The 72,089-nt window shown below is 41.0% G+C and overlaps 1 protein-coding gene and 2 long non-coding RNA genes across 33 annotated transcripts; all 3 read right to left on the bottom strand.

Moving 5' to 3' along the window:
* Positions 1-16,246: 16,246 nt before the first annotated feature.
* LOC126995057 (leucine-rich repeat flightless-interacting protein 2-like) lies at positions 16,247-47,701 on the bottom strand. The gene is made up of 8 exons (XM_050854349.1): positions 47,688-47,701; positions 30,928-30,997; positions 29,760-29,906; positions 28,293-28,409; positions 26,819-26,993; positions 23,736-23,867; positions 17,520-17,624; positions 16,247-17,182 (listed from the first exon to the last, which is right to left on the bottom strand). The coding sequence occupies exons 1-7, from the start codon at positions 47,699-47,701 to the stop codon at positions 17,590-17,592; spliced, it is 690 nt and encodes a 229-aa protein (XP_050710306.1). The 3' UTR covers positions 16,247-17,182; positions 17,520-17,589.
* A 2,130-nt stretch (positions 47,702-49,831) lies between these two features.
* Positions 49,832-53,693, bottom strand: LOC126995053 (uncharacterized). 28 transcript variants are annotated; one of them, XR_007749862.1, is made up of 7 exons: positions 52,595-53,693; positions 52,501-52,547; positions 52,407-52,453; positions 52,315-52,359; positions 52,221-52,267; positions 51,986-52,173; positions 49,832-51,891 (listed from the first exon to the last, which is right to left on the bottom strand). It is a non-coding gene; the product is annotated as an uncharacterized LOC126995053 (long non-coding RNA). The 28 variants fall into 28 exon arrangements; XR_007749877.1 differs by lacking the exon at positions 52,501-52,547 and having other exon boundaries at positions 52,548-53,693; XR_007749859.1 differs by having other exon boundaries at positions 52,315-52,453.
* A 6,516-nt stretch (positions 53,694-60,209) lies between these two features.
* Positions 60,210-62,218, bottom strand: LOC126995055 (uncharacterized). 4 transcript variants are annotated; one of them, XR_007749882.1, is made up of 2 exons: positions 60,943-62,218; positions 60,210-60,856 (listed from the first exon to the last, which is right to left on the bottom strand). It is a non-coding gene; the product is annotated as an uncharacterized LOC126995055 (long non-coding RNA). The 4 variants fall into 4 exon arrangements; XR_007749883.1 differs by having other exon boundaries at positions 60,210-60,812; XR_007749884.1 differs by having other exon boundaries at positions 60,210-60,768.
* Between the last annotated feature and the right edge of the window lie 9,871 nt (positions 62,219-72,089).

The following is a 72,089-nucleotide window of genomic DNA, read 5'->3' as shown; positions in this document are numbered from 1 at the left end:
AAATATGATATATATATATATATATATATATATATATACCGTACAACGGGGTAATTTGGGACATTCGGGGTAATTTGGGACAAATTATGTAATTTAATTACCGAGTTAATATGATTTTCTAAACTCCTTAAAACCTTTACTTTAGGACCTGTAGAGGTAGGATACAAAATTCCCAAAATTTTTTCTTTAATAAAAATTTTGACAAAATTTAAATGTCCTTCCACAGGCTGCCCTTTAAATCATGACCTTTAATCCCACCCTCTGCATGAAGGAAACACTTCAGTTCTTTTACACTACTTCTAATATAGCTGCACACCTGAAACTTTGAGGCCAGAATCCTTGTCCTATGAGGTAAGTTTGCAGATAATGTTTTATGGATCTGAGCCAATAATTTTTGCTAGAAATACCGCACATTAGACACGGGGTAATTTGGGACGGGATTACGTAAAAGCGTTTTTCTTAGATTTTTAGTATATTTTGAATGTGAACTCTACAGTAACACAACTTTTATGCTTAATCCAATGTTATATGATTCCTACAGCCATAGAACTTTCATTCCAGGCCAAGATGCCTAGGCATTACACACCAGTACTCTGACAACACTGCCGGTACCAGTATTCCTGAAGCTTCAATAGTGCCAGTGACACCAGAGATTGAGCTAAAAACACTAGAAGAGACTGAAATACCAGTAGAAGATGCATTGTCATTTAGTGAGGGAGACTTTGTTGTAGTTCGCTTTGGTAGTCTGAGCTAAAAAAATCCACCCTATTTTGTTTGTAAAATTATCCAGTTTGATGAAGAAAAGAAACAGTTCACAGGTGATTACTTGAGAAAAACTCAGCAACACAAGGTAGTTCAAGGCTTTGTAGCCTTCAAGTATCCAGAAAACAAAGATATATATGAAGCCCATTCTGATGACATTGTGCTTAAATTAGAGAAACCAGTGATTAACAAAGGCATTCATTCATTTAAAAACTGCTTTGGCAAACTGCTGATGCGTTAATTTGTGTTTGGTGTGTGTGTGTGTGTGTGTGGTATGTATTTTTCTCTAAACATGTGATATATATTAATTTGGTCTGTGAAAAGATGATTTGTATTATGTTTTTTCCGTTATACAGGTACCCGTCCAGAATTACCCCAAAGTAAGGGGTAATTCGGGACAGGCATTAAAAAATTGAAAAAAAATATAGAAAATATTCCTTTCATTTTGAAAAGTTTTGCCAGGTTAGCTAGCCCTATAATCTGTAATCCAAAGGAATAAAATGTTTATTTTCACATAATTTGTTCATTCATTTTCTCAAAATTACCAAAAAAATGTCCCAAATAACCCCGTTGTACGGTATATATATATATATATATATATATATATATATATATATATATATATATATATATATATATATATATATATATATATATATATATATATAAATATATATATATATATATATATATATATATATATATATATATATATATATATATATATATATATATATATATATATATATATATATATATATATATATATATATATATATATCAGACATATGATTATGTTATGTAATCTATTACGATTACGATTACTTTATATTTTCACGATTACGATTACGATTACAATAAAATTCGGTGTAATGGATTACGATTACGATTACATGATGTATTAATCGTGATTACAATCGTGATTACAGGAAGGACTAAAAGGTGAACTTGTAAATTTTATACACATGTACCATACTAAATATTTAATTGGTTGAATTACTACAGATATTTAAAGTAAATACGTATTTGCTGTACGAGAAACTATTGATAATTAAAACTTTGCTAATGTGATCGCAAAAGTAATAACGATTACGATTACATTTTAATGTACTCGATTACGATTACGATTACTTTAAAAAATAAGAGAGTAATCGATTATGATTACGATTACTTGAAAAACTGTAATCGATTGTAGTCGATTACGATTACAAATTACGATTACCCCATGTCTGATATATATATATATATATATATATATATATATATATATATATATATATATATATATATATATATATATATTGAAACTCGCGTGAGGATGGTTCAAACAGTGCTACTCCTTCATGTGTGTGTGTGTGTGTGCGTGTGTGTGTTTATTTCTTGCAACACTGCACTTTTTGGCAGACGGAATCACGCCCCCCTTGTTTCCAGCTTACGCCCCCCTAGGGTGGCGTGTCCCCAGTTTGGGAACCACTGGATTAGAAGAGAGTTATGGTGCAACATTGGCAACTGGCTGGCTGGCTGCACCATGGTCAGCCCAATGGGACAGGTACCGTACGAACATATTGTAACCAAGATTAATAAGATGTAATAGGATGAAAGAATATTCCAACATGTATTTCAAACTAATGTCTCGAGGACATATTGGAGTACATTTATATTTTTTTTATATGCATGAACAAAATACATACTGTGTGTGTGTGTGTGTGTGTGTGTGTGTGTGTGTGTGTGTGTGTGTGTGTCACGGTTGGTTTGATTTAAATAAAATAATTTAAATCAGAGTAAAAAAATGATTTAAATCAAAATGTGTAAAGAAGAAGGAAGAACATGTGAACCAGTTGTACAAGAAAAGTATCAAGTCTACTTGTCCTGTACTGCTCCTGTAGCAAGTCAGGCACCAGTGAATCATTGCCATCCCTCACAAGAAAAATATTCAAAAGCATAAAAAGAAATTAAAACTATTAGTCCTACTAATGATTTTAATGTGAAAAACTCATCTTGGGTAAATGTATATTAAACTATGGTTTCGTTTAACATTGGCCAAGTTTAATACAAAAAAATGGTCTCATAAGGCTGAAACAAATAATCAGTAGACACAAACAAGGATTAATTCAAAAAAATAATTTACATAAAAAAAAAACGATTTGAATAAAAACACTCCAATTTAAATCAGATACAGGTACCGGTAAATCGATTTTTTTTTAAATCATGATTTTTCCAACCCTGATATATATATATATATATATATATATATATATATATATATATATATATATATATATATATATATATATATATATATATATATATATATATATATATATATATATATATATATATATATATATATATATATATATATATATATATATATATATATATATATATATATATATATATATATATATATATATATATATATATATATATATATATAATTACCGCATCTGATTTATTTTTTAAATCAATAAACATAGTTTAAAGATGAAGCTTTAAAGATGATGTTAGCAGAGAGAGAGAGAGAGAGAGAGAGAGAGAGAGAGAGAGAGAGAGAGAGAGACGGGTGGGGCTAAATGAGGAGTGACAAGAGTAGTTTTATTACTAATTATATGAAATAAACAGGGACGGAAAAGAATAATGAAAAGATCAAATCGGCAGCAAACTTTCCTATCCACTCCTGCGCTGATGACTACATTATCTATTCAACCTCTTTCAACAGCAGAAGACCCTCCTAACAGGAATTAAAAGACTCCAGACTGGACGCTGCAAAACGCTTAACCTCTGACCTTGCTATCATTTCTGATTGGGGTAGGAGGAACCTGGTGTCCTTCAGCTCATTAAAAACTCAATTTCTCCACCTATCAACTCAACACAATCTCCCAAACACCTATCCCCTATTCTTCGACAACACTCAGCTGTCACCTTCCTCAACACTAAACATCCTCGGGCTATCCTTAACTCAATATCTTTACTTGAAACTTCACTTCTCCTCTCTTACTAAATCAGTTTCCTTCTGTATCGTGTCCGCCAGTTTTCCCCCGCACAGATGCTGTCCGCCCTCGTATGGAGTATGCATCTCATGTGTGGGGAGGCTCCACACACACAGCTCACCTGGACAGCCAACACAGTGGCTTTGCAATCGCCCAAACCAAACTATTTAATCTCCTATACTCCATAATGGTTAGGTTTTCGATGCAAGACCAGAGATCCACGAGAGACTTCCCGTATGATTTTCTCAAATTAAATATGAATGCAGAACACTACAAAGGGAGTTTTAGAATTTTTTTGTATTGGTTTGAAGGCTTACTAACACATCTTGGCGAACTGTGAAAGTGGGGTGGCCCTACAGGCTCTTCGTCTCATCAACTCCCCTCCTCTTACAGACAGTCTACTACCTCTTAAATCGCGCCTCAATGTTGCATCTCTTTCTATCTTCTACCGATATTTTCATGCTGACTGCTCTTCTGAACTTGCTAACTGTATGCCCTCCCACCTCCCGCGGCCCCGCTGCACTCGACTTTCTACTCTTGCTCACCCTAAACTGTCCAAATCCTTTATGCAAGAGTTAACCAGCATCTTTATTCTTTTATCCTTGCTGCTGGTAAACTCTAGAACAGCCTTCTTTTGTCTGTATTTCCTCCTGTCTATTGGGCCGCTTTCACAGTCACTGTTTGTTTTGATCGTTACCAATGGCGGCGATCGCCGCTATAGTAATTCCACGTAAAACTGGCCGATGGGGTAGTGGCGGCTGCGGGGTTAGCCTAGCCCCCCACATTGGCACACACTCTCAACACCTCTCGCTTCCTCTGCAGCCACCACAACCCCATAGGCCAGTTTCACGTGGAAAACTATAGCGTCGACCGCCGCCATTGGTAACGATCAAAACAAACAAAACGACTGTGAAAGCGGTCCTATGACTTGACCTCTTTCTAGAGAAGTCCTAAGCTCTCTTTTGACCTTTAGTTCTGTTTATTTTTATTGGAGCAGCGCCTAGCGGGGTTTTTTTTTGCATTTTTGGGGGGCCCTTGAGCTGTCTCCCTTGCCGTAAAAAATATAAAAAATAAAAAAAAACAATGGCCATAATATACACACATTAAAAAATTACATTTGAGAGCACGCACACACCCATACGTACGCGACAGGTACGCAGTCTAATTGTAATGAGGAAAGAGGATAGTACAGAAAATACAGATCGATTCCAATCCTCGTAACACGTAGAGAGAGAGAGAGAGAGAGAGAGAGAGAGAGAGAGAGAGAGAGAGAGAGACTAAGTGGAGCCGTGCGTGATGAGGTAAGAAGGAGCGGAGGGGGATATGGGAATACCTGCTAATGGACTAGTGGTGTCGGTATCCACAGGTAAACAATACAGGGTGGAAAATTCTGGTTACGTTTAGACACCCACTCAGGCCGGCACGACCTTAATGAAGTGTGTGTGTGTGTGTGTGTGTGTGTGTGTGTGTGTGTGTTTAATGATTATGTATTAGCTGTGTGTGTTATCAGAAGTTTATCAACCAGTCATGTGTCTAAAGTTAAACTAAACGTGGATATACTTGATTCGTGATTCGTTCAGTAGCCTATACTAAACACGATAAGAATCTGTGCTAACAAGGTATATGATGACTAAATTCCCACCTCTCCTATTCCTTATTTACGCAAGGAACCACAGCTCAACGAATTAATATTATGAATACACAAATACAATCAACACACACACACACACACACACACACACACACACACACACACACACACACACCAAATCTCACCTTTTTCTACCCCGTGGCATGTCCTGTGGGTCACATCATTATCTTGATCTCTTTCCTTTTATCTGTTTCACTTGGAGGCAAGAAGCACTGGAAAGGCAGCTCACTCACTCACTCCCCACCGCCACCACCACGAGACATCCAGCCGAGTGATGACAGCTCTCTAGCAATTATTATCTACGCATCTCAAAACGGTGAAAGTTACTAATCTCAAGCACTGATGTCTTTACGAGGAAATGCTTTCATGTATTCTGATTGTACGTTTCCCAGGCCGGTCACGCGTCCCCACCCCTTCACGGACAGGCGTCAACTGAGTGAACCGTTTGACTGCGAGCGGCACTGCCTGCTGCTGCACACGCCGCACGCTCGCACAGGCTGTGGCTCCCGTGGCTCTACTCGCGTCTGACTCACTGCTACGCTCACCTCTGGCTCCGTTTTCTGTTTTTATTATTTTATGACGAGGTGCATTGCAGTAGTTCAGGGAAGTTAACCCCCAATACCAGATACTAATAAAGAGATTGCCTGTGTAGTTTCCTAAAATTCCCCCCTCCTTTTTATATCAACGCCATACACCAGCTACATTTAAGGAATTCCGTCGTATTTTGTGTTTGGTTGGGGAGCTTACAAACTTGCTGTATTGTTTATGTGCTGCGCCCTTCTTTGACATTCCTTCCTAGACTAACTACGGAAATTTATTGATTTTGTTCTCAATTTGCTGGGGCTGTCTCTCCCCTCGTTCTTACCTCCTCCCCTTCCTTTCCCTTCGCTCACCTCTTTTTTTTTTTTTCTCATTCACATTTCCCTGGTCGCATATTTCTCCTTTCATTCTCATCACCCCTAATTTTCTTTCTTTTCCTTTGTAAATCCGCGTAGGACATAATTCCCTCTCTTTTCCGGTTCCCTCTCCCCCTCTCTCTCTCTCTCTCTCTCTCTCTCTCTCTCTCTCTCTCTCTCTCTCTCTCTCTCTCTCTCTCTCTCTTCATTAATAGCCCACTCTATTGATTCATTTCACTGGCAGTCTCCCCCTCACACCCACTCCCTCCATTCCTTCCGTCATACATTTACCTCACGAAGCCATCTTCATTCATTCTTATCAAGAGTGTAGTTGCGTTTTCAAGAGTTTTAATTCCCGTTCATGGTACAGAAGTAGCTAAACAATCACTAGGCTCAAGAAACTACCCATGGAAATACTTATACACAACCTCTTTGAAAGCCTTGTCAAATGAGGGTGTGTAAGGTCCGAAATTCGCTGTTACACACACACAACGATCTTCTCAGCCATACTTTCAATACTTTTTCCCATCCCACCCATCCTGTCACACCAAATGCTCCTCTTATATGGCTCATTTCCACTGGGCGTATTCGTGATTGCAGGCAGCACCACAACCTACGTCCACGTTATCTGATGCATTTGATAAGAGTCGGGAGGGTCATATTTATTCTTATTCCTAACTTCCTTTAATGACTCTCCAAAGCACCTTTTACCTGTCTGTCTTTTACTGCTCTTTCCCTCAGTGCATATATAATTAACTGTCCACCTACCCATCTCAATTACTTCCTTCATCCTCTCTTCTCCCAACAAAACTTTACATTCTTGCGCTAACTCTGTATGGCTTTGCAAACTTGACAATCTGAGCTCGATAACCTTATTCAGAGAGCAGGGGTGTACCAAGCGTGTATTAGATCAGTGATGTTGTATGGAGCAGGAACATGGGCTCTAACTAGAAAATTGATGGAGGTATTGAGACCAAGTGATCGCAGAATGCTGAAGTATATGGAGGGGATCAGGTGGCAAGACAGGGTGTCCAGTGCAGATGTAGCTAACAGATATGGATAGAGGAGCTGGAAACAATGCTCAGAAGGGAAAGACTCCGATGGTTTGGACATGTAAAGAGAGCAGTGCTGGGAGCTGTGGAGAGATTTAGAGGTAGAAGGAAGGAGACCAGTTGGTAGACCTAGGAAAACGTGGAGAAGGTGTATACAGGAAGACTTGGCATTGATGGGATTGGATGAACATCAGGCAGAAGACAGAGTAGAATGGAGTAGAGCCAGACAGCGTCCAACCGCTCAGGAAGAGTGGGATTCCACAGTTTACTTTCCCCCATGAGGACCTCATACCCCTGATCACCGTCCTCATTTCCTTTTCCAAAAAATCCTTCATCCACCTCAAAAGTCCTCCTCCCAGTCCTCCAGTCGATAAGGTGCACTCTATGTGGCACCTTATCGAATGTTTTCTGTAGGTCTAAATAAATTCCATCAGCCCAACCTTCCCTTTCCTGTACCATGTCTATCACTCATAAGTAAAAGCACATCAAGTTTGTTGTACAAGGTCTCTACCTCCTCTAAAGCCTCACTGTTTGTCTGCCTATCTGTCTCTAGGTAGTCCATCCATTTATTTTTGATCAACTTTTCACAGATCTTCGCTACCACACTTGTCAAAGAGACTGGCCTGTCTCTTTGACAAGTTGTGTGTGTGTATGTGTGTGTGTGTGTGTGTATTTCCCCATGGCCTGATCACAAGTTGGACTCGCAATCGCCAGGAAGTACCCTCCCGATTAGAGCAAGGCTCATTAGTTGGTCTCTGGGTATTGCCAGTACCTCACACACCACACACCCCATCCCTCTTGCTCAAGAGTAGACAGTAACCACTCTTAATTCAGTCAGCGGAAAAAACGGCCTGATCGGGGCTCGAACCGTCGCCCGTCAGGCCGTGAAGTCTGGCTGCGCAGCACTCTACCGACTGAGTCATCAGTCTCCTTGGTTATTAGAGTGTGTGTGTGTGTGTATTTACCTAGTTTTACCTAGTTGTAGATTTACGGGGCCTGGGCTTACGCTCGTGTGGTCCCATCTCCGTATCTGTATTTGTCCAACTTTTCCTTAAAGTTTTGGACACTTCGCCGATACTACACCCTCACTTAAAAAAAATTAGTTTGTTCCAAACCTCTATATTTCTCTGCGGGAAGCTATATTTCTTTATGTCTCTCAAACATCTCCCCTTCCTCATTTTTTTACTGTGTCCTCTTGTGTTGCTGACGTTTCTTCCTTCTCTTAGTAGTAACTCCTCATTGTCTACTTCTTCCATTTTACTCAATAATTTATAAATTTGTATTAGGTCTCCCCTTTCTCTTCTTTGTTCCAGTGTTGGTAGGTCCATTTCCTTTAGTCTTTCTTCATATGTCAATCCCTCCAGTTCTGGAACCATATTTGTTGCCATCCTTTGTATTCTTTCTATTTTTTTTGTTTTTTTGTGTGTGTTTCTTCTTATGGGGAGACCACACCGCCTCCGCATATTCCAATTTTGGTCTAATCAAAGTGGTTATTAACTTTTTCATCATATCCTTATCCATGTAGTGGAATGCTAATCCTATATTTCTCACCATTTTATACATATCACCGAATATCCTATTAACATGACTCTCAGGCTGTTGATTATCTTATATTGTCACTCCTAGATCTCTCTCTTCTTGAACTTTCTTTAATATTTCTCCATCTCCCCTTCTATATGTCAATTTTGGTCTCCCTTCACTCTTTCCCATTTCCATTAGCTACATGACATTTCTTCACAATGAATTCCATCTTCCATTTCATACTCCTTTCCCAAATCTTGTTCAAGTCATCTTGCAGAATTTCAGTCTTTACTGTTTCTTATATGTCTTTAATTGCAGTTTTGCATCGTCTGCAAACAGGCTCATATAACTGTTTACTTTCTCTGACATATCGTTTACATATACTAGGAAAAGTAAGGGTGCCAATACCGATCCTTGATGCACTCCACTCTCTACAATTCTCCATTCCGATTTCATGTCCTTTATCACTGTTCTCATCTCTCTTCCCCTTTAGTAACTTTCCATCCAGTTCTTCATTTTCCCTTTCAATCCTCCTTTATTCTCCAGCTTCCATAGCAGTCTTGTATGTGGGACTTTGTTGAACGCCTTCTTCAGGTCCGAGTAAACGCAATCAACCCATCCGTCCCTCCCCTGTATTATGTCTGTCACTCTTAAGTAAAGGCTCAGTAAGTTTGTTACACATGAGCGCCCTTTTCTAAAGCCATATTGCTCACTTGTGATTATATTATGCTCTTCTAGAAATCTCGTCCATTGTTTCTTTATCACTTTCTCACATATTTTACATACTACACTGGTCAGTGATACAGGTCTGTAGTTCAGGGGTTCTTCTTTTTTTCCACTTTTGTATATAGGGACCACTTCAGCCCTCCGCCACTCCTTTTTTTAATTGGTGCTTTACCAGTTGTTATTGAGCATTTTATGATATCATATACCGGTCCAACCAGCTGATTTCTGCATTCTTTCAGTAAATAACCTGAGACTCCATCCAGTCCAACTGCTTTCCTCTCTTCCAGCTCCTCCATCATTTTATATATCTCCTCTTTAGTTACTATGACTTCTTCCATATGAACATTTATCTTATTATCTTGTGGTTCGTTGAATTGTAATTCTTTTGTAAAAACTTGCTGGAACCTTTTGTTTAGTAGCTCAGTCATGTCTTTAGGCTCTTCAATTATCATATTCCCATCACTCAATCTTTCTATTCTTTCCCTTGGTTTGATTTTTTCATTTGTGAATCTATAAAACAGTTTAGGTTCTTCCTTGCACTTTTCGACAATATCCTTTTCATATCCTTTCTCTTCTTCTCTCCTTATTTTCACGTATTCATTTCTCGCTATCATAAAATCTTCTTTATTCCTTTGGTTTTTATTTCTTTTCAATCTCTTCCACAATTTTTCTTTTTTTTCTTTTGCCTTAGCACATCTTCCATTAAGGTAAAGGTAAAGTTGGGGGCATATGCTGCAGCAGCGCCTGGCCTCGGTGCTGATCTCCGTAACATTGACCCTTGAGCCTGTGGTGGGAGGGAGCCCATTACGCCGGGACACAGGGCCAGTGTGTTGTCTGGGTTACCACAGTTTACCTTCCCCAGGTTTCCCCAGATACTCATTTATTGACCAGCCCAAGAGGGAGGATGAACAGCTGGGTGAGCTGCATGCCGACTGCCCGGGCCAGGATTCGAACCCAGGCCCGCGGAGTAGAAGCCAGGCACACTAACCACTAGACCACGGAGGCATATTAAACCATTGCATTAAACCAATCCTTTAAATGTATTAAACCATTGCATTAAACCTATCCTTTTTTCCTTTTTCTTTGGGTTTATATTCTGGTACATATTTCATAACTCCTGATTTATACGCCTCCATAAAAATATCATACTTTTCTTGCACCTCTCTTGTTCTCATTAACTCTTCCCAGTCTGGCTCTCCATAGTATTTCCTGAGATTTTCCATGTCTGCCTTCCTATAGTTTAACCTGCTTTTATATGATTCATCCCCCTCACTTCCTTACTCCTCTGTTTCCATCTCTGTTATCACGTGATCACTCTTTCCCAGGGAGCATCCATACCTTAATTCATTCAACAAGTGCATTCCCTTTGTTAACACCAGTCTAGTCTCACCGGTTCGTCGTCACATCTGTATCTCGTGTTTTCATTCACCCATTGCATCATCGAGTTTTCCATTGTCAATCTTAAAAATCTTTACCCCCATGCTGTTTCACCACCTCCACTTTCAAATATTTCCCAATTTACCACCTTACAGTTAAAATCTCCAACTAACAAGACTTTTGTTAGCTTTGAGTAACCTACTCAAACTCTGGATGGTATCTTCAATCATGGTCTCATATTCTTCCCTGTTCCACGAGTTTGTTCTTGGTGGTACATACGTTGTTATTATCGTCATCATTTCTCTGTTTTTGTTCTCCAGATTAACACTCACTATTTCTGCCTTTCCTTCTCCATATACTACTGACTTCACTAATAACTCCTTCCACGTCATTATCATCACTCCTCCACCACCTTACCCTTTCTATCCTTCCTCCATACATTGTAATTATTATCAAACACTATTTGAATGACCTCATTCAGCTTTGTTTCTGTTAACCATACAACCTTGGGGTCTTTTTCCATTAAGTAGTCTTGTACTTCCAGTGTACTAGATATTATCCCGTCTACATTCATATACATCACACTTAACCCCGTATTAGTTACAATCTTGTCTAGGTTCTGTTCTTTTTTGGCTTTTCCCTTATTTACTTTACTCGATCTCCAAGAACTCTCCGAAAAATTACCTCTTTTTCCACTTCAGATCTTGCATTATTCCTCTCTTTTGCCTCTGCTAGAAGTTCATTCAATTTCTTCCTTTCCTCTTCATTTCTATTTTTCTTATATATATTTCCTTACATTCTTCTATTTCCCTTAATTTAGTTGTCCTGTACAAAATTTCCTCTGTTGCCTTCTGCGATCTTAATCTTAATTTAACTGGCCTTGTTTTTCCTTCTATGTAGGGACCCATCCTATAGATTTCTTCCACCTCCTCTTCAAGGTTTTGCAGTTCTTCATCAATTAAGTTCTTTAGTAAATCTTTTACTGATTTCAGTTCTTCCTTTTCCCTTCTTGGTCTGTACATTACATTATTTTCCTTCATACCAAATATTATTACACTCTTCCGTATATGTGTCTGTGTGTGTGTGTGTGTGTGTGTGTGTGTGTGTGTGTGTGTGTGTGTGTGTGTGTGAGAGAGGATATTACAAACTATGATTCAGTCAGTATTAATTTATTTTTACAAGAGATGAAATATGGAGCATTATTTACACCTTCAACTCTGTACAGGACAAGCACTTCACAAATTTATACATAAAGCCAAATACTGAATCAGGTCTGCTGATCAACCTTTATATAAATCTTGAAAACAGCTGTTTTCACCAATCTGAAGCACCTTACTATAGAGTGGACAGCTCATGAAGCATTCTACACCCCCTTCAGCTGAGGCAGTGTGGACGAACATTGCTTCTTCTTGAGCCTTGCTATCACAAAATTTAAACTGGCAGGCATTACCTCCCCTAAATTATACATAAATAGATCCTTCAACTGTAACGAAGAATAACTGTATTACAATGTGACGGAATATAAATATCTCCTCCCTCCTACTGCCTTAGCCAATGGCAGAACACTGCCATGTATTTCAATTTGAAATAGGCATTTCTATATCAAAACACATTTCATTACACTATTACTGGATATTCCACTAAAATCAATCAACTTCAAACAGCTTCTACATACAAAATGTAGAAATGTAAAAATCATGATACTCTAGGGCAAATCAAATTGTGCACTACTTATTATTTACTGTAAAGCACTGTACATTATGCAAGATCCTAAGAATTCAGTCTCCTGAGATAGTAGCAGTTTCCATAATGATTGAGCTCAGCCAGTGCCGTGAAGAAACAGTATAGTAGTGTGACGATGATTGTCTCAGAGAGTTTCTCTTAAGGGCTATGACAACCTTGTGTACCACTGAACTGTTCATACAGATGCCAGATGTAGAAAACTGAATTCCTTATCAAAACTGGTATGTTTAAATGTCAAATGAAGAAAATCATGTGCACTATGACTGAGAACAGCATATATAAACATATTTGTGTTTCAGACCCTACACACCTCACTGAACACCTGTGACTGGCAATGCATTCCAGTCCTGGCTACTTTTAACACACAATAAAGTGTTAAAGTTCCTAAATTGTGAAAAGTTCAAGTTATTAAATTGTATCTGATTAGCTGTCTCATTGAAAATATATGAAAATTACTGGAAGACAAAAGTAGTACTTCAATGTTCAAGAGCTAATTCTGAAATTATTTAGGAAAGAAGGCCCTAAACAGATTTGATTATGCAATATATAGGTTTTGGTTTAGTAAAAATTCAACCTTTTATTAACAAACTGTACAGAAGCTCATATTTGCATATGAAATCTTTCAAAACACATCTTTCACTGCTATACTAAAAGCTCTAGGTATGAGTTTCATTCAACCCTGTATGGTGAAAGGAAACTTATGGGGCTGGTCCATTTCATCACGAGTGAAGACAATGCCTTGTATTCACTTTGAATTTGAGCCAGAGAATAGTGTGTGTGTGTGTGTGTGTGTGTGTGTAATTCACCAGTGTCTAATCATGTGCTAGACTCTTGATTGCCTGCCAGTAACGTCATGGAGCTCACGAGTGACAGATCCTTGGGTTCAGCTGAAACCCCACACCTACACACACCCAGGAGGCAAGAAACAACTCCTGGCTAACACCCAGTACTCATTCACTACTGGGCGAACAGGGGACATGGATAAAAGTAGACTGCCCGTCCGTCTCCACTCTGCCCAGGACCTCTTGGTCGTGAGGCGAGCGTGCTAACCACTGCACTGTTAGGTGTGTGTGTGTGTATTTACCTATTTGTAGTCTACCAGGTCCGAGCTAAGCTTTAATAGTCCCGTCTCCATATCTACATTTATCCAGCCTTTCCTTCATTTGTTGGACACTGTTCGCCTCCACCACCTCTTCCTGCAAGCCGTTCCATGTGTTAACACTTCTGCGTGTAAAACTATACTTTTTTAAGTCACTCAAACAGGTTCCTTTATTAAGTTTCTTCCTATGTCCTCTCAGCCCCTGCAGTCTCAGTTAAGAAGAGATCATCTCTATCCACCTCATCAAACTTATTTACCAACTTATACAGCATGATCAGATCTCCTCTCTCTCTTTTTTGTTCCAGTGTCGTCAAGTCCATCTTCAGTCTGTCATCATACGTCATAGTCGAGAGTTCTGGGACCATTTTAGTTGCAATTCTCAGTATCCTTCCCAGCTTTCTGATATCCTTCTTTTTGTGAGGCGACCATACAACTGCAGCATATTCAAGCTTTGGTCTTATCAGTGTGTGTGTGTGTGTGTGTGTGTGTAAACATTTTCTCAACTAAGCTAAAATTCCCTCTTGGAATTTGAATACCTCACTTTTCTTATACACCATGTTTGATGCCAGCTCTTTACATTACCTAAAAGTAACCTGAAATGTAATTCCTGACAATATGCAGTGTGTTGCTCTGAGTGCCTCATGCTGTCCTATTATGTTAGTACCTGGGTGGGGAAAACCTTTGGCATACAAATTTCAATCAGCCATAACAAAATTTAAACCTTTCTCTAGAGACAAGCATTTGATACTAATATTTCATGTGATGACAAGATATCTCTATATAACTAGTGATATTAGGCACAAACCAGAAAAATACCAGAGATAAAAACAGGGCTTCCAAAAAATCCCATAATTACAAGAGTGACAAAACTGGATGGTCTATTTCTGGAAACAGAACAAAAATGTTTTTAGTCAAACTCTTAAGATAATGCCACACAAGAGATGAGGATAACAAGAAACTTACAGAGAGAACAGGAAGGATGACTCAGTGGTGTCTGGAGCACCACTTGTAAAGTTGAATCAAAACACATACCCTACTGAAAGCAAGCCAAAATCTCAATTTCAAACTTATGCATTGTGAATTTCAGACCAATATATAAAATACAAAAAAGTATATTGAAGTGAAACCATCATAGATGATGGAAATCATTATAAATATTCCACAAAAAATTGAAGATATCATCAGTATTTCACTGATTTAGCGATTTTATACTTCAAAAATTTTATAAAGAATATGAAAAGAAAATTTCATTTTAGATTCATCAAAACAAAACAAGTTTTATATAAAACTACAGCTGCTTTAGGTGAGGAAAATGCAGGACAAAACTAAAAAGAATGCAACCGATTTCATGAATAAATATTTTGAGGTGTGTAAAATGTGCAGGTCATGGATGTACAAAACAGTATAGAAATGTATATATTTAGATGTTATAATAAGATATAACAATGATTAGTGTTATCAATTTATATCAATGCAAAACCCCAAACAGCTTAAGTATATAACAATAAATAATGCACATGGTAGAGGTTTTGCTCACTTGGGGATAAGGACTAGCTATGGCCACAGTCAACTGTCTTGCTTCTCTATACACATTTCACTAAAACAACAACAACAAAGTAACAAGAAAATATTTGGACATCAATATAAATAAACCTCTGAACCAACCTTGTTAACTAATAGTAGTTGTTTGGTGCACTTTGTCACGGCATTGATAATTATGGACAGAGATAAAGATGAGGATCACAATGTTCAAGACACTTCCAAACAGTTCCAAAACACTCCATACAGGAAGTGGATAAGCATTTAAAAATTGATGCACAAATAAAAAAGAAAAAAAGATTCAAACTGACTAACATTTTTTGCTAATTCCTGAATATTACTAAAAACAGGTTATAAGAAAGCATCTGAAATATAAATTAACACACCTAGAACTCCATATAAAAAAGTTCCACAAGCTAATTTATAAATAAACATTTCTAATAAATAAAATATCCAAGGCAAAAAAATATTTCCTTATATATATATATATATATATATATATATATATATATATATATATATATATATATATATATATATATATATATATATATACACACACACACGAGTATATATATTGTTTGGTAGCTGTTTGGCATACATCTATTCCTTTCTTGTATGGATTCAATCAGGATTTCTCTTGTTAGTGTTCACATCGTTAAGCTGCTGACAGCTTCAAATAGCAGTATTATATCTTTTATTGCCATATTGTTTATAATAGGTATATCCAAAATGCACAAAAGTTTCCTTGAGAATATATATATATATATATATATATATATATATATATATATATATATATATATATATATATATATATATATATATATATATATATATATATATATATATATATATATATATATATATATATATATATATATATATATATATATATATATATAAGATCTAAAATGTTTGGTAGCTGTTTGGCATGCATCTACTCCTTTCTTGTATAGATTTAATTATGATTTCTTTTCTGTTGGTGTCTACCACCTTTAAGCTACGACACTTTCAAAATACGTTCTTTTATTATTTATAGCCATAATGTAAAAACTTCCTAGTGAAATTTATGGCGTGACCTATTTAAAACACTCACTGCATGGGTTAAGGCTGGTCACTGGCAGCAACAGCTTGAGTTTGGCGGGTTATTAAAAGCTTTAGCTTAGGAAAATTAACATTAGCAGTGCTACCTAGACATTTTTGCAGCTCTCATCACTCATGTAAGACAACTGCAAGAGTTGTAAAAGGCTAGAGGCACCAAGGCATTCATTGCAAAATAGTTTATGAGAGACGAGTATCCAATACCACAAACATCACAGTCAATGAGGTGGTTAAGTAGTAACTGTGGTGTTCAGCAAGCCTTCAACTTGTAATCATGCTATTTAGTGGTTAGAGTTCAAACATGAGTGCCTGCTATCATGACCTGCATCAAGTTGTTTTAAAAAAATATATGTAGTATTTTCTCTAACAATGCAGAGAAACTCCTAACATTCTTTACAAACAGACTGACGATGATCAACACCATGTTTACAGTTACACACAGGTAGAAATTACTCCCACTCCTTCCATACCACCAAAGAGGGATTCCTTGTAGTGGACCCGTTGCATAAACACCCTGACCAAATATTGCGACTTACAAGCTGAAGATTGGCAGCAGAGAATATTTTTGAGGGGAAACCAGGGCCCTGGTCCACCTCTCACGCTGGGTCTTGAGAAAGATCCTTAAGGAGATTAGATCTTGCATTTTTTAGTTTATCAAACCTTTTTATAAGATGATTATTAGTAGTTTCCAGTTCTTCTAATCTACTTTGGGCATCTCTTAACTGAAAAAAAAAATAATAATAATAATAATAATAATTAAATCAGTTATTGATAATTTGAAATAATTTTTTTTTTTATTATGAAGTAATACCTGAAACATCACAAACATAATTAATAACATAGATAAATATGCTAAAAATACTAAGATTTAAAAATTCTGATATAAAATTAATCTAAAAATATATTTTTTGATATACCTACTATCAGAATATTTCACAGAAAAAGAATGCAAGAATCAATGTCATCAAATGCCAGATTCATATAGTAGAAAAGTGAATTATCAATCTCTGACATAAAATATAAGGGAAAGTTAGAGACCAAACTTCCAGTGAATCTTACCTCTCTTTGTAGTTTCCTTTTCTCTAATTTTAATTCCTCTTCACTTTTTTCTAACTCTTCTGACTGGGTTTTATATCGATTTGAGAGAGCGTCCAGTCTCGCCACCTGCATGATACAAAAATATTAACTACTAACAATTTTCTTAATCATTGCCATTCATATATTATGCTTGATGAAAAGTCTCTCCTAAGGTAAGGTGTTTGAAATATGAAGGTGCATGTAAATGTCACAAGAAAAAAAAAAAACAAGAATAATACAAGGGTAATAATTCTTAGAACCCTACAACATATTAGCTGTAAAAAAAAAAAAAATAAATAAATAAATAAAAATAAATAAATAAAATCACATTTCAATAATTTCAAATATAGAGTTGCATGAGCAGCAGAAATATATGGGGAGACATTCAACTACTTTCACTTTGATAAAATATACAGGGCCTTGGGATGCCTTTCTCCCATACCTAAAACAATACATGTACAAGGCTATTCACTTGTTTATCCTGAAACTCCTACATTTGTTGACTGATGCAACTTTCCTTATTATTTTGAAAGCTTGCTAAAGTGTTTCTGAATAAATATATGTAAATTCTCTTCTCAATACAAATCTGAAAAATAATATTAATGGAAATTTAAAATAATCAGATTAAAGATCATTTTATAACACAAAAAATCAGTTGAAGTAACACTAAAGCATGTACGCATATAACAACACAAATGCAAACGAACAAAATCAAATAAAGGAAAGCATGAAGTCCTTCTGTACCAAAAAGGTGGATAAGATTAAGGCAAATAAACAAACAAGCCAAAAGTTTACCCAAGTATGAATGACTATGCTTAGTACAAGACTAACAAATCATTCCAGGTTAGTTGTTATAGATAACATAAACTTTTAACTCCCTTTCTGATCTCTGAATACCAATGGAATAAAGATATTTTTGGTAAAGGGTTGACTCAAGCTACCACTCATGGCTTCACAAAAACCCACATGTGTCACACACCCTGCTACTCACCCAACCAACCAGCTCCATGGCACCTCCTTACTTCATCTGACTATAGCTTCCTAACCCCTGTCAAATTTACTCAGTTGTTTGCTGTAAGACATATCTGCCTCAAGGATACAATAACATGACATAATTATACTTAACCTCTTGAGGCATCCAGCTTTAGACATGGTCTATTGCTTTCGCTAATCATTCTAATATCCTACATAAGGAGGGTGAGGAACAAAGTCCAGATCTCTCTCTCTCTCTCTCTTTCTCTTTCTCTTTCTCTCTCTCTCTCTCTCTCTCTCTGTGTGTTGTCAAATTGGTTGAGCAACAGACAACAAAGAGCGGTGATTGACGGATTTAACTCAGAGTGGGTGCCGGTCACTAGTGGCGTCCCTCAGGGCTCGGTTATTGGCCCAGTGCTCTTCATTATTTACATCAACAAAGTGGATGTTGGACTCAATAATCGCATTAGTAAATTTGCAGACGACACAAAGATTGGTAACTCGGTTCTCACTGACGAAGACAGGCAAAGCCTCCAAGAAGATTTGCACAAAATTTCAGCTTGGTCGGATAGATGGGAGATGCCCTGTAACGTAGACAAGTGCCAGGTCCTTCAAGTTGGAACAAGAAATAAGAAGTTCGATTACGAAATGCGCGGTGTTAAACTCACAAGCGTTCAATGCGTTAAGGACCTGGGGGTCAAAATCGCATCAAACCTCAAATTCTCACATCAATGCATCGATGCAGCAAATAAAGCGAACAGAATGTTGGGCTTCATTAAAAGAAACTTTTTATTCAAGAATAAAGATGAACTACTTCCACTGTACAGTAGTTTAGTCCGACCCCACTTGGAATATGTGGTACCGTTTTGGTATCCCCACCATGCTTAGGACATTGCTAATTTAGAAGATGTTCAACGTCTAGCAACAAAGATGATCCCTTCCTTGTGCAACAAATCCTACGAAGAAAGGCTTTCTACCCTTAATATGTTCTCTCTTGAGAAACGTCACCTCCAAGGAAAACTGATCGAATGTTTTAAAATACCTAATGGTTTCACGAATGTAGACAGAACAAAATTGTTTATGATCGATGACACTTTGCGAATGAGGAACAATGGCACAAAACTCAAATGTAGACAAGTAAATTCAGACTGCACCAAATTTTTCTTTACCAACGCTAGAAAAGCGAGAATGGAATAAGCTCCCACCGTCAGTGGTCCAGTGTAACACGACTGACTCCTTTAAAAACAAGCTTGACCGTCACTTCCTTGAACTTAATATTAACTAGAGTAGAAAAGCAATGTTTTGGAGCCATCTGATTAGTGTAGATTCACTTAGGTTTAAGGATAGACCACCTAGTCTGGACCATGGGGTCTGTGTGGTCTGATTTTCTATGTAAATCTATGTAAATCTCTCTCCCCCTCTCTCTCTCTCTCTCTCTCTAAGTAGGCAGGCAGATACCAGCAATAACCAACATAAGCCACTCCCAGTTAGGTATGTTGAAGGTGAAGGAAAGCTGCAAGTCTCATTCTACCTTCTATCGATATTTTCATGCCGACTGCTCTTCTGAACTTGCTAACTGCAACCCTCCCCCGTTCTGCGGCCCTGCTGCACATGACTTTCTACTCAAGCTCATCCCTGTACTGTCCACATCCTTTGTGCAGGAGTTAACCAGCATTTTCATACTTTCATCCCCTTCACTGGTAAACTTTGGAAAAACAGCCTTCCTTCGGATGTGTTTCCTCCTGCTTATGACTTGACCTATTTCAAGAGAGGAATATCAAGACACCAATCAAACTGATTACCTAGCACCTGATGCGAGTGTGTTACAGATCAGTGACCGAGTGCCTAAGGTGTGGGGTGTTTATCAACTAGTTCAAACAAAATTTACATAATGAAAATAAAATCAGTAATGCGTATGAATACAGATATTAGACTTCAAGTAACTGGAAATGAGAACTGATGATTGGAGGCTGAATAGTATTTATTTTAGCTATGTACTTGGAGTTAATTCAGCCTTGATGCATCCGGAATGTCGATTGGGAATGCAAGCATTTTATTTTATTTTTATTTCTTATATGCATACACAGTCATACCCTGCTTTACGACATTTTGATTACATCAAATTTGACTTTCCAACACTTTTCAAGAGTAACTTTTTGTTCAGCGAATGCCATTAAGTTTGACTTTACATCACAGCAATGTAGACTGTGCCAGATGACCAAAACCACGACTTGGTATGGACCAGCACCATATTGTAATATATATATATACCACAAAATATACATATATACCATATGTATATTTTGCTCCAGTAGCACTCAAATTTGCCGCATATGAGAGTGTTTCAACACTATTTCTCTCCCCACAGCATTGCCAATTCAATGGGTTTTCCACGAAATTTGGTGGAAAATCATATCAGCCTAGCGCAGAAAATCTACAGACGAGCAACTGGTGAATGTTGTTGTCCAATAGAGCGGCATTTTTGCATATCTTCACCTATCACATGACTGATATTTTGGCCAAATAGTTGTAAATTTTGCAGTTGGCAATATTGCCCTGCCAGCACCCCATCATCAAGAGATCTACTCAGTAGTTGCCTTACAGCTGACCGTCATGCACATATAAATGTATTTTGACCTCCTCTTTCCAATGTTTTTTTGTTTTGTTTTTTAGCTGTGATGAATAATTTTTGAGATAGAGGTTGAAAGAGCGAGCACTAGCACCACTTGCTGGTGGTGCTAAAAGCTCGCTGCGAGCGCCAGTCACACTCACAGCAAAAAACACCCCCTGAACATGCCTGTACATTTGCAGGAGAGGCTTACATAACCGAATCTTATAGATCTTGGCCTCCTCTTTCCAATGGTGTTTTTGTTTTGTAGCTGTGATGAATAATTTTTGAGATACAGCGGTTAAAAGAGATCCCCTTCCCCCACTGGGGTGCCCGAGCGCGCCTGAGGGGATAGTCTCATTGTGAGCGCTTAGCAAGGAAAGGGTTAAACAATTCCAATTGCTCAACGTGCTTTCAAGTGATGCCATTGTTCCAATGAATGCCATCCATTAAGTTTGATCTTAGCAATAGAAATATATTTCTAGTCTGCCGAGAAAAGATCACTCATGAAAAGGGTCCTGTCACAAAATGCAAAGAGTAATGTTGCTGCAGATTTCGACATTAAATGAGGTAGCACAATCATCAAGGACTCACTGAAGGTCCGAGGTCTCATATGAATCATCTTGCTAAATGGATGCGTTCTTCCAATCAAATTCCTTCTGATCAATTATTAGCAGCTTTTCTGCCCCTTCTACTTTCAAACATTCTTCTAACTTAACCAGCCATTCACTATGCTATCTAATCTTCTTTTCCATTAACATTACTGATATAGTTTCCTTATACAATGTCCTTGACCTTCACAACATCCATTTTCCCTATTTTCATCTCGACCATTCCTGTTTGTGCCAGCATGAGTGCCAAGACACCTACATGGGAACACTTGCTGCTTTCATACCTTACTTTCAAAGATGGGAAGAAAAGTTACTGACCAGCTAACTTGCCATCTGGAGTTCTGGAGTTGTAAATAGACATTCTGATTTACACTCTATAAATTCTCCAAACTATCCTAATAATTACTGGCTAACCCACTGAACCCCAGGTTATAAATGCACATTGCTGAACCCTAATCCCAGGTATTTTTTTTTCAAATGGTCAGAAATGCCCTAACAATCATGGTCATCAAAATGGTATAAAAACTCTTATTGTCAATGTAAAATTCATCAGAAAACACCCCAACAGCATTTGAAAGTCCCCTACTAGGCCTGGTGTTTCAAACTTGGCGCACCCAGGCTGTCAATGGCAGACCACCAGCCATTGACAAGTCATTGTGGTGGCATGTCTCATCGAAGGTGTGACAAGGTGACGAACGACAGCCAGACATGTTTATCGGTTCACAAAAATGCAATAACTGAGGACAATGACCTGCGAGGCGTGGGGTGCATATGCCAGGTGCAGCATGAGTCTAGCACGTTGCCCACTTGGGATATTGTTCCTACATACTGCCTACATGTCCACTTCAAAAATCAGCCTCCTAGGCTGCTCCATCACGGCGCCACAACTCTTGACAGCAGGTGATGCATCACATGTGTTGCTGGTCCCTCGATTACTTTTTTTTAATCAATGCATCATGTGCGTTGCTGGGGTCGAATGGGTTAATCGTTAAAAAAATACTGTCTGGAAAATTTCTCGAGCTACTCATTTTTGTGGTTTGTATTTACCTATTTTTTGCTTGCTTGCTACCTATGAACAGAACTTTATCAGAATCCCACCAAAAAATTGTTCATAATGATAATTATTGAAAACAAAACAATGCTGGAACAGCTTAAAAGTTAATTATCATAACTCGGTTTTCATTGATATAGAAAATATAGATGCTACAAAAATAATGTGACTCAACTCTAGCATTGATGAAGATTCCAACATGCACAATAAAAACAGGAGAGTTTCAATTTTTCCAAACGATCAGCCAATTATGAGAGAAAATCCATGAAAAAAATCAAAATGGTTTCAAAATCTTAACGTAAAAATCATATTAAGACTTCTGGTTCAAAATTACAACCAAACAAAAAATCAAACTAACGAAAGGAAACGAAAAATACTTAAAAAGTAAACACTGAAAGTCAGCCTAGTCTGTATGAAAAAGCAGACATTGTTGCAAGGAAATGAGTGACAGACTATGGTGGAAGAATCATAGACTAAATTAAGTTCTACATAACCTGTCAATGTTCTATGGAAAAAATCTTCAGACCAGTGAGTTTTGTTCAATATATCTGGACTCAGTCAAGAAAAGTTAAAAGGACAATTATGAAGGTTTGTTACAATAAGGCTGTACTACAAAATAATTAATAAAAAGGATAAAACTTCAAGGTATTTGGTGTGGGGTACTCCATAAATTTCAAATAAATATTTTGTGTTTTGTGCTAGAAGAAAAGAGATAATAATAATAAATGGTACGACCAAAGTACTCACATTTGCTTGCAACGTTGAAACCTCTGCCTCAGCCTTCTGAACTCTAAACTTATATTCGTTTACAGTTTTGCTTTGCTCCTCTGAAAAATGTTGAGACAGATCATAATCATTTTATCAGGCCATCATCAGTAGGGAGAAAAATGGAACGTTGCCACACCAGGACACATATAAACAACCCCACATGCACCTATAAAGATCTACATATTTACTTTGCTTCTCATAGTCTAAGCCGTTCTCTCTCCTCCTGCTCTCGCTTCTTTCTTCTTCGAGTTCAAGTTTCAGTCTTCTGACTTGGTCTTCTAAATCATTTTTCTCCTCACAAAACTTCTTTAACCTTACATCTGCCAAAGAGAAATACAAAAAGTAATATAAATATCACTTAACTTCCTGATTTTGCTAATATGGCACAAAAGTCACACATCAATGTTCACTTCTTAACCCCAAGTCTTAATACAAACAGCATTAATACTTAGGCTGATCTATTTATTATACTTCTACATATGAACAAAGCCCCCAGACAAAGCTTTTTAACACTGAGGTGAAGCTATAATAACACATCTTGCAATCTTTTGAATCCTAAACAAATAATCATGTAGCCACACACACTCCTGGCTAGAACACTTTGCTGAGAATGGAGAGGTTCCAGGTTCGATTCCTAGACTAAGTGGAGATGCATAGGCACTTCATCTGTGCCCCCCTCCACCCAGCAGTGAATGGGCACCAAAGTTGGAAAGTTTTGTTTAGTCGGCGTAACATCTGTGGTCATATGCTGGAGAGAGACAGAAGGGGAAGGAATTATAGGAGAAGGCAACAGATCCCAGGAGACGGGACACAACCCCCGATTAATACCTGGTACCCATTCACTGCTGAGTGGACAGGGGCGTAGGGTATCGGAAAAGCCGCCCAAATTTTTCCACTCAGCCCGGGAATCGAACCCGGGCTCTCTCGGTCGTGAGCGAGTGTGCAACCACTGCACCACGGCCCCTGAATGGACACCAAGTATTAGTTGGGGTTGTGTCTTGTCTCCTGAGGGTGGGTGTGATATGAGGTTACAGCTAAACTCATAGATCCTACACTATGCATGTCCAATCTTTTTCAAGGAGGGTACTGGCTGCAACTGCAAGTCAAGCATATGATTAGACCATGGTGAATGAAAAACACACACACACACACACACACACACACACACACACACACACACACACACCACTCCAAAGTTCAGTGGTTAAAAGCTCTGCGTTGCCAGGCTTCGCGGTCTGACAAGCAGAGGTTTGAACCCCACTCAGGCTGGGATTTTTCTGCTGAGGAGTGATTACTGTCCTCCCTTGAGAATGGGGGATGGGATGTGTGTGTGTGGAAGTCCTGGCAGTATCTAGAGATCAACTATAATGAGCTTACTCTTGTCAGGGGGGTATTTGCTAGTGACTGCAGATCCAACTAGTGATCAGGCCATGGTGAATTACACACACGCGCACACAAACACACACACACACACACACACACAAACACAAAAGTAGGAAATTTTTATAAATCTTTAGAACTAGGTCTAACAAATATGGTTGCCAGGAGTAAAAGGACTTGTTAAATGTTTTGAATATACAGGTGTAAGGTAGCAATAAGGGAAAGGAATGCAGTATGGATCATATGGAGAAAGAAAGGTAGCAATGGAAGAATCCAAAGAACTAGAAATAAATCTGTAAGAATTTACAGAAAAGAAGGAAGAAATTCTGAGAAATATAATAATTGATAGTGTAAGGAGAAACCTAAACTGTTTTCTAGGTTTCTCAATGATAAATTGATGGAAAAGAAAGGACTGAACAAGCTGAAAAAAGCAGGAAAGTCTATGAACACTAGCTGAAATAATGAACAAAAGTTTTCGATCATTTTTCACTAACTCGTACAGTGTCATATGCATAAAGTTTATGTCTTTTTGTGCTGGTCAATGGGGCATCATGTGCAGAAATTTTATGCATTATTTTGTGTGCAACTTCCTGCTACTGAGTGGGTTGTAGGTAACTATGAGGTGTCCTATCCCACCCTAAGATGACTCAGCAAGGGTTTTAAGCCTGTCAGTGTATCTCTGGCCCCATGTAGCAGTGCAGAGAGGTCCCTGAGGAGGATGCTATTAGGGGGAGACGATCAGGCTGTAAGGAAGGGTTTGGGAATGTGGAGGGGGGGGGAGAGAGAGGTCTTTAGGTTTGTGGGAAAGCAGTATTTTCACATTGCCACATCTACTGAAAGTGTAATGAAGTATGGAGGTAAAGAAATAATAATAATTAAGAAGAGAGTACCAAGTGTAATATGCCTAAAATAGAAAGCTAAACAAAGACATTTAAATGGGAAACATTGGAAAGGGAGGGCATAACTTATGGAGGAAATATAGCAAACTTAAGAGGGAAAGTAGTGGTGATCATAACTAACACTGGAATTTTGGGAAAGTTTATTGGAATTGAAAATATAGCAGAAATAATAGCTATTGAGTTAGTGTATATCGAAGGAAAGAAACCAAATATTGTAACTGTATACATGACCATCATCATGAGAGTTTGAAAGGCTACTACATCGGTGACATTTCCTGATATAGAAGTCAAATGAAAATATTTGGTTGCAAGAGAAAATGAAGAATCTTGAGGCAAAAAGTTGATTGAATGTGTAATGGAGAGACAGGAAGTGAGCATTATGGACTAGAGAGCAGACAAAGGTTGAAGACATTCTAATAACTATTAAGAATAGGAAAAGAATTGGGCAGGTCATGACCGTCATGTCATGTGCAGAACTTTAAACAGATGGACAGGCAAAGTAACAGACTGGCAACATGGAAATTATAGGTTCCAGCAGGATGAAGACCAGTTGGAAAGATGAAACCTGAGGATTTGCCAGACCAGGAAGAATTACAAAAACATCAGAGTGGTGGAAAACAATGGGAAAAGTCTTTGTCCTGTGGACTACAGGTGGCTGAAGATGATGATGTAATTGAGAACATGCTGGTTCAGTGGAATAAAGGCACAACAAATATCAGAGGGGATGATGAAATGTCTAAATCATACTTAATCTTTACAAAGGATCCTGAGGACATACAAGTTGAGATATCTATGAGACCCTAGGGAAATGTAATCATAAATAAATGAAATGGAGGGTCTGCAGATAGGGGATGGAAAAGGATAAGCATAAAAAAACTAATACAACTATGCAAAAGCTATCTTCAATTCCCCATGTGAATACTTTGAAAATATTGATTGATGAAATGATGGCATACCATAAACCCTAATGATATTTCATTAAGGAAACACACCTAATGAGCCTCGAGCTGCACCCTTAGACAGCAATTCTCCTACTTCCTGTGACACCAACACCTTCTTCACAGACAGTTTCCGTGGTGATAAGTCATCTACGCTGTCGCCCTCTTCCGCTGCATGATCAACGTCCTCCCCGTTCTCTTCCTCCCCCATGACAACTAAGCCATATTCCTGGATAAATAAATTACTTATAGTTCTACAATCATATTCATCACTAATGGAAATTCTTGGCAATAATCCTTAATTATATGCCTGAATTTTCTCTCAAAGGATACTCACTCTTACTAGCTATTATGAATATGCCAAAGTTGATGATACTGTTTCAATATGTGTATGTCTTCAATACCATAACACATTTCCTAATGGAGATGGTCTAATGCTTGTTGCTTAACAAAGGAGTTGCAATCAATATTTCACTTAGATATCAGTCAACATAAGGCTCATACAATATACAGCGGTACCTCGTGATTCAAACTTAATTGGTTCATTTGGGCTGTTCGAATTGAGAATGTTCGAATTAGGAAGCAATTTATCCCATTAAGTTAATGTAGAAAAAATTAATCCGTTCCAGGCCCCAAAATCATCATATTTTTTTTTTACATTTTTATGGGTTGATTTTGTGCCCAGTGGCCAGATCACTCAAATATTGTCAACCAGATATATATCGTCAACTAAATATTGCCAACACATGTAAATGCATTTTGTGGGGTACCGTGGAGAAAGGACGTATGGTTGGCGAGCTCCCCACTGATCAGCTGATCGGCGCTGTTTCCAACGGGGCCTAGAGTAGTGTTTACAAAGGGCCTGGGTGATGTTCACTGTGGTACTCGTCTCCTATAATTGACCTGGTTGTAAGATGAGTGGGAGGGAAGATGATTTGGGGTGGAATACACCGAAGAGAAGAGGAATTGCATCACGAAGGAAGGAAAAACGGACGGACATGGAGAGTGCTGATGATGACAGCTGGTAGTTTCTCTGGTTTTGTATTATTTCCTTTTTCATTTACATACTGTAATAAGCTATCTACCACCACTTTCACTATCACTTTCCACTTTCTTGGGAGCCATAATGAGGGTTAATTTCAATAAATATGCAAAAAATAACAACAACAACAAAGAGTGGCGTTCAAAGCAAGGGAGCACAAGGGTGACCAACAAGAGTGGCTTCCAGCATTGCCAAGCCCACGTTTTTCCCGTGCAATTGGGCTATTTTTCAAGGGAGTGTGTGGGAAAAAATGGCAGTCGCGGGTTGGCGTTTTTTGAGGCTGGAGTCTGCGGTATCACATTCACCGACCTGGCTACACTGGTGGCTTCGTCTACAGCCATTTGTTTGTGTATGAATTGTGACCCACATTCGAATTGGAGGACAAAATTTGTTTGATAAATGTGTTCGAATTGGGAATTGTTCGAATTGAAAGGCATTTGAATCACGAGGTACCACTGTAATATGAAGTATTTTGTAAGGACATACCTGTATTAACTGATCTCGTTCTTGTAACATACTTCTCAAGATTTTGACTTCTTCCTGTAACTTCATCGATACTTTTTTCAGTTGTTCATACTCAGTACATTTCTTTCTATGTTCTTTCTGCAAAAAAGAGGAAAACAATAATGGAAATCATAACTATACCAAGACACATCCTAAATTAATATATGAATACACACTTTTCCCAGCTTAAATATGAAAAATATGTCGAAGCCATTGTCATTGATGTCTTATACAATAAAAGTCTAATAATCCAAAAATCCCAATAGTCCAAATTTCTAGAGGCTGAAAAAAAAAAAAAAAAAAAAAAAAGGACTTGAAATGTGGCAAGTAGCACCAAGCAGTGGGGACAAAACACAGGAGATATAAATTTTGTCTAAGTGTTGGCAGTTAAATGTTCACTTGATTCTCGGGATGTATTGCCAAAAAAATGGCTCCCACACCTTCTACAAGTTCTAGTCCTGAGCTGACACTCAAGGATGACAAGTGAGAGTAATAAAGAATGTGGCATGTGATGAAGGCTAAAGGAAAGTTTTCGTTTAGTCGGCGCAGCAACATCTGTGGTCATATGCCGGAGAGAGACAGAAGGGGAAGGAATTATAGGAGAAGGGAACAGACCCCAGGAGACGGGACACAACCCCCGATTAATACCTCGTACCCATTCACTGCTGGGTAGACAGGGCGAGGGGTATCGGAAAAGCCACCCAAATTTTCCCTCCACCCGATAGGCTAAATGAATTTTTTTACACAACACAGTAATTAGGTGAAAATATTGTACATGAGTAAAAAGTGGAAATACATTACTCAGGCAGCCTTGACTTGACTCCATGATTGTTGGAGGGATTTGCCTACCTCACGGCACCTAAGTGTTGCTTGGCGCTTTTGTGAATCTGCTTTACTTTTCTGTGCCTTTATTACTTCTGGATATACTTTCAATACATGGTTTTATCTTCCTGAAACTGCTGTTCAACACTTTTACGCATTACTAATGAGTAATAACACATATCGTCTTTTTTATCTGATTGTGTGATTATAATTTATGTCTTCAAGGGTCCTTCCCAATAATCCAAACAATTCATTGCCACCCTTTGGATTATTGGACTTTTATTGAATGTGTAATTTTACCCTTTGAGATGTATCACACAAACAGTCTTCTGCATGCATGAGATACTATTGAATATGATGCAAAATAAACGTGGTCAAGTATCAGCAAAACTAGTGCAATTGAGAGAGAGAGAGAGAGAGAGAGAGAGAGAGAGAGAGAGAGAGAGAGAGAGAGAGAGAGAGAGAGAGAGAGAGAGAGAGAGAGAGAGAGGAGAGAGAGAGAGAGAGAGAGAGAGAGAGAGAGAGAGAGAGAGAGAGAGAGAGAGAGAGAGAGAGAGAGAGAGAGAATTAATTCATTGGGTGCTAATTGCATAATATTTCTTTCACAGAGATACCAGATGAACTTACCGTTAGTTGTGTGTGCACTTCTTCTAGTTCTGTGTACTTATCTTTCATTAATTCTACTTCAAATGTTAGGGTCGCCTTTTCATTATCAAGTTGTGCATTTGTGATCATGGCCTTTCGGAACTTCTCATCCAGCTCCTTCAACTCAGTCTGGGATGGGAATCAAAGACATGAAAGGTTTAGAAGCAAGAACCCAATTGCATCCTTACTATACTAAATTTACGAATTCCCAACACTTAAAAGGCTAACCTCCTTGAAACAAAAATTAAAAGTACCAAAGAGATATACTGTACTTTCAGTATATTAAAGTTAATTTAACACACCTTTGTATTAGACGAGCCCATCTTTTCAGTTATTAAGAAAGGCAATATTTTTCATTCACATTTGCAATTATTTTGTATAGATTCTTTATGGTCACTTTTATATATCAGCCTCACCAATCCCCCCCCCTTTCTTTTAAATTCTGAAGTACAACTTTGAAGCTACAATGTACAATATATATTACTTGAACCATCCTCTTGTACAACTAATTAGTGTATCTGACACATTGTTTTGGGCTTCCTTTGAGTTTCTCAGTGGTGGCCCACCATATAAGAGAGCAGGAAGCAGGGCCCCAAGTGGGGCATGGGAGTGTTTTCATTATGAGTATTGAACTGACACTGGCCACAGAGGGAGCTCTGAATCGTTGATGGCAATGATCCCTAAGATTCTATTGTATGCAAGTGCGGGTACCCAGGTCTACCACTCATCTTCAGGTGACAAATAAAAATAAATATAGATTAAGAAACTGTCACAGATCAACACAATGATTCACACACCACACCACAAGCTCATTCATACACATACCTCACACCACTCCCATGCTGCCACACAAACCCCTACACCAATTTTGTTGCTAAATTCACCCTTACATCCCCCACACTCCTACAAACACCACTACACCATCTTATTCATTGCTACACCCACCACCACATCACCACTACTCTGCTGGCCAGGTAGCAGCATGGTGATGCGTGTAAAGTCTGGTGGAGGTGCAGTAGTGTTATTCCCTGTGTGAGTTTTTGAATCTTTGTTAACTTGACATCTGATGATGAGTGAGAGATCAGTGAACAAATGAGAGAAAGGGGGGTCCCTTAAAAGGGGACATAAAACTGACATTCTTTTCCCTCACCCTCATCTCCCTGACATTAGCTGGAAGTGATGCCTCATCTGTGGTGGAGTCTTCTGAAGACCATGGAGTACTGGCCACTGCAGTTCATTCCAGTTGACCTCCCTGCCGCCCTCCCCAATCCTGCACGGGGCACAGGCTCTGAAACAGTGCCACTGATGAACAAGTTTATCATAAAAAAAGAAACTTAATAATATAATCACCTGATGGCACTGACCTACACTTCTGTTAGAGTATAAAGAAAATAATTTAGTGAGAACTCAGTGCAAATGAAGTGGAAAATAATCATCAAATTTTAATGACATGAATTTCTTATGAAAACTTTGAGATAATTAATGTAATACTTATCACCATGACTTTGTCCATATTATATGATGTGATATGCAAGATTATCCTTCACCCATAACACTGCTGAGGCAGTGGTAAGGACTGTGGTAAGGATGGACTTCTTGATTTATATCGTCTCTAATACTACACAATTGCTAGACGGCAAAGCACACAAATATCTTGGATTTATGCTGGCAAGAAATTAAATGCTTTATGCTGTTAAAAACAAAAATTCATATGAGCAAAGTACAAACCATATAATATGCAGCAACTTAAGAGAAATAGTTTGCTGTACTGAAAGCTAAAAATATATTTAAAAGGTGATGATATTTATATATTATTTTATGCTTTGGGAGAGTGTTTTAGAATCAAGAATGTGGAAAATAACATCTGAAATTGTAAATGCGAAAATGTTGTGATCATGATTATGCGATGAATAAAATCAATTCCAAAATCAAGTTGTTTCCGCCGTGGTGAGCACAATCTTATCTTTTAAGAGTTGTGAGTCACAACTGACTGGTCACTGAAGTAGTAGTTTTAATCTATGTTTCCCAGTTTCATACAATTCTCAGACAATTTCTATTATGGAAAGCTAGTGCTTTATATTTTGGCTCAGCTTTTGTTTGATTGCTGTAAGTAATACTTGATCGTGTGTTTCAAAGTTTACTCTCCAGGTTAAACGCTCTTCATTTCACGATATTGTTCTTTAGTATACATATGTAAGCTCTAAAGCCATATTTTTGAATGGATTGTTACTTCTGCCTTTCATTGTCATCAGCTAATATAGACATACTAAAAATAGTTACAGATTTCTTCCTTTTAAGTTTCTTTTCTATCACTTCTTTCTAAATTTCACCATCATACCCTTGCAACATCCTTGAAAGCAGTTGATAAATTGCAATTAACATACAATTTTTATGACTGTCAATTATCATTATAAATGCTACAGCAATGTCTGCAATCACACTGGCAATCCTTTTTGCTAAATACCACTTGAGTCTCAACCACTTGGACTACAATGGCATGTGACTTCCCATCACTGCATTACTCACCACCACAACTTGGTTTAAATAATAATTACCGAGCAAAAATGTGATCTGCTTCAAACACATGCTTCTTAAAATGGCAAAATATCAGGGGGCAAAACCAAATTACAGAACAAATGAATGAAGGAAATAAATAATGTATATATACCGTATTTCCCAGTGCCAAAGACAATTTTTGTTCCTATGGTAAGTCTTGAGACTACCCTGTGCCTTCAGGGCTTTGTGTTATACAGCTAAAGTGCAAAATTCTCCTTTATAAGGAAAATTAGATGATGTGTTTTGATATTAGATACTAATCCTTGCCCTATGTTGATTCACTTCTATCATTAAATAACATATATTTAATTGTTATGATATGATAAAAGACATATTATTATAACATACATTCCTCATCAAAGGTATACCATGCCTAGCTTCAGATGCCACATAGTACTATGGTGAAAAAAGTGATAATCTTGTGGGTGAAAGATTTGAGACAGCAGTATGCGGAAGATACATGTCGCCACTGCATCCTTCAGCTGTCAGCAGCCACCTCAAGGCCACGTGCAGGTCACCTCTGAGCTGTCATATTCAGTGATCTGCCATGGCTTGCTGCATGACTGCCTAATTTTTTTCATTTTTGTGCACTAATTAGTGACAATTGTGGCATTACATTGTTATTGTAGCCCCTACCAAGAAACTATTCAGAGAAACCGTTGTTCAGATCATTGCCTTCAGTAGAGGGACCTTACAACTAAGGAAATAACTGAGCTAGTGGGTGTGGTGAAGTTGATGGTGAGGAAGTACTGTGCACTTTTCAGAGAGAAAAACAACGGTGAGACACCATTACAGAAACCTCATTCAGGTCATCTCAAGGAGAATTAATCAAGGTCTGTGAATGAAGGGTACTGTATATTAAAGTTTTATAATGCTCATGGACCCTGAAAAAGTCTTCCTGGGACGACCAGACTGTGGTTTCTGTGTTGGTATCTTGCCACTGTTTTCCTCTCTGAAACACTGTCAACCTCATCACAGTCAACAACTAACTTATTTACTTAGTTTGATGGCCTGTCTCCTTTAAATCAATGATCTGAGTAATGGTTTATCTGCCAGTTCCTTGGCAAGTGCCATAATAACAATGTAATACTACAAACACCACAAATAAATGCAAAAAACAAGGCAAAGTCACAGAGCAAGACATGGCAGATGACTGCTCACTATGAAAACCTGGAGGCAACTGGCACCTAGCTCTGAGATGACTGCTGACAGCTAACAGATGCATTGATGTCATATAGCCATCGCAAACTTGTTTAAAAACTTTCGACAACAAGCCTATCATTCTTTTTCTGCCATAAATATGCAGCATGCTGCATACTTTTGACAAGGACTGAGGTAAACAGGGAGTCCTTGAGTCACAACGGGGGTTGGTTCCATAAGGCAGATTGTATGTTAAATTGGTCATATGAAAAAATTTACATTAAAAATCAAAGTACAGGTTGAGAATTCTTTATCTGAAATTCCAAACTCCGAAAACCTCCAAAATCATGAATGTTTCTCGCACAAACCACCTCCTCCTCCAGTCTATTCCATAGCTCAGTGCTTCTGTTTGGGAAGCTAAACTTTTTCACATCTCTCCTACACGTGGTTGCCCTCAACTTCTTTCCATGTCCTCTCATTTCTCTCTCGTTCCACACACACAGGTCCTCTCTGTCCAAATGCTCCACTCCACTGCCAATTCTGTACACCGCTATCAGGTCTCCTCTTTCTTCTTCTCTAGGGTTGTGAGCACCATGCTACTGTGTTTCTCCTCATAAGTCTGATCTCTAAGTTCCAGTACCATTTTAGTTGCCACTCTGCACTCTTTTCAGCTTCCTTATGTTCTTCTTTTCGTGAGGAGACCAGACCACTGCTGCATACTCCAACCTTGTAACCTTGTAACTATTATTTTCTTCATCATCTCCTCATCTAAGTACACAAATCCTGTCCTTAAGTTCCTCAGCAAATTCAGAGTTTGTCCCGTTATCCTGTTGATGAGTTTGTCTGGTGACATGTTCTCTGAGACAGTCACTCCCAAATCTTTTTCCTCCACTCCTCTGCATATTATCTCACTTCCCATTTTATAATCATATTCACATCTTCTACCACTCCTACCAAACTCTATTTTTTTACATTTCCCAAGGTTGAACTCCATCTGCCATGTACCACTCCACTCCCATATTCTATCCAGGTACCTTTACAGTGCCTCACAGTCCTTCACATTATTTACTCGTCTCAATAGCTTTGCATCATCTGCAAACAAACTCGCATAGCTGGACACTCTGTCCACCATATCATTTTTATAAACCGCAAACATTATTGGTGCCAACACTGAACTTTGCGGGACTCCACTCATCACAGGGTACCAGTTGGAAACCCTGTCCCTGATTATCGTCCTCATTTCTCTGTTAGTTAGGAAGTCCTCCAGCCACTTAAGCAGTCCATCACCCACTCCACCCCTATTTCTAATTTTCCAAATTGCCTTCAGTGCGGTACTTTGTCGATCACCTTTTTCAAATCCAGGTACACTCCATCCGCCAGCCTTCTCTCTCTTGTGTTAAATCTGTCACCCTTGAGTAATAACACAACAAGTTGGTGATGCAAGATCTCCCTCTCCTGAATCCAAACTGGCAATCCAAGATAATTTTCTCACTTTCTAAGAAATCCAACCACCTGTTATTAACCAGCCTCTCGCATATCTTCGCAACCACACTAGTGAGTGATACTGGTCTGTAATTTAATGGGTCCTCTCTCTTCCTCCTTTATAAATTGGTACTATGTTTGCTCTCTTCTAATCTTGTGGTACCCTTCCTTCACTCAGGGCGCTCATTAAGGAGTGCAGTTTCTGCAAGTTGCTCACTACATTCTTTCAAGATCCACCCTGATACTCCATCCGCCCGTCGTCTTTCTTACATCCAGCTTGTTCAAGCTTTCCTTGACCTCCTGCATCATTAACTGTATCTCCTACCTAACTCTTCCTCTTTACTGGCCTGGGGGTTGTACAAATTAGTCTACTGTTGTGAAAACTCTATGGAAGCTGTTATTCATCACCTCTGCCATCTCTGCTGGGTCCTCATATGTAGCTCCATCCATTTTCAGTTTATCGATTGTTTCTCTATTCTTTAATTTGCTGTTCACATGTCTATAGAATAGTTTGGGTTGGTCTTTGCACTTGTTGATTATCTCTTTTTCATATTTCCGTTTCTCTTCTCTTCTAATCTTTGTATATTATGTATGTGTGGGTGTGTGCATGTGCATGTGTTTGTGTTTGTTTGTGTTTGTGTTTGTGTGTGTGTGTTTGTGTGTGTGTGTAGTGATTTCTAAAGTTTTCACTTTAAATTATTCTTTTACTGAAGAAACAGTAAATATATTGACATGAATAGTACGAACTGGAGGTGCTGAAAAATGAGTTACGATGGAAAAATAAGCCTCAACCAGCACTGTTTTCATCGATCAAAATCTTTTCTCAAAATTGTCTTCAAAATGAGGGCGTGACCATAATGTTGCACTGGATGCCGGGAAATGCGGTAAGTAGAGTAAATCAAATCAAACACGACTGACACTATAAAAATGGAGGGTTCAAATATGGTGGCACAAGTTAACAAAGGTGAGGGGTAGGCTGCGTGGCTGCCGGTATGGGAGTTAGGTAACAAACAGCTTAGTCAACACACCACCCTAATGCCTTTTCACCATACCTTCCTCAGCCTCATATTCATCATCTTCGCAGTCATCATCATCTGTGGTGAAGGCATAATCTTTAGGTAAGCTACAGAGGCATAATGAATGATGATGAATTTCTCCATGGAAACGGCTTTGCTGCAGCTAAGAATCAGTTATATTTTGTGGGTCTGAGGCTTTACTACTGGATTAAGCTTTATGCAACTCACATTCAAAGAAGAGAATAAGAAATGACACACAGAATTACCTCCTTCTATGTAAGATGCAGCTAAAGTTTGACTTGAAGCATAAGTATTGAGTATTGAGAGGACTTCTACTAAAGTGGATCAAATGTCTATTCTAAGAGCAATGGCTAATATCAAATCAATAGTTCTTGGCATCCCAAGACACTACTTGATGTCTTGATCAAGCAACTAAAGGAAGAGCTCTAACTAACCTGTGGGATGGTGAGGCAAACTGTTTCTCCTCTTCATTGTCCTGTTCATGTTGCTGCTTTTCCAACTCACGCAGCCTCAACTCCCTGGCCTCCGCCTGCACGACGCTGGGCTAACCGCTACCAGCCTGCCAAGAGAGACTACTGTTAATGGCATGGTAAAGAATTCAAAACAGATTAGAAAATGAACATATGAAGATTCTAAGAATAAAAAGTGTTACTTATCACAAATAACTCATCATCATCATCAGTTTTCAATTATTGTTTGGATCTGGAGCCTAACAATGTCAAGGCCACATGTTTTAGTGTGGAAGGAACCCCATTTGTTTCAATGAATTGTGGAAAGTGGCTAATGTTAAACTCCATCACTATTTTTTCTACAACAAGGTCACAATCTTCAAACAGGACTGTACACCTGCCCTTCCCTGGAAAAAATGCAGTGCCAGCCAGAACACAAGTTATGCTAATACTAAGGGTGACTCACTGAGAACACCAAACTGATTTTAAACTTTCATGATGTAAAGCCACAACAGGAGGCAAAAGACAAGCAGCTCAAAGCTGACCGAAAAGACTTGAATGAGATCTAAGGTCATACTTGCACTCTTGAACCACACTTGTAGTGACAATCAGAATGGCTTTGTATCACAGCCTCATGTCTCACTGCAAATATATATATATATATATATATATATATATATATATATATATATATATATATATATATATATATATATATATATATATATATATATATATATATATATATATATATATATATATATATATATATATATATATATATATATATATATATATATATATATATATATATATATATATATATATATATATATATATATATATATATATATATTATATATATATATATATATATATATATATATATATATATATATATATATATATATATATATATATATATATATATATATATAGATAGATAGAGAGATAGATAGATAGATAGATAGATAGATAGATAGATAGAGATAGATAGAGATAGAGAGATAGAGAGAGAGAGAGAGAGGGGGGGGGGGGTCAAAAGAGTAATAAAAAATAGGCAACACACTTATACAAGGGATAAAAAAACTGCCTGCTGCAGAAACATGTCTCCCACCGGGTCAGGACTCAACATGCCCTCATCACTGTGCTTGCCATCACCACCTAAACCTGGTGACTTGTGTCTTGAGAGCCTGCCTGGGACAGGGCCACTAGGTCCTGGTGAAGATGCTGTGCCCTTAAAATCTAGCATAGGGCTTTTGAATGTATCCAATTTGGGTTTCTTTTTTCTTCAACCTTTGGAGACATTTCTGTGGACTCTATTCTCATGTTTTCCTCTTTCACTGTTGCTAACCCATTCACCTTTTGAAGGAACTGACTCTACATCTTAGTGCATGGCTCAGAGGGTTTATCAGGCACAGAGTTTTCTAATAACACTTTTTTCACTTCAGGGGCCTCCTCTGACACTGTTGTTGCAACTGTCATCTCACTAGGAGGAGTTAATTCTTCCTCCTTATTTTCCTTTTGTGATTCTTGAGGCACTGAGGACTCAGCTGCTGCCTGCTCTCTCTCCTTCTCTGTGACTGTGTTGGGCTTAGGAGACACAGGCAAGCTGTAGTACCCACTGTCCTTGGCCTGGTCCAGCCTCCCTCTGATGCTGCTTGTGCTGCTGGGTCTGTGACAACACTTTCTTCTGCTATATTATTCTCTGAGCTTATTTTATCTTGCACTGCTGTATGACCTGTTGATTCACTGAATTGTGATTTAGGATTATCAGTATTATCAATGGACTCCTTATCTAGTTGATCACTTGTGTTCTTACTCTCTGCTGGGACCACTTCAACACTTTCTTCCTTTCTGGTGCTGCAGTTTTGGATCTTCTTGTGCTGCAATTTCAGTATTTTCTGGATGAGGCAAGTTTGGCAAACTCTTCTCTGTTTCTGTTATCGTTTCTAGTTGTTGTAGCTGAGAAGTGGAGTCAGCCCCAGACATTTCAGTGACCACTTCATTGTTGCCTTCTAAAATAGTGTCATTTAAGGCAGTGGAACCACTTTCTTCTTCTGATAACCTATCTAGCTCTTCATTAAGCAAGTCATCCAGTTCTTCATTAAAAATATCACTAGATGAAGCTGATACATTAGAAATTTTACGCGTCAACTTGTTTGCTTGACCTGAGTCAACCACAACTCCTTCACCTGAACTATGATTTTCATTTGTTGCTTCAATAATTGAGTTTATGTCATATAGTGAGTTCTCTCTGCTATGAGCATCTTGATAGACTGAGGATGTGGTACTGGCGTGTCTGGAAACCTGTGCTTCGTATCTGTCTTTCATCTCTTCATTTTCTTCTGCAACTCTTTCACTACCACTTGATGCCTCAAAGTCTTCATTTTGTAGTAAATTAGTTGGATTTATCTTTGGTTCTTTTTCCTCTGCACTCTCCTCATCCCAGTCCTCCTGTGCTGAGTCAAAGTCATCATCACTCTCAGGAGTGTTGGTGTAGAAGGTTTCGACTAGACTATCCTCATGTGCCACTGACAGACCCATTTCTCTCCACCTCAGCCTCTGCCACAGTATGCTCCTCTATTCTCACTGTTAAGTGATCATCTCCCACATCCACGGCACTAACTAGTGGAACACTTACAGAGTTATCAGTATCAACATCATGAAAGTTTTCTAATATTTTTTCATCTGTTGCTTCTGCTTCTTTTTTGAGGTCTTCTGTGGAATCGGATATTGGGTCAAAGTCCAACACTACTGCTTCTTCTTCCTGCCAGTGTTGCAATTCCTCAGAGACACTGAGTCTACTTGCCAATTTTGCACTCAGCGAGTCATCATTTTCACTTTTTCTAGAGCTTCGTAAGACAACACACTCATCTCCATTCTCTTCTGAACCTTTTCCAAGATCACCTCCAGCCTGATGGACTTGCCTCTTTTCTTGATTTTCCATGGACGACTCAAGTGTTTTCAGTGTTGTTTCTTCACAGGAACTATTAAGATTACTAACTGACCCAGCTACATTATTTTCTGCTTTCAATTCCTTTGCATTTTCACTAATGCAGTCATCACTTTGTGGGGAACCATTTTCTTGCTTCTCTCTAGCCAGCAAGCAGTCTTCATGGGATGTGTCTGATATAGTTTCTGTATTAGAGTCATCGACTAAAGCATTATCAATAAAAGTTCCTGGCCCTTCCCTAACAGCACCAGCTGCATCGATGTAGAGTTCTGAGGGGCATTCTCGGACGACCCCACTGGCATCTATAAAGAATTCCTTCTCCAGTTCCTGCACTGAAGGGTAATTCTCCTTCCCTTGGGGCGTTGGCGCTTTCCTCTTGGTGGACTTTCTCTTCTTTTCTGCTTTGGACACAACACTGGAGGAAGGACTTGATAAGATTTCCTTTGAGACCTTGTTTGACTTGTTCGCTTCTTCTTTGTCTCCTCAAGCATCTCTTCCTCCTTCCCCTTCCTTCTTTTTTGAACATAGGAAGAAACTTGCTCATTTTGATGGATTTCAATTATTTTTACCTGTTTTTACCTTCCACTCAGCAGTGAGCTTAAAATTTCACAGAAGCTTATATGTTTTAATCTTGTTTATCTATTTTGATCAGTTTCTGCAGCTTAAGTCAGTCATGCAATGATTCACACACTGAAGACTTTTACATGACACTCTTCCATTTCACTCTTCAGCCCTCATATGTCTAGTGAACAGTTACAGTACTGTGGGTAATTCAGTAGAAGTGCAGACAGGATAGGCAGCAGTGCAGGGGTAATTGGGGGTCTCCGACTATCTTGGAGATCGGGGTATCTCAAAGATCATACTGTAAGTGCACTGCAGATAAGGTAACACTTTAGTCCAACCTTTCTGACAATTTTCAACACTCCTTGTTACACTTTGTCACTTTCTGGCAGTATACGAGCACTAAATATTCACATGTTATTGATTCAGTGTCTCATATCCCTGTAATGAAACACTTGACTATTAATTGCGTCATTGGTGACACACTTCCAGTTCCAATAAGATAATAGTGTTGGTGGTAAACTTTGCACCACAACTGCTGTAATAGGTCACCGTGAACCACACATGGCAGTAAAAATTGTATAACAAAATAAAATACATAAAAAGGTAAATAATAAATAAAACAAAACACATAAATAACTATGTATTGTTTTCTGAGAATAATTTGTTTTTCACTGATGTGTGTGTGTGTGTGTGTGTGTGTGTGTGTATTTACCTAGTTGTGAAATACAGGAAAAGAGCCGATTATTATATATATTATAGGCTTGTGCTGTCCCGTCTCCATAACGTTTATTATCCAGTTTGTTGGTGATAACAGCAGTGGTCCCTAATCTTAAGTTAGAGGTCACTATCTGAGCCTCGTTATAGAGCTTGTGGGTGCCTCAAACATGATGATGATCATCATCATCATTTCATTTAACGTCTATTTTCACTCTTCCTGAGCGGTTGGACGCTTTATGGCTCTCCTCCATTCTGTACTGTCTTCTGCACGATGCTCATCCAATCCCATCAAAACCAAGTCTTTCTGTGTACACCTTCTCCACGTTTTTCTACGTCTACCAACTGGTTTCCTTACTTTTATCTCCAATGTGTCCGAAACTCCTTGCACTGAATCCTCCCCTGCTCTCTCTACATGTCCAAACCATCGGAGTCCTTCCCTTCTGAGCACTGTTTCCAGGTCCTCTACTCCACATCTGTTAGCTACATCTGCACTGGACACCCTGTCTTGCCACCTGATCCCCGCCATATACCTGAGCATTCTGCGATCTCTTGCTCTCAATACCTCCATGAATTTTCTAATTTGAGACCATGTTTCTGCTCCATACAACATCACACCCCCGCTCTGCTCTTTAGAGGGATGCTATGATTCACAAGTAGAGAAGCCACCTCTCTCCGCTTTAACCACGCTGCCGCCACTGGCTCTCACTGTCCTCTCCACTCCCGCCTCACAGTCCAGAACATTTCCCAAGTAACAGAAATGTTCTACTTCATCCAGCTTTTCTCTATTTACCTCTAGTTCATCCCTCTCAGTTTCTTGTCCTTGTTGTCTCCTTACACAAGCTTGGCATGTAAAATTCTGCACTCCTCTTACATTTCTGAGGCCTGAGCATCTAAGGTGGCACCACTGACTGCAACCTATGCACAAGACTGAATTTACACCTACTCCCTTCCCACAGCATCCACATGGATATTTTCCTGATTTAATCTTTTCTCTTTTTTCCAGTCAACATCTACTTTGATTTTTCAGTATTAATTTTCAAACCTCAGAAACATGATACAGTTGTACTTTCCCAGACTGTGTGTGTGTGTGTGTGTGTGTGTGTGTGTGTGTGTGTGTGTGTGTGTGTGTGTGTGTGTGTGTGTGTGTAATTTTTTTCCTGGAACTGCTGCCTTACAGTTAGGTAAGTAATTACGGACATTTCCATCACTTAAATGAGGAACGTGGATGGGCGTGGTATTCGCTCTCCCATACCGAAACGATACTGCATTATGTGTAACTAACGAGCATGGAACAGTTAAACTATCTCTCTCTCTCTCTACTTTCCAACATAGGACAAATATGTGCATGACTTAAACACACATGCAAATGGTTAGCAAGGGGCCCTTTGATTCCCGTTTCACACACACACACACACACACACACACACACACACACACACACACACACACACAGTAGCGTCATTGTGTGTGTGTGTGTGTGTGTCACCCTCTTCCCACTATCCCCATGCCGCCAGCCATCCTCCTCCTTCCCCTTCCCCGCCCATTCATCTTTCCAAAAACGACACCTTTCCCCGAGTCCCAACCCCGCCCCGCCCCGCCCCCTCTGGTTCCTCGTCGTCCCGAAAGCTCATCTCATTAGTCACAATTATAGGCCCCGCCCCTTCACCCTTGTTTCCGTTGATATCTTCCACTAAATTGTATCTTTTTAGTTTCCTGGTGCTACTTCCACATGTATCCTTAGTTGTATAATCACACTCTGTACTGCCTGGGGGTTGGGATGGCATGCTCCTCCCTTCTCCTTTGTTGTTTACTTGCAACAATAAACTATCAATCAATCAATCATCAATCTTCCATTTCCGTCTTTCCTTTCATTTCTTGTTTTACTTTACTTCTTCCCTGTCCTTTCATGTCTTCCCTCTATGCACTTGACACCACTAACTCGTTCCCATTTAACTCCGCTCCGTCCCATCCAGCTCCCCAGATTTCAGATTTCAGATTTTTATTGAGAAAAGAGGGGGGATATATACAGAGGAGGGGAGGGGTACATACATGTGACTTTGCCTAACCTAAGCTAATCAAATCAAATGCATGAGGAAGGTAAAAGAGCGGGGTGACGTAAACAGAGCGAAGGTAGGAGAAAGAGGGGCGCAGGGCGGACGGCTTGCTGGTTTTTGTAGTACGTTTGAAGTTCCCTTGAGGAGGCCCCGGGGTGGGTGGGGGCGTTGCCAGCACTACATTACCGCTAATCAGGTTGGAACTTACTAAAAACTTGATAAAGAACCATGTAAAGAAAAACGTAACAACACACTTCCCGTATAAAGGTGTGTGTGTGTGTGTGTGTGTGTGTGTGTGTGTGTGTGTGTGTGTGTGTGTGTGTGTGTGCGCATGGTTGTTCTAGAAGTAGTAGTAGCAACAACAGTAGTAGTAGTTAATAATAATAGTGATGTTGATTAGAAATTCCCCCTCAAGCGGTCAGACGACGGGATTAAAAAGCGTTTAGCGGCCTTTAGCCTTTAGTTTGTCTCTTTTTGTTGGAAATAATGAAAAAAAAAATGCAAACACTTCAGGCGCAGCACACCGTTTCATGAAGCTCACCACTATTACTACCAGTATTGTCTGTTCCATTTGTTACATATAACGTTACTGTCATATTCACTTTCGAGGACTGCCTCTACTGTCAATTTTTAAGCACCAGGCATGCATTAATGACATCAAAAGTTACTATTTTGATTGTCGCGCGATTAATGTTGTCTTTACTATTAAGCCACCAACTCAATCTGCAATCACTAATATGACTACATAAATTGCATTCTTACACCAATATTCATAGTCTCTACGATGGAATATAATTACAATATTTTTTTAACTTTATATAGAACTACTATATAACGACTATTCTCGTCTCTGCTTATATTCCACCAAGTATTAACACACCCACCCCGCCACTCTTAGTGTCATATACAAAACCACTATCACTACAGGATATTTTATGGATGGGTGGTTAGCTTAAGAGACGCGTTCAGCCTCAGTGACCATCCCTCCTCCCCCCTCTCTTTCCTTCCCTGAAGTGTCCTCCAAGAGGTCGAGACACTCTGGGATGGAAGGAATGAGATGTTTGCGTCCTTGATCTCTCCGCGGTGGAATAATCTCCGCCGGAAGGGAATGAGGGACATGCATGAAGGAGTCTGTGTGGTATGGAGAGTGATAAAGGTGAGATGTAATGGTGACTGTGTAGTGCAATTCACCACGGCCTGATCACGAGCTGGACTCATTATCACCAGCAAGTACCGTCCCAATTTGAGCACGGCTCATTAAAGTCGATCTCTGGATACTGCTGGTACTTCCACACACCTCATTCCCCTTGCTCAATCTTCGCCTGGCAGGGTGTGAAGCCTGGCAGCGCAGAGCTATTGGTGTGTGTGTGTGTGTGTGTGTGTGTGTGTGTGAGAGAGAGAGAGAGAGAGAGAGAGAGAGAGAGAGAGAGAGAGAGAGAGAGAGAGAGAGAGAGAGAGAGAGAGAGAGAGAGAGAGAGAGAGAGAGTAAAGTACAACCCAAAGAGGATGTATGCATAAAGTGTATGCGCAATAAAGATAATAAGGAACAGTGTGGAATTAAACATGAAGGGAATGTAAGCGTAGGAAGGTGGCGGGATAAAACAGGATCAGTGTGTGTGTGTGTGTGTGTGTGGACAACCCTTGACAGTGGTGGTGGTGGTGACGTCACTGCCTTATGCTTCAGGCAGTGCAGGGGTGTGCGTGCGTGATATCACAATATAACATTTGTGGTGGTGGTGGTTGTGGTGGTGGTGGGCGCCCCCTCTTCCTACAACCTCTCAATCAGCAATTCAAGGTCGTCACGTCTATCGGAAATCATTTAATTCCTTCGTTCGAGCTGCAGCGTGTTACTACACCATTTCTTCGTGCGTGGTGCGTGCAAGGATTAATGATACTACACTATGATCACTGCTGCTGCTGCCACTACTGCTATACTACTACTACTAGTGATGATGATTCTGCTGCTACCACCCCCACTATCAAAAACATTTTATCAAGCATCCTGGCATTTGCGTTAGTGTTGGCAGAATCGGTGGTGGTGGTAGTGGCAATAGTATTAGAAGTAGCAGTAGTAGTAGTAGTAGTAGTAGTAGTAGTAGTAGTAGTAGTAGTAGTAACTATTTTCATTATTATAATTATTATATCATTATTATTAATGAAGGATTACTTTTTCTCTCTCTCTCTCTCTCTCTCTCACACACACACACACACACACACACACACACACACACACACACACATATATCAGAGGAAACTATGACGTCACGCCTGGCAAGCACTTTATTATGTTTTCTCTCCTCTCTCTCCTTCACCTTCTTTATCAGCTCATATCCGTGTCAACTTGATCAACCTCTCTCTCTCTCTCTCTCTCTCTCTCTCTCTCTCTCTCTCTCTCTCTCCAGAGCCGTGACCTGCTTTCGGGGCACGCTCTTGCATGTCCGCGGAAGGGAAACTGTGCGTGTGTGTGTGTGTGTGTGTGTGTGTGTGTGTGTGTGTGTGTGTGTGTGTGTGTGTGTGTGTGTGTGCTCTCTCTCTCTCTCTCTCTCTCTCTCTCTCTCTCTCTCTCTCTCTCTCTCTCTCTCTCTCTCTCTCTCTCTCTCTCTCTCTCGTAGAACAATCGGGCGGAAAGCGCCTAAGCCCAGCATTGCAATATTATGCGATGCGACCTACTTATTCATTGTGGTGGTAATGGTGGGATGGTTGGGCTACTGGTGGTGGTGATGGTGGAGGCAACACAACATATGGGACGCAGTGACGGACGGAGAGCGGAAGGTGGAGGGGGAGGTGGAGCGCTTGAGTGGAGTTGGTGGTTGGACGGGTGTAGGTGTGAGTTGGGTAAGTAGGTGGATGGGGAAGGTGGGGGGAAGAGGAGAGAGCGAGGAGATGAAGAAGAAAGGAGGTTGAAGGGAAAATATTGTGGAGAGAGAGAGAGAGAGAGAGAGAGAGAGAGAGAGAGAGAGAGAGAGAGAGAGAGAGAGAGAGAGAGAGGAGGTTGAAGGAAAATATTGTGGAGAGAGAGAGAGAGAGAGAGAGAGAGAGAGAGAGAGAGAGAGAGAGAGAGAGAGAGAGAGAGAGAGAGAGAGAGAGAGAGAGAGAGAGAGAGAGAGAGGATGGGGGTGAAGTCAAGCTCTCCTCCCTTTCCATCCTACCCGACCCTCCCCACACACACACATTGACACGCACACACATGACCGTTAACCTCTCTTGGCCTAATACACTCCTCTCTCTCTCTCTCTCTCTCTCTCTCTCTCTCTCTTATATGAAGTGCTTAATCGATAATGACGTATCTTTTTATCTTTTATCTTTGAGAACGTCTGAGTAAGCCTGTGTGTGTGTGTGTGTGTGTGTGTGTGTGTGTGGGGGGAGAGAGAGAGAGAGAGAGAGAGAGAGAGAGAGAGAGAGAGAGAGAGAGAGAGAGAGAGAGAGAGTGTGTGTGTGTGTGTGTGTGTGTGTGTGTGTGCGCCCGCGCGTTTCCCGTCCATGAAATAGTAACACAAGAATGTAAATAAACACAAGGGTTTTCTTAAATAAATAAAGGCATACCTATCTACTCACAGAACGCATGAATAAATAAACCAGTGAAGAAATAAAGACAATAAAAATATATCCGTTGATAAAAAAATATGGGAGGAGACGATGAAAACTTGTAAAGATTGGTATTCTGATACTTGAGAAACGAACACGGATACAAGTATTTATAGAACATTGCCTTTACGGTCAAATATGAAATCAACAGAAAGTGTGTGTGTGAGTGAGTGAGTGTGTGTGTGTGTGTGTGTGTGTGTGTGTGTGTGTGTGTGTGTCCTCTGTACCCATCATCTCTAATACTACCTACTAATCAGCTCTATAATGAGATGGAGGAGCAGGATGTGTGATTTCCTAACATTGTAATCATGCAGAACTACTTGCCTTACATGCCAAGTATTATACGCCTTATATGTCGAAATACCTCTGTGTCTTGTGAGATTGGGTTCCTCCTGCCTTATACGCATATGAACTTTAAAGTGTCTTCTATGGCGTGCTACAAATGTCTACCGCGCAGGCTACAAACGCTAATTATGCCTTGATTGTACCATTAGAATGTTGTTAACTCCAAGAATGTGCCATTACTGCATGTCTTGTATACTGTGCCAAGATGATAACCATTTTCCACCGACTCGAATGTGGAAAAAGTCGTGCTGTTAACAAGAAGAAAGTATCATTACTGTATCTCTTGCATAAAGTACCATGACGCCGACCAAAAAAAAAACACTACCTTTTTTGTGAAGTGTTATTAGTGCAGTGTTTTGAGCGGGAAAAACTGATGTTGAGCGTCTTATATAACGAATCGTGAGGATGTGCCTTACTCTTGTTTTCATTGTTAGGTGTTATCTGATAGGCCATTGTTTTGAGGATCTTACACTTTTCTTACGGTGTGTGCTTAGTATATTACTGCCGCGCCGTGATCATGACTTGTAAGTAGTAACATTAAGTTTGTATTGTGTAACATATAATTCATAATATCAGTTATCATGGTTTTGATATTCTAACTTCCGCCTTCAGCAAAACTTACTGCCATTGGTATGAGTGTGTCCGAAACAAAAGTTAAAATCATGGCTCACCTATAATTATGAACAACGTCATGCATTTGACTCGAGTCCTCAAAAAAACCCCACAAATTATTACAATTTTAAGTTACCTACAACATTCATCAGAGACACGCGCATCTAATTACCATGTAAAGCATACCTATTATTAACCTGAAGAGGATGTGTCTTATTAAAGTTTCACCTGCCTGCAAGAACCAAACCTTTTAAGCAGCGACCCGCTCCCTTACGAGGAGCGCGCCCCGTGAACCCCGCCGTGCTCTGGCATTGACTTGCGGCTTTCTCTCCCACTTTTTGTCCATCTTACAGAGGCAACAGAATGGCTCACTTTTTATGTCCTCGCTCATGGTCCTTCGCCTCCTTACCTACCTTATTCCCGCCATTGTGTGAGAGAAAAATTACGTGTTAACCTCCTTAGCCTATTATGTATAACGATGTAGGCGTAGCGTTAACAAGCGCCTGGCATCACTTCGATGATGGAAGGCTCCTGAACGAGGCAGTTGAAAGCTTTTCGAAAAGCTATTAAAAAAACTGCAAGCGAGGGTGGGGCAAAGGCAGCCCTTGATCAACCAACCCGTAGCGAACTGATACAACTCGTCGCGGCCAAAATATGAGTCACATTTCTGTTCTGTACACAAATGCACGTAGTATTTTACCCAAAAAGGACGAAATTGGGCGTATATTTCAACAGATGTGGCAGCCATCACAGAGACTTGGGCCAACTCTGCACATCTAATATGATCCGATATGTCATTCCCTGGGTACGAAAGCTTCCACAAAAATCGAATGCTCAAAAAAGTAGTAGTAGTAAAAAGTACGCTCCCTGCCATGAAAATAGACAAACAGGACGCAGAGAAATACGATTCCGTCTATGTGGAAATAACCACAAATAATAAGAAACTAACACTTGAAACCGTATACAGGCCCCCAAAACAACAAGCAGCCGACGACACTGCCCTGTACGAAGAGATACACTCTCTAACACAAAGCAAAGAAGCAATAATAATTGGGAACTTTAATTGCCCTAACATTGACTAGGGACTGTTGACTGGAGATCAAGAGGGTAACAGGCTTATAGAAATGGTGGAGGATTCGTTCCTCACTCAAGTTGTAACTCAACCGACAAGAGAAAACAGTCTGCTGGATTTGGTATTTGTAAGTGACCCCGACCTCATTCACAACTGTGAAGTTGTAAAGAAACTTAATGGTTGCGATCACCACTTCATCCGTTTTAATGTCAACATAAGTCACAAATTCGTAGATAATCCGTCAGTGATACCAGACTACAAAAAAAAGCAAATTTCAATTTAGCCCGTGAGCTGCTTCCCCCTGCGCTATTCAGTCGAGTCGATGTAACACAGACATTGGAAGGAGTTTCTTTTCAAACGGAGTCATCCGCCACTGGAACAATCTTCCCTCAGAAGTAGTAAATGCGAATACCATCAACTCCTTCAAATATCGAATCGATCGTCATTTCGTTGCGTCTGGAGTAAACTGAATACCGAGGTGCTTTCAATTGCTCCTCAGGCCCCAAGTGGCTGTCGAGCAGATTAATTCACCCAAAGCGGGCAACCTCGTAATCAGCCAATAGGCTTTCTGTTGCCTGCATATCCATGTATTTCCATGTATTACATTCACTGCATTGATTTAGTTCTAACGTGAATATGATAACGATTTCGTTTAGATTTTAGACAGACTCGTAAGTTGTAATACATCGTGACGAAACAATATATATAAACAAATAATCAAACCCATCCCCCAAAAAATAATATATAGTTTTTGTTCTCTTTTTCCTGCGCCTGCATGGAGACACGTAGCACCAAAACATATATACGAGTGGAGGTGAATGCGAGAATGAGGGCATGAGGGAGAGAGATGATAAAGAGGGGGAGTGGGAGAGAAGGGGGTAAGAGAGAGAGGTGGGAGAGGAGGGAGCGAGGCGGCGGAGGGGAGGAGGAGGAATACAGGTGTTGAGTGTACATACGGGCAGGTGTTCAGAGCAGCGCACACACACACTTTAACCCCACCTCCCCCTCCCCCTCACTCTCTCTCTCTCTCTCTCTCTTCACTAGCCTCTCAAGAGCTCTCCCCAGGATATCAGGAACGCAGCAATAGCTAAGAAATCCTGGTTAATCTCTCTCTCTCTCTCTCTCTCTCTCTCTCTCTCTCTCTCTCTCTCTCTCTCTCTCTCTCTCTCTCTCGTTGCTGGGTATTTGATTTCGTTTACTTCTAGATTAAAAATGGGCAGACTACTCTCTCTCTCTCTCTCTCTCTCTCGTGGCACCGCAAGAGATCAGTCCAGCTGTCGCTACCTACCCTCGGCAAAGCTTTCACCGTCAGCCTCCTTAACCCCTTCAATACAAGCAGACAAAACATAACCTCCATGCCATATCCTGGTTTTACAGACTAGGTAGAATAGTCCAATGACCATGACGCACATACAGCGTCTCTAGGATATGGTTCGAGAGATGAAATGACTCATATACTGCGTCATGGTACTGAAGAGGTTAATCCCCCTCCCCCCCGCCGCCCCTGCCTCGCCCTTCTTACCCTGATCCCGCCCACACACCGCTGCAAGGGCCATATTCTTAACCCGGTAGCAGCGATGGACCAAATTTGTGGCTTTACCGTGTACCAGCGACGGGCCAAATTTCTGCCATGATATAACCCCAAAAAAATAGATGATGCATAACCTGATCACAAATGCGTCGATATATATTATGAAATGGTTTGCGTGAGTGATGTTTTTTTCTCATTTTTTCTCGCTTAGATGGGCCTTTAACCGTGTAGCAGCGACGGGCCAAATTTGTGGCTTTACCGTGTAGCAGCGACGGGCCAGATTTTTGCCATGAAATAAACCCCCCAAAAATAGATGATGCATAACCTGATCACAAATGCGTTGCTATATATTATGAAATGGTTTGCGTGAGTGATGATTTTTCTCATTTTTCTCGCTTAGAGGGGCCTTTAAGAAACATGATTACCGCAGCTACAGGGTTAAAACATTTCGGTCCTCAAGCACACACATTCGACAGGGATTTCCTAGGAGTTGTGAGCATTTCTTTCTGTAGTTTTGTGACCCTGGTGGCAGTCTGATGAAGCTGGTGTACCGTGAACGTGAAGGGGAAAAATAAACATGAGAACGCGATCAACCTCCATTATCGTTCTTTGGAAATTGTTTAAGTGAGAGGTGGAGACGTTTGAGAATAGCGACCTTAATCTCCCTTCTGTCTGTAGTTTTGTGACCTTGTTGGTAGTCTGATGAAGCTGCTGTACCATGAACGTGAAGGGGAAAAAAACTTGAGAACGCGATCAACCTACATTATCGGTCCTTGGAATAAGTGAGAGGCGGAGACGTTTGAGAATAGCGACCTTAATCTCCCTTCTTTCTGTAGTTTTGTGACCCTGATGAAGCTGCTGTACCATGAACGTGAAGGGGAAAAACATGAGAACGCGATCAACCTCCATTATCGGTCTTTGAAAATAATTTAAGTGAGATACGGAGACGTTTGAGAATAGCGACCTTAATCTCCCCTTACTGCTTCGACCTTCATTAACCCCCTGTACCCTGAATGTGAAGGGGAAAAAAACTTGAGAACGCGATCAACCTCCATTATCGGTCCTTGGAAATAGTTTAAGTGAGATGCGGAGACGTTTGAGAATAGCGACCTTAACCCCTTGACCGCGGATTTCCTACAAGAAGACATCACCAAGCTACAGGAATGGAACAAAAAGTGGCTGCTACAATTCAATGAGGAAAAATGTAAAGTCCTGCACCATAGGAGGGGATATCCAGCATAGCAATACCACATGGGAAACACTCCTCTATCCACCACAGAGGCAGAGAAGGACCTGGGACTATATGTTACCAGGCTACCAATGAAAGCCAAATCCGTGCCAATCGCAGCGGACGGGTTAATCTCCCCTCACTGCTTCGACCTTCACTAACCCACTGCATCGCCACCACTGCAGCCCCATAACCTCTTTACCTCACCTCTTATTCACCTCTCTGCTCTCTTTTCTCTTTGCCATATATACGTATAACCCACATTTCCGCCTCACTGGCCACGGGTTGCTAAAGTGTATGCCCTCACTCTACTTTTACCTTTTTTTTATCTATAACTCTTGTTTGCCTCATATCCCTTTCATCACATGCCCCTTAACCCGTCCGCTGCGATTGGCATGAATATCGCCTTCAATGGTAGCCTGAAAACATATACTCCTAAGTCTTTCTCTGCCTCTGTAGTGGATAGTGGAGTATTTCCTATGTGGTATTGGCACGCTGGATATCCCCTTCCAAAATGCATGACTTTACATTTTTCTTCATTGAATTATAGCAGACACTTTTTGTTTCATTCCTATAGCTTGGTGATGTCTTCTTGTAGGAAATCCGCATCCAACGGGTTAACTTCTATCTGATTATTAACTTTATCACCTTTTCCTCGCTAATTAACCCCCTTCTCCCGTTTCTCTCTTTCCTTGCTCTGCCTCTCCCGTTTAATATGAGCTTTCCTTCTTTCTATAACTTTCAATGTGTCTTTCTTTTCATATGATCTTTCCTCCTTTTTACAACCTTCAATGTGTCTTCCTTTTCATATGATCTTTCCTCCTTTTTATAACTTTCAATGTGTGTTTCTTTTCATATGATCTTTCCTCCTTTTTATAACTTTCAATGTGTGTTTCTTTTCATATGATCTTTCCTCCTTTTTACAACCTTCAATGTGTCTTTCTTTTCATATGATCTTTCCTCCTTTTTACAACTTTCAATGTGTCTTTCTTTTCATATGATCTTTCCTCCTTTTTACAACCTTCAATGTGTCTTTCTTTTCATATGATCTTTCCTCCTTTTTATAACCTTCAATGTGTCTTTCTTTTCATATGATCTTTCCTCCATTTTACAACTTTCAATGTGTCTTTCTTTTCATATGATCTTTCCTCCTTTTTACAACCTTCAATGTGTCTTTCTTTTCATATGATCTTTCCTCCTTTCTATAACTTTCAATGTGTCTCTTTTCATATGATCTTTCCTCCATTTTACAACCTTCAATGTGTCTTTCTTTTCATATGATCTTTCCTCCTTTTTACAACTTTCAATGTGTCTTTCTTTTCATATGATCTTTCCTCCTTTTTATAACCTTCAATGTGTCTTTCTTTTCATATGATCTTTCCTCCATTTTACAACCTTCAATGTGTCTTTCTTTTCATATGATCTTTCCTTCTTTTTACAACCTTCAATGTGTCTTTCTTTTCATGTGATCTTTCCTCCTTTTTATAACTTTCAATGTGTCTTTCTTTTCATATGATCTTTCCTTCTTTTTACAACCTTCAATGTGTCTTTCTTTTCATATGATCTTTCCTCCTTTTTACAACCTTCAATGTGTCTTTCTTTTCATATGATCTTTCCTCCTTTTTACAACTTTCAATGTGTCTTTCTTTTCATATGATCTTTCCTCCTTTTTACAACTTTCAATGTGTCTTTCTTATGTCCTTGCGCCCTTTCCAGTCCTCCTCGCCACTGGTCCTTCTAATCACTATTCCTACCCTCCTTCATCCATCTCCTTATTTGCCTATAGCTCCCTGCCTCCTTTTTCTTCTCCTTACCACACTTTCCCCCGTCTCTTGACCCTCCTCCTCACTCCCCTGCTCTCTATCCCTTTGACTCTGCAACCCGCTGTCCCTTACCTGTACTTCCCTCCCTGATTTTTTTCCCCTCCTCTTCTATCACACCTTCCTCTGCCTCTCTTCTACCTCATATTCCCACCCCTACCCTCTTGTGTACTTTCCATTTGCCCGCTGCTTTAATCTCTCCTTGCCATGCCCCCAAATGTTCTTTCCTCTCTTTTTCCACTTTCCTTCGCTTCAATCCTGGTTTCTCTAGCGCTCTCTAACTTTCCCCGTCCTAACCAAAGCCTTCTTCCTTCTTTCACTTCGCTCTCTCTACCTCTTCCCGCCTCTTCCACTGTTTCATTAATGGTTTCTCTAGCTCTCTCTACCTCTCCCCGTCCTAACCAAAGCCTTCTTCCTTCTTTCACTTCGCTCTCTCTACCTCTTCCCGCCTCTTCCACTGCTTCATTAATGGTTTCTCTAGCTCTCTCTACCTCTCCCCGTCCTAACCAAAGCCTTCTTCCTTCTTCCACCTCGCTTCATTCTCTCTGTTTCTCTGGCTCTCTCTGCCTCTCCCCGTCCTAACCAAAGTCTTCTTCCTTCTTCCACCTCGCTACATTTCTGGTTTCTCAAGCTCTCTCTGCCTTTCTTACTCATTCTCATTCTCTGTACTCATTCTCTGTACGCCCTGTTCTTGTTTCGCGCTCCCGCCGCCGCCCCCTTGCCCATGCTGCCCTCATCTCCATCTGACCCTGTGCCCGAGTCGCTTTTCACTTCCCCATCCCCCTCCCACCCCCCCCCTCGCCCCACCACCAGCTTCACCTTGTCACCCCGTCACCTTTCCTACTCCCTTCTCTCTCTCTCTCTCTCTCTCTCTCTCTCTCTCTCTCTCTCTCTCTCTCTCTCTCTCTCTCTCTCTCTCTCTCTCTCTCTCCATCCTGTCGCCTTTCCACTCCTCTTCCTCCTCCACAGCCTCCTCCTAACCACACCTCCTCCTCCTCACCCCGTCACCGCCTCCACCTCCTCCTACTCTCCCTACCTGCTTTCTTTTTTCTCCCTACTACTTAATGTCATTCTCATTCTCCTCCTCTCCATTTGGTTGCCTGGTCTTAAAGGAAATGAAGGACACACACACACACACACACACACACACACACACACACACACACACACACACACACACACACACACACAGGAAGGGAAGATGCTTGAGAGACATAAAGAAATATCGCTTCCCCCAAAGAAATATAGAGGTTTGGAACAGACTAGGTGAGGATGTAGTATCGGCGAGGAGTGTGCAAAGCTTTAAGGAAAAGTTGGATAAATATAGACACGGAGACGGGACCACACGAGCGTAAACCCCAGGCCCTGTAAAACTATAACTAGGTAAATACAACTAGGTAAATACACACACACACACACACTAAGGGGTAAATTACGGTGATGAAAAGTATGACTGATGAATATAGCTAATATGTACTAATATCCATCGAAAATCAATATTGCGGGCGAGAGACAAGTAAGAGACTGGAAGGATGAGGAAGGTTATAGTGGGGAAATCAAGGAGGAGGAGGAGGCAGACAATGATGAAAGAAATGGGGTCATCGCTATTACAAAACGACAACGACGACCACTCCTAATGACGACCTCTTCGGTAACTAGTTTGAACGAGTCTGAAGCTTTCCCTGCCAACACAAGAATAGTTTTCTACTCGTGTTGTTTTCAAGTTTTATTACTTTATTTATAGTAACTAATCGTCATCATTATCTGGCTGGATAATGCTGAACGGATGAAGACATGTGGCTCGAAGATAAGTTTGCTTGCTACGACCCTTGAACGATGAACAATAATACCAACAAAAGAACGCATTGCGGACTATTATATTTTTTGTTTCACTACGAGATATTGTGACTGCTCTTTCGGCCACCTCTTCGGATTCTTTACAGGAGCAGCGAGTAGCGGGCCTTTTTTTTTTATTGTTGTTTCCTTTTTTTTGTGCCCTTGTGCTGTCTCCTTTGCTATATAAAAAAAATAAAAAAATACGACCTTCTGGAATGCGTACATGACGGACACAAAGAGTCGACCTATGATGAAACCAACGGTGTCTGTCATGCTGCGAAAAGTGTTGATATTATTATTGTTGCTGTTGTTACCTTATACTGCCACTGCTGTGATATGAGTACTGATACCACACACATGTACACAAAAGAAAAAGTCTTCTATTCTATTATTTGTTAAAAAATTATAAACTGTTTTCTTAACCCCACGTCGCAGCTCTGAGTAAAGCTAACATTCTTTATCGACCCACACACATGCACACAAAAGAAAAAGTCTTCTATTCCATTATTTGTTGAAAAAATTATAAACTGTTTTCTTAACCCCACGTCGCAGCTCTGAGTAAAGCTAACATTCTTTATCGACCCACACACATGTACACAATAGGAAAAGTCTTCTATTCTATTATTTGTTGAAAAAATTATAAACTGTTTTCTTAACCCCACGTCGCAGCTCTGAGTAAAGCTAACATTCTTTATCGGCCCACACACATGTACACAATAGGAAAAGTCTTCTATTCTATTATTTGTTGAAAAAATTATAAACTGTTTTCTTAACCCCACGTCGCAGCTCTGAGTAAAGCTAACATTCTTTATCGGCCCACACACATGTACACAATAGGAAAAGTCTTCTATTCCATTATTTGTTGAAAAAAAATTTAAACTGTCTTCTTAACCCTACATCGCAGCTCTGAGTAAAGCTAACATTCTTTATCGGCCCACACACATGTACACAATAGGAAAAGTCTTCTATTCCATTATTTGTTGAAAAAATAAACTGTCTTTTTAACCCTACGTCGCAGCTCTGAATAAACCTAACATTCTTTATCGATTGTAAGCGGTATCAGCGGTCTTGTGTAACTAGCTATCACTAAGTTATATAAATACGTACGTTACTTAACTATAGTGAAACCAAATTGTCGAGTCCGTTTTGGCGTTGGCTCCCGCGGGTCAATTTCTCCCCTCTGCTCTGCCACACAGTCCCAACACCTATTTTTTCCTCTCATATGTTACCTATAGCTTACATATGAGAGGAAGAGAGAGGTGTTGGGACTGTGTGGCAAAGAAAATGGGAGGATAGGACCCGCGGGAGCCTACGCCAGATTGGCCTCGACATATATGGAAGACTATAGCTACATATCACTAATAGCGGGCTTTTGAGTAGCGGGCTTTTTTCACATTTGTTACCTTCTTTTATGCCCTTGAACTGACCCCTCTGCTGTAAAAAAAAAAAATAAAAAAAAAAAAATAATAATAATAATAATAATAATAATAATAATAATAATAATAATAATAATAATAATAATAATAATAATAATAATAATAATAATAATAATAATAATAATAATAAATGCCCCTGATTCAGACCCACACTTTACTGGTCTCGTTACGGCCGGCCATTAAGGGTCGTATTTTAAAACATTTCGTCGCCCAAGTTCACGTATATGACATGGCTTTTGTGGGAGCTGTAGGTCTTTCCAGGGGTAGTTTTATGACCCTGGTGGTAGTTTGACCCTTCTTCTGTGCCATGAACCTTAAAAAACACTCATGAACAACAGACTGATCCCCTCTTTGACCTTTAGAAATAGTTGATGTGAGAAGCGATGGTGTCTTAAAATGCGGCCCTAATTATCTTGGGTGCTAAATGATTTTGCCCTAACGTTCACTTTAGAGATGTATGAATTAATAATTGCTCCGCATGTAACTGATCTCTTATAAGTCCCCCGATACTGTTACACATGATAGTGATCTCGCTGAGCCCACTGATCAGCTTTCTTTAACCTGTCATGAGTTACTAATCCTGCTACGTATAAAAACAATATCTTATCAAAGCTTTCGATCCTCCTAGAGACGCCACTGATCTCGTTATGCCCACAATCATCTCGTTCTTTAAAGTAGCAATGTCGCAGTTAACTTAAATCGGTTGACGCATGTAACAACAACAACAACAACAACTACTACTACTACTACTTTTAGCAATATTTTTTTATATTCTTTATTTCCTCTCTGACTGGGACTTTTTTTTATTATTATTTAGCTAATTTTTATTTCTCATTTTCATTTGTTGTCTTTATCTTTTTTTCTTTCTTTTTTATCTTTCCTTGTATCTTGTTAGCTTTCCTTTACTACTACTACTACTACTACTACTACTACTACTACTACTACAACTACTACTACTACTACTCATAATATTAACAAGTCACGAGGGTTACTAACGGCCTCCTTGCCTGTCACGGATTCTGTATACAGCTGTCATTCTCTCTCTCTCTCTCTCTCTCTCTCTCTCTCTCTCTCTCTCTCTCTCTCTCTCTCTCTCTCTCTCTCACACACACACACACACACTCAAGGACGAGGTAACCGGGGCGAGCTTGCGGGCGGGGCGGCTCCGGTTGACCACCCTCCCCCTGCCCCAGCCCCGTACCCCAGCCTGGCCCACCCCCGAACCCACCCCAGCAGCTCACCATCCGTATCCTCTCAAACGGTTATTTTTAGCCGTTAAGAGCACGGTGTGGATGGCCCGGGTGAGGTGGTGGTGGTGATGGTGGTGGGTGTGGTGATGAAGATGGCGGTGGTGGTGGTGGTGGTGGATTCAGGTGGTGTTAGAGGGGGCAGAAGTGAGCTATGTTGAGGGGCGTGGGATAAGACGTGAAAAGTGAGGAGGAGGAGGAGGAGGAGGAGGAGGAGGAGGAGGAGGAGGAGGAGGAGGAGGGGAGAAACAGGAGGAGGAAGAGGAGGAGGAGGAGAGCAGGAAGAGGAGGAGGAGGAGGAGGAAGGGAGCAGCAAGAGAAGGAAAAAGAGAAGGAAGAAGAAGAGGAGGAGGAGGAGGAGGAGGAGGAAGGGAGCAGCAAGAGAAGGAGGAGGAGGAGGAGGAGGAGGAGGAGGAGGAGGAGGGGGAAGAAGAGGAGGAGGAATGTGAGATTAACTAAGGTGCCTGGGTCAGGTGCGTGAAAAATGAGAACAAATAGGAGAAGGACCAGGAGGAGGAGGAGGAGGAGGAGGAGGAGGAGGAGGAGGGAGAGGAGAAAGATACTGGCAATAACTTACGAAGCGGAGATGGATGGAGGAAAAGTAAAAATAAATCATAGTGTTGAATATAATAAAGTAAACAAGGAAGATAAGAATGACAAAAACAAAACAAAATGAGTACAGATAATTATAAGTGAAGCTAACTAAAAAGAATGATAAAAAACAAAACAAAATGAGGCTAGAGTGTGAACGCAACAACAAAAAAAATGATAAAAAAAATAACATGAAATTAGGGAGCGGCGGCGGGGCTGAGATTGGCGATAATGGTGTTAATAACTGCAAGGGGATGAGGAAGTAAAACAAGAGTGAGGATAATTATCTCGCTAAAGGAGGAGGCGTAAGGAGCGGCGAAGACAGTAATTAAGAACAACGAAAACACGGACAGGAAGCATGTGTTAGGATGAAGGAAAAAGAGAGAGAGAGAGAGAGAGAGAGAGAGAGAGAGAGAGAGAGAGAGAGAGAGAGAGAGAGAGGAAGATAATTAATACAAAGAAAAATAACGATAACAAGGATAATAATTAGGGTTGTCTTGAAAGGATGTTAGAAGAGAAGGAGGAGGAGGAGGAGAATGAGGAGGATTAGGAGAAGAAGAATGAGGAGGAGAAGGAGGAGGAGGAGGAGAAGAATGGGGAGATGGAGGAGGAGAAGAATGAGGAGATGGAGAAGGAGGAGAAGAAGAATGAGGAAGAAGAGGAGGAGAAGGAGGAGGTGGAGGAGAAGAATGAGGAGATGGAGGAGGAGGAGAAGAAGAATGAGGAGATGGAGGAGGAGGAGAAGAATGAGGAGATGGAGGAGGAGGAGAAGAAGAATGAGGAAGAAGAGGAGGAGATGGAGGAGGAGGAGGAGAACATAAGTGATGGAGGAATCTAAATCGAGAGAGGGTGTCAGAAAAGGAGGAGGAGGAGGAGGAGGAGGAGAGCAAAGGTTATAGAGAAATCAAGATCTGCTAGAGGGGATGTCAGAAGAGGAGGAGGAGGAGAACAACGGTGATGGAGGAATTGAGATCGAGTGTGGGAGAGTCTTGAAGGACGCGGAGAGTAAGAATGAGAGTGAGGAAGAATGGAGGCTATACGGGTGAGGGGTCAGGGTGGTGGGTGGGTGATTGACAGCCTGATAACGTGTGTGTGTGTGTGTGTGTGTGCGCGTGAGAGAAAGAGAGAGAGAGAGAGAGAGAGAGAGAGAGAGAGAGAGAGAGAGAGAGAGAGAGAGAGAGAGAGAGAGAGAGAGAGAGAGTCTGCCCATTTTTAATCTAGAAGTAAACGAAATCAAATACCCAGCAACGAGAGAGAGAGAGAGAGAGAGAGAGAGAGAGAGAGAGAGAGAGAGAGAGAGAGAGAGAGAGAGAGAGAGAGAGAGAGAGCTGTTTGTTTTTGTTGTACGTGAATGGACGAAGAAAAAAAGGAAGAAAAAGTGATGACAGCGAAAGGGGCAGTTTTTTTTGTGTTGTTTTACTTGCAAGAACGAAGAAGGAAGAAAGGTCAAGGGAGAGAGAGAGAGAGAGAGAGAGAGAGAGAGAGAGAGAGAGAGAGAGAGATAATGGAAAGATGAATGCATATTTCCTCCCTGTTTGCCTTGTCTTGTAAGCCCCAAACACATGTCGCAACCCACCACTCCCATCCCCAATACGATCAACAAGATGCCACCCCCAACACCCCATCACCCTACCCCAGTCACCCCCAACGCCCCATCACTCTACCCCAGTCACCCCCAAGACCCCAACACCCCATCAGCCTAACCCCACCCTCTCCCAAGGTCACCCAAGACGCCCCAGCTGCTGCCCTCCAGGTGGTCACGAGCCCTCGAGACCCGGGTTAGTGAAAGGGTCGCCACAGGAGGTCTGGGATAGGATGCACTCGAAGGAATCCTACTCCTCGTCCTCCTCTTCCTGTGTCTGCTGTTGTTTGTTCTTCCTTTGTGTCTCCTAATTTGATTATTTTCTCATGTTATCATTCATTACGTCGTTGAACTCTTTTGTTTCTTATTTTTCCGCTATATATTCTCCGGTTTCCTCTTCCTCTTTATCCTTGTTCGCTCCTATTCTCTCTTTTTTTTTATCATTTTTATCATTTTTTGCGCTACATATTCTCCGGTTTCCTCTTCCTCTTTATCCTAGTTCACTCCTATTCTCTTTTTTTTTTTATCATTTTTATCATTTTTTGCGCTACATATTCTCCAGTTTCCTCTTCCTCTTTATCCTTGTTCGCTCCTATTCTCTTTTTTTTTTATCATTTTTATCATTTTTTGCGCTGCATATTCTCCGGTTTTCTCTTCCTCTTTATCCTAGTTCGCTCCTATTCTCTTTTTTTTTTATCATTTTTATCATTTTTTGCGCTGCATATTCTCCGGTTTTCTCTTCCTCTTTATCCTAGTTCACTCCTATTCTCTCTTTTTTTTTATCATTTTTTGCGCAACATATTCTACGGTTTTCTCTTCCTCTTTATCCTAGTTCACTCCTATTCTCTTTTTTTATCATTTTTTATCATTTTTATCATTTTTTACGCTACATATTCTCCGGTTTTCTCTTCCTCTTTATCCTAGTTCACTCCTATTCTCTCTTTTTTTTATCATTCATCACGTCATTGAACTCTTTTACTTCTCATTCTCCTTTTAATCCTTTCACCTAATAATTTTTTGATCGTCCTATCCTTTCTTCCTGCTCATCCTTGTACTTCTGCTTCTTCACTCTCCTCTTTCCTTCCTGCTCATCCTTGTACTTCTGCTTCTTCACTCTCCTCTTTCCTTCCTGCTCATCCTTGTACTTCTACCTCGTCACTCTCCTTCTCCTTCCTGCTCATCCTTGTACTTCTACCTCGTCACTCTCCTTCTCCTTCCTGCTCATCCTTGTACTTCTGCCTCGTCACTCTCCTTCTCCTACCAGCTCAACCTTGTCGTTCTCCCTCGTCACTCCTTCTCATTACTGCTCATCCTTGTACTTCTACCTCGTCACTCTCCTTCTCCTTCCTGCTCATCCTTGTACTTCTGCCTCGTCACTCTCCTTCTCCTTCCTGCTCATCCTTGTACTTCTACCTCGTCACTCTCCTTCTCCTTCCTGCTCATCCTTGTACTTCTACCTCGTCACTCTCCTTCTCCTTCCTGCTCATCCTTGTACTTCTGCCTCGTCACTCTCCTTCTCCTTCCTGCTCATCCTTGTACTTCTACCTCGTCACTCTCCTTCTCCTTCCTGCTCATCCTTGTACTTCTACCTCGTCACTCTCCTTCTCCTTCCTGCTCATCCTTGTACTTCTACCTCGTCACTCTCCTTCTCCTTCCTGCTCATCCTTGTACTTCTGCCTCGTCACTCTCCTTCTCCTTCCTGCTCATCCTTGTACTTCTGCCTCGTCACTCTCCTTCTCCTTCCTGCTCATCCTTGTACTTCTGCCTCGTCACTCTCCTTCTCCTTCCTGCTCATCCTTGTACTTCTGCTTCTTCACTCTCCTTCTCCTTCCTGCTCATACTTGTACTTCTGCTTCTTCACTCTCCTTCTCCTTCCTGCTCATACTTGTACTTCTGCTTCTTCACTCTCCTTCTCCTTCCTGCTCATCCTTGTACTTCTGCTTCGTCACTCTCCTTCTCCTTCCTGCTCATCCTTGTACTTCTACCTCGTCACTCTCCTTCTCCTTCCTGCTCATCCTTGTACATCTACCTCTATCCTCTTTCCTTCCTGCTCATTTTCGTACTTCTGCCTCGTCACTCTCCTCCTCCTTTACTACTTCACTCTACTTCTCCTCCCTTCTCCCCGCCCCCTCCTCCTCCTCCTCCTCCTTGCTCTCACAGTGACCTCATTACGTGACTGTCCCTCTCAACCACTCCACGCCATGCTTATTATTCTTCTCTTCACCTGTCCATCTACCTGCAACTACTCGTCTCTGTCTCTTATTCTCTATTAACCACTTATCACTTATACTGTTTATCCTCCTCCTCCTCCTCCTCCTCCTTCCTTCCTCTCCATAACAAGACGTGATTCAGCTTATTTCTCCGTTCTCATCGTTAAGTCTAATTCCGTCTTTTCATCCTTCTTGGTTGTTAGTCACCCCAAGCATCTTCCTTTACTCTTTAAATGTAAGGAACTGCTATTAATCTCTCTCTCTCTCTCTCTCTCTCTCTCTCTCTCTCTCTCTCTCTCTCTCTCTCTCTCTCTCTCCACTTATCTATCTCCTTTTTTTTAATTCTCTCTCTATCTTTCCATCTATCTATCTCTCAACTTATCTATCTCCTTTTTTTAATTCGCCCCTCTCTCTCTCTCTCTCTCTCTCTCTCTCTCTCTCTCTCTCTCTCTCTCTCTCCATTTAACGATCTCTCTCTCTTTCATTCGTCCTTCACTCCTTCCTCTTCCTTCTCCATATACGTCAAGCTTTCCTTCCTCCTTTACGTGTTTTCCTAACTTCCCTCCAAACACACCGGAGGGAGGGAGGGATCGAGGGTATTTCCTCCCTCCCTCTTACCTGTCACACACCTGTTATTTCCTCTCAAATAATAAACGTAAACGTCATCATTACTTTTCGGGCAAGATGCACGTAGAATCTCTCTCTCGCTCTCTCTCTCTCTCTCTCTCTCTCTCTCTCTCTCTCTCTCTCTCTCTCTCTCACCCTACCTACCAGCATACCTAACTTGAAACCTATCTTCCTCACCCCCCAGATCCCTCCGTCCCGCTCTCCGCCTGACCAACCCGGATCCCTGAGGGTATACGCACTCCTCCTCCTCCATTGCACCTTACCTAATGACCACTCCACAACCGGATCGAGATATAGCAGAGCCGCAGAGGAGGAGGAGGAGGGGTGGGAGGGAGAGGCAATGCAGGCACTCAGGAGGAACGCTGTGCAGACGCAGACAATGACGCAGATTTAGCATAACGACTAAGTAAACAAACGTCTGCAGGTCTTATAGCTTTTCTTGATCAAATCTCATCCCCGTCGCTAAGTTCACCGTACTGTATTCGCACGAGCCGGATGACCTTTAACTCTGTTCATTCTAGAAGGAACAAAAAGCCGCGCAGGGTTCTAGGTGACCTCTACCACGTATCCATAAACTGACCACCTTTGGGCGCTGCCTCGGGTCGTCTGTCCTTGCCAAGCCACCTCGAAATTCACACCACTACAGTATAATGTTGATGCATACTTATGTGGTTGATTCTCATTATTCTAGAGTTCTGAACATTGTAAGTGGAGCAGGGCCCAGATGTTTCATATGTATGTAAATAAACTTTCAGTAGGTCAGCTGCTGACGTTCAAGAAATAAAATATAATATTCAGTTGGAGTGCTCCTTCAGTTAATGAACTGGATGCCGGGTCGCAGCTAATTAGCACTCCCGAAGGTGATATTTTCTAATTATCTTTTATTTGTTATCTTGAGTAAAATATATTTCCATAACTATCATCATTATTTTTATCATTATTATTATTACATGTATTATTATTATTATTACACGTATTATCATCATTATTATCATTATCATTATTATTATTATTAGTAGTAGTAGTAGTAGTAGTACGAGAAAACTACTACTACTACTACTACTACTACTACTACTACTAATAATAATAATAATAATAACGATGATGATGATGATGATGATTGTTATATCATGAAGTATTAGTTTTCATCCTAGGATTTCCTACTTCTTTGAGAGCAACGTCACTATTTCTATTTTTTATATACCGGTATATTTCTTCCGCAATCTATTTAATTCATGCTATGTTGCTCTTACTCCATGACTACGAATATATTCTGCCTGGTTGCATTACAACAAGGCACCCTCCGTTGTTTGTATTTCACTCCTCTCCCATCTCACGTTTTAATCAACTGTTTACACGATCACGGCCCCGTTTATTTTTGTATGTCTTTTGTCTGACATCGCGCTCCTTCATAAGACATCTTTACTACTTTTTTCATCCTTCACTCACTAGAACGTTGCAGCTTTACGCTAACCTCTCTCTCTCTCTCTCTCTCTCTCTCTCTCTCTCTCTCTCTCTCTCTCTCACACACACACACACACACACACACACACACACACACACATCCCGCTGGTTTTCCTTTCGTTTTACTCCGTGGTTTACATTAATTTGCATATAACAATTCTCACTTGCTCGCAACAACACTGAACTAACAAAATCCTTCTATGTCCAGCTTCCCTTTTCCTCCCCTCACGTGGTCCATACTTCCCAGGTGACATATATACAGGTAGGTCAGCAACTACGGGACCACCTGATCGACAAGGACACACGCTACGGGTTTACAGGTAGGTCTTACAGGGGTGTTGAGGGGAGGTGGGGCGGGGCAACAAGAAGTGGGTAGGGGGGAGAGAGAGGAGGGGAGTGGGAAAAAGGGAGAAGGTTGGGATGCTGGGACGGGGAAAGGATGGGGAGGGACGCGTTACTAAGTACTACCCACCCTGCAATGACCCTCCTCCTCCTCCTCCTTTGCTCTCCTTCGCTCTCTTCTCCCTCCCTATCACGTTCCTTTCGCATTCCATGAATCTCTCTCTCTCTCTCTCTCTCTCTCTCTCTCTCTCTCTCTCTCTCTCTCTCTCTCTCTCTCTCTCTCTCAAGGTCATAAAAATCTTGGCCGCCCATGTCCCTTTCGTGGCAGCCTCATAACCCCGCGGCGGGGGTGGCGGGGGAGGAGGAGAGACGAAGAACAATGAAGGGAAGGTAGAGAGGTAGGTTGAGGAGAGGAGAGGAGAGGAGAGGAGAAGAGAGGAAAGGAGAGGAGAGGAAAGCAGAGGAGAGGAGAGGAGAGCAGAGGAGGAGAAAGGAGAGGAGAGGTGAGGTAGGGTCGAAGAGGTGGACGGAATATTATTAAAGTTTAAGGTATGTGGTGGGAATTCTCTCTCTCTCTCTCTCTCTCTCTCTCTCTCTCTCTCTCTCTCTCTCACACACACACACACACACACACACATTTACACATAGATCAAACAATGCTTAAACACTTTCAATTTCCAGTTTCATAATATTTACACTTGAACATAATTGCGTGTGTGTGTGTGTGTGTGTGTGTGTGTGTGTGTGTGTGTGTGTGTTATTTGTTATAATTGTTTAGGTACATGATATTGAGAGAGAGAGAGAGAGAGAGAGAGAGAGAGAGAGAGAGAGAGAGAGAGAGAGAGAGAGAGAGAGAGAGAGAGAGAGAGAGAGAGGCTGGGGGGAGAGAAGTCCTCTTGGGAGTGATTCACCAGTAAAGGGGGTGGGGGGGGGATGTGGCCTTTCCAACCTCCATGTGGCGTAACACCTTCACTTTGACATCCTGGGGGCAGGGAGGAGCAGGGAGGGGCGGGGCACAGCTTGGGGAGGGCAGGAGTGGGGCACGAATCAGGGGAAGGATGAAACTGGGGAGGGACATGGGTAAGGAGGGTAAATAGATGTTTCTGGGGTAATGAACCTGGGGAAGACAGAGTGGGGAGGGCTGGGGAAGGAATGGAAATCAAAGTACGGTAGAGTGACAGGTAGGGCATGGGGAATGAGTGAAGGGTGCCCTGCTGAAGCCTTGATGACACACGTAACGCCTTGAGTAGTAGTAGTAGTAGTAGTAGTAGTAGTAGTAGTAGTAGTAGTAGTAGTAGTAATAGAAGTAGTAATAGTAATAGTAGTAGTAGCAGTAGTAGTAGTAGTAGTAGTAGTAGTAGTAGTAATAGTAGTAGTAATAGTAGTATAGTAATAGTAATAGTAATAGTAGTAGTAATAGTAATAGTAGTAGTAATAGTAATAGTAGTAGTAGTAATAGTAGTAGCAGCAATGGTGGTGGTGGTGGAGGCATACAAGAGAGCTGGACATCGTTATCAGCCACAGGAAGCTTGCACTATCACACTCCCTCGACAACATCCCCTCCCCGTTGCGTCACCACCACCACCACCACCACTACCATATACTTTAACTGTATTGCTGTTTGCTTCACCACCATCACAAAGGCACACTACTGAACACACTAACACCGCCTTTGTGCCATCTCTTCACAGCCCATATATAATTATTACCATCCCATTTTTTTTTTTTTTTTTTACACCAACCACTATTTTTCGTTTCTCATAACACACACACACACACACACACGAAGCTCCGTATCACAATGGTTATCCCGCTCGATTCGTAACCGATGAGTCACAGGTTCGATTCCCGAGGGGAGCTGAGACCAATGGGTAATCCTTCCATCTGCGGCCCTGTGCACCCAACTGGGAATGGGTATCGGGTGTCAGTCAGAGGTCGTGTTCCGCCCCTCAAGGTGGTGATCTGGCATCGCTAAAGGAGAGTAACCCAAGAGTGAAAAGCCAAGGCTGATCCGGGACACTAAGGTCGGCTTTATAAGACACTTTCGCTTCTCACATCAACTATTTCTAGAGGTCAAAGAGGGGATCAATCGGGTTCTAATGAGTGTTTCTTTAGGTTCACGGCGCAGAAGAAGGGTCAAACTACCACCAGGGTCATAAAACTGCTCCTGGAAATGCCCTAAACTCGTATGAAAGCCTTGTCAAATATGTGAACTTGGGGGACGAAATGTTTAGTATACGGCGCTAAGTTTGTAATTCTGTCCAGTATGACGAAAGTAGGTGAATTACACACACACACACACACACACACACACACACATACAGAGGCATACTTATACAAGCACCCTCCTCAGCAACACTAAACAAGACAAACAACAGGAGCACTACTACCACGACGCATCGCAACACATTGATCGAAACTCGGGTGTTCACACGGCAACACCACCACCGCCGTAGCAACATCTCAAGAGGAAGGAAAAGGAGGTTGGCAGCCCCTCAGTGACCCTTATTAACCCCCACCCCCTCCCCATTATCCTTATCTTCACCGCGGCAGGAGGACAAGTCTTCATCACTTTATCGCAAGTCCTCAGGTTATCGCTAGAAATGTCGTAATCACATCCAGCCTGATATCACAATCCTCTTATAACACTAATGCACAAAATTCCACATTACATATAAAATTACAACTTTAAAAGGGCAAAGGTATGTTGATGTCATTTCAAAGCAACGTATGAGTCGTGTTTTAAAGTACAAGGTCGTGTTATTGCCATCACTGCATTAGTATACTTTTGTCAACACCGTAAGTATTACAGGACTCTTTTTCAGGTCGTAATACGTCACATTAGCGCACAACACCGCGTCACAGCACAGCACAATCCAGGTCGTTACAAGTAGTGTCACCGGGACGGGCCACCAAGCCAGACGTTGGAGGGAACAGGAGGAGGAGGAGGATGGGAGGGCAAGCCGCGCCAAGCTGCCTCCTCTACAGCCGCCGCCGGGACGCATTGATCGCGATGGTGGCGGTGGTGGTGGTAGTGGGGACGTCTCGTGGTGGTTGGTGATAGTGGTAAGGGTGTCCTGCATCCCTCACCACCCCTCCGCTCCTCCCCCTCCACTATGGATTTTCCTGAGCACGCACCGCCCCGCACACACACCCGGGCCGCACACACTCACCCCACAGCGGCTCTCACATGACTGAAAGACACGAGTGTGCGAGACTCCGAGAGCTCCGAGTCTCCAGCAGCGGCTCGGCACTCTCTCTCTGGTCAGCCCTGGAAGCGTGCGATTGGTCACCTCTAGCCGTGACGTCACCCCTTGAGGCTCCGATTGGCTTAGCGCGTTGGATGACGCCACGGTTATCGTTATCTGAGAGAGGAGGGAGAAGGGAGGGCAAGGAGAGGAAAGAGGAGGAAGAAGTCCGGAAGAAAACACACACTTTTAAGTAATGAGAGAAGAGACAGAACGATGAGGAGCCAGCGCCAGCGATATATAAAATAAAGTATATTTCGCAGAAAGAAACCTCAGGCATGGTGCATCTGGGAACAATGTTACGGACCGAGCTGGGGGAGCTACGCCGATCAGGGATTAGGGGAGGAGGAGGGGAAGAGCTCGGGAGGCGAAGAAGGGGGAGGAGGGAGGGAAGCGCTGCCGAAGGGGGTGTGGCGCGTCAAAACACACCCACGCGGCGGAGGGTCGGGTCTGGACGAGGCGGGGCGGGGCGGGGCACAGGACTCCAGAACACACATGCCAAAGTGTGCACGCGGCCTGCTCTCACCCCATCTGGAGCCACACAAGGCGGCCCACAACTCACAATGATAGTACATAAAGGCAGTGTTTCTGTGGTGGAAGGCGGCAGCGGAGAATATTACTTCCTGACCCGCTTTCTATCAACCTCTTCTTTGTTGCCACTTCAAGCTACGGTGACAGCCAGGAGTAAACAAAGGAGCTATTAGGAGGCTGTGCTTTTGGCCTAGTTCAGCAGGGAAGGTGAAGGACATGTAATTATTTCTTGGCTCCTCGCAACCTTTTCTTTGTCATTACAAGCTCCATAACCAGTGGTGAAGGCCCAAAGTAAGCAAAAGAACTCTATGAAAGCTGTTTTTGTTTTTGTTCCAGCAGGTGTTGGAGAGGCAGGAAATGAGCTTGTTTTCTCGCTTCTGTGGATGCAGCCTTCACTCCGCTCAGATTCAACGACCTCTGCTTTTCAACGGTATATTTATATCTGTACACACGGCGGCCCAGAACAAACACCAGCACATTCTAAAGGTTGCGTTTCTCTGTTTAGTTCATCAGGTGTTTCATTGTAACTTTGCTAGAGTTGAGGCCGAGCTTTTTTTTTTCTTTTCTTTTTTTGTATTCCTTCTTTTGTTCAGCAGAAGGCAACACAAAAGGCTTGTTTTCTGACTTTTTAGAGTTCATTTATGGCTTCTCCAGAATCGCTTCGTCTTTTATTTATACTCTTTATGTTATTCCTAATCCTTATAAAGATATAAAATTACACCACTCAACAGTATTTTTAGCCCATTCTACGCATCTTTAATTTCCCTACACCCTATGTAAAATATTAAATGATACTTTTGTCTTCCTTGACATAATTACTCGTCTCTTCGACATTAAAAATAAATAAATAAATAAGCAGCATTGTGGATCAACACTTCGTTTCATGGCTTTTCTGAGTGATTCCTTGCCTGTCAATGTTATTTTCAGCCTCTTCGTAACCACTAAACATTTATCTTGCCCTCTAGTAATGATTTTATTTCCCCCTTCACGTTATTTTCTACTCGTACAATAATGTTCCAGGCTCGTTACTGTAAATATATAATTCTGACTAAACGAATAATATCACTTTATAAAGTCACTCCCTATCCCTTAGCTCAGCGCGACGAGTATTGGTTATGCCTGTAGGAGACGTATCGGCGGAGTGAGTCCAACGATATGATTGGGAGCGAAGGAGGAACTTGCACTTAATCAAGGAATGACGCCTTCGCTGTATACATAATAAATATACACCACGCATGCTTTTTTAAACTGTTGATTACTTTTTCTCAATCATACATATCCTTCAAATTAACCTCGTTTCAACGCATACACTCGATTAAAAGAGAATAATTATTACGATCACTCTCATCAGCACCGTTACCGACATCATCATTATCTTCATCTCTAACTCTGATTACCGCATAGGCAGAGTGAGGAACAATGTAAACAAACCAAGTAAAACATAACGGGTGTTGGTAAGTGGATGGGAGGGTGTGGAGGCGGGAGATCAAGTGTTGGACGAACTTTAAAGCTTAATACCGAACTTCGTAATAAGACAGCTGCATCGGTAGTAACTCGTGTGTGTGTGTGTGTGTGTGTGTGTGTGTGTGAATCGTGATCTGGTAGCAACAGCAGCAAAGAGGCGCAGTAAAGGGAAAGGGGCTAAAGGGGAAAGTAGTAGTATTTTTTTATAGTAGTAGTAGTAGTAGTAGTAGTAGTAGTAGTAGTAGTAGTAGTAGTAGTTGTTGGTGTTGGTTTTGCTGCTGTTGTTGTTAGTTATGTAGTAGTAGTAGTAGTAGTAGTAGTAGTAGTAATAGTAGTAGTAGTAGTAGTAGTAGTAGGTAGAAATAGAAGTAGCAGCAGTTGTTGGTGTTGGTCTTGCTGCTGTTGTTGTTAGTTCTGTAGTAGTAGTAGTAGTAGTAGTAGTAGTAGTAAAAGTAGTAGTAGTAGCAGAAGCAGTGGTGTGATAACGAGGAGCAGGGGCGTGGTAGTCAGGTCGTTTACTATTGCAATGGTAAAAAAAAAAAAAAAAAAAATATGGTGGTGTAGTAAGGAGATAATTATGACTGGCTCTGGCGGTGGTGGTGGTGGTGGTGGTGGTGGCGAGTGGTGTGGTGATGTAACATTAAGCGTTGTTGGTGGCACTGCTTCCCTGGTGGTAGTGTCAGTTATTGGGGACAGTGTTTAGCGCTAACCCAAGCCCTCGGAAATGAAACCAATAAAGGCACGACCTAAGTCTATATATACCAAACTGCGACCGGTACGCGCAGGCGGCGGTTTTGGGACGGAGCAACGGGATGACGTCACTTGGAGCCAAAAAAACGGCGGCGTGGGGTGTGAGGGAGGCCATGTTGAAGTGACTGATTTAAATTAGTATGCCTTTCTTCGTTTTCTCCAAATCCCTGTTTCTATATTCTCTAGTTTGGCTCCAAGCAGTGTCACGCATAAACCACGCCTCTGCCGTGTCTCCTCCCACAAACCTGCGCATGACTTGACTTGGTGTATATAGCCTTAGGGCACGACGGTCAATAAAAGCACAGAGGCAAACATAGACTAAATATAACACGGGAAAATAAAGATACGAACACTAGAAAAAAAAAAAAAATGCCCGCCATAGACAACACCGTTCAAGGAAAATAACAAGGCACGGTAAAATGATTATCAAGGAACACCACTTCTTGTAGATAAGTGTTTCAGAAAAAAATATATACACGAACTACTACGATTATAAATGTGTGTGCGTGTGTGTGTGTGTGAGAGAGAGAGAGAGAGAGAGAGAGAGAGAGAGAGAGAGAGAGAGAGAGAGAGAGAGAGAGAGAGAGAGAGAGAGAGAGAGAGAGAGAGAGAGAGAGAGAGAGAGAGAGAGAGAGAGAGAGAGAGAGAGAGAGAGAGAGAGAGAGAGAGAGAGAGAGAGAGAGAGAGAGAGAGAGAGAGAGAGAGAGAGAGAGAGAGAGAATTAGGAAGGCAGAAAAAGGAAAGGGAGTTGGGAGAGAAGGAAGGAAAGGATGAAGTAAGTAAAGGAGAGCCGAGAACAAAGAATAATAAGAGGAGGGAACTGGAGGAGGGGCGGCAAGAGGGGAGAGAGGGGCGCAGCTTCCTCTCAAGAGTGGAGGGAGGAGGAAAGGCAAGAGGCACTCACCCCCTAGAGAGCTTCCGGAGGAGGAGGAAGAGGAGACGGGGAGGAGAAGAGGAGAAGGAGAAGGAGGAGGAAGAAGAGGAGAACGAGGAGGAGGAGGAGGAGGAGGAGGAGGAGGAGGAATTTGGAGGGAAGTGTGCCTAGTGACACTGCGAAATACACGAGAGAGAGAGAGAGAGAGAGAGAGAGAGAGAGAGAGAGAGAGAGAGAGAGAGAGAGAGAGAATCCTCCTCTCCCCACTCTTTTGTGAACATCCCCGCCACTAGCACCACCACCAGCACTACTGTGACGTCACGTCTTTGTGTTCGCTGTTTTGTTTGGTTTCGTTGTGCTTTGTGTACTTTGTGTTTACGGGTTCAAGTGTTGTGTGCCGTGCATTGTGTTGTGAGTTGTATTGTGTATTGAAGGCCGTGTTGGCAAATATTTGGTGCAAATTCATTATATATCATAATATCACAGCATCCATTATATCAGCACTATTAACTGCTAATAATAGGTAAAAAAAATATTGCACAATTTATCACACTGATTTAGCTGCCACATGTATGTGTGTGTGTGTGTGTGTGTGTGTGTGTGTGTGTGCCACGTTCCGTCTCATCACACTCAGTGTCCCTCCGAGTCTTCTCTAAAACTTTCTTTTGGCAATGTGAACGTACAGTTTCCAATCCCCTTCTCAACACTATAATTACATAAAAAAAGCTCCTAAGGCTCCTCCAACCCCCCCCCCCCCCTCCAGAAACTGTATCCTCATAAGCAGCACTTGGCACTCACTACTACATATCAAGGGTTCCCTTGGCATTACTAATATTTAGTACATCCCTTTATGACCCATTCATCTCAACTTTCTTCTCGATAAAGCTCCATTTAGCATCCTCATTTCAGTCCTAACGCTCCGTGGCATCCCACAATGGCTCCCTTCCTCCTTTGGCACAGGC

The sequence above is a fragment of the Eriocheir sinensis genome, unplaced genomic scaffold (genome assembly GCF_024679095.1).
Source record: "Eriocheir sinensis breed Jianghai 21 unplaced genomic scaffold, ASM2467909v1 Scaffold97, whole genome shotgun sequence".
In the NCBI taxonomy this organism is placed as follows: Eukaryota; Metazoa; Arthropoda; class Malacostraca; order Decapoda; family Varunidae; genus Eriocheir; species Eriocheir sinensis.
The sequence above is the reverse complement of the archived record's forward strand: the minus strand, read 5'-3'. Positions and strand labels throughout refer to the sequence as shown.

Excerpts from the sequence above, each read along its gene's own strand:
- LOC126995057 (XM_050854349.1), bottom strand. Across the intron at positions 23,868-26,818 it reads TGCAGCTCGAGGCTCATTAG|ATGTAAGGTTAAAGAAGTTT; the intron begins GTGTGTTTCCTT and ends TCTCTTTGGCAG. Across the intron at positions 17,625-23,735 it reads CTTAGACTATGAGAAGCAAA|GTGGCGAGACTGGACGCTCT; the intron begins GTAAATATGTAG and ends TGTATCATGCAG.